This window comes from Rhinoderma darwinii, chromosome 3 (genome assembly GCF_050947455.1).
Source record: "Rhinoderma darwinii isolate aRhiDar2 chromosome 3, aRhiDar2.hap1, whole genome shotgun sequence".
Taxonomy (NCBI): Eukaryota; Metazoa; Chordata; class Amphibia; order Anura; family Rhinodermatidae; genus Rhinoderma; species Rhinoderma darwinii.
In genome coordinates, this window is record NC_134689.1 from 189,072,334 (window position 1) to 189,144,422 (window position 72,089).

The 72,089-nt window shown below is 41.7% G+C and overlaps 2 protein-coding genes across 2 annotated transcripts; one reads left to right on the forward strand and one right to left on the reverse strand.

Annotated features, from left to right (window-relative positions):
• Positions 1-10,448: 10,448 nt before the first annotated feature.
• WASL (WASP like actin nucleation promoting factor) lies at positions 10,449-51,233 on the reverse strand. Its single transcript, XM_075857171.1, has 11 exons — positions 50,900-51,233; positions 32,658-32,792; positions 28,751-28,837; positions 28,315-28,411; positions 26,091-26,114; positions 24,990-25,155; positions 23,985-24,027; positions 22,567-22,720; positions 16,429-16,964; positions 16,232-16,334; positions 10,449-12,008 (listed from the first exon to the last, which is right to left on the reverse strand). Exons 1-11 carry the CDS (start codon positions 51,005-51,007, stop codon positions 11,947-11,949), a joined length of 1,515 nt encoding a protein of 504 aa, XP_075713286.1. The 5' UTR covers positions 51,008-51,233; the 3' UTR covers positions 10,449-11,946.
• A 12,076-nt stretch (positions 51,234-63,309) lies between these two features.
• Positions 63,310-69,544, forward strand: HYAL4 (hyaluronidase 4). The gene is made up of 3 exons (XM_075859406.1): positions 63,310-64,265; positions 68,909-68,998; positions 69,113-69,544. The coding sequence occupies exons 1-3, from the start codon at positions 63,336-63,338 to the stop codon at positions 69,542-69,544; spliced, it is 1,452 nt and encodes a 483-aa protein (XP_075715521.1). The 5' UTR covers positions 63,310-63,335.
• Positions 69,545-72,089: the final 2,545 nt, after the last annotated feature.

Sequence of the window (72,089 nt, forward strand, 5' to 3'; positions counted from 1 at the left end):
AAACACGGACAGCACACAGATGAAAACACACCAATGTAGGAAATGCAGCGAGTTTCACACAATAGACACTCGCTGCATGAAAACTGACGCATGTCTGAATAGACAGATTGAAATGAATGGGTCCGTGTGCTGTGCGTTATTTCAACGCACAGCACACGGACAAGGAACACGCTCGTCCAAATGAGCTCTAAGGGTGCAACCAATGAATTCGCATTTTTTCCAATGATTTTTTTAAAATCAACACTGTAGGGGTATGTTCACACGACAGCGTCCGTAACGGCTGAAATTACGGGGATGTTTTCAGGAGGAAACATCCCCGTAATTTCAGCCGTAACGGCATGTGCAGGCGCTTGAACGCCGCGTCCATTACGGACGTAATTGGCGCTGCTTTTCATTGGAGTCAATGAATAACGGCTCCAATTACGCCCAAAGAAGTGACAGGTCACTTCTTTGACGCGGGCGTCTATTTACGCGCCGTCATTTGACAGCGGCGCGTAAATACACGCCTCGTGTGAACAGACAAACGTCAGCCCATTGCTTTCAATGGGCAGATGTTTGTCAACGCTATCGAGGCGCATTTTTCGGACGTAATTCGGGGCAAAAACGCCCGAATTACGTCCGTAATTAGTGCGTGTGAACATACCCTGACAGTTTGCAAAAAATTGCAACAATGCAAACATTGCCTTAGGACGCTTTCAGGAGGGCGTATTATGGAGACAACACCGTGGTCCAAGTGGTGCATCATAATACAGCCACAAAAAAGCTCCTGTATTACAGCTATCTGAAAGTGGTCCTAGCCCTTATGTAGATGGCAGTATTTTGCTTCCGTATTTCGAAGTTAAAATCAGGAGTGGGTCCATATCATGAAAGAGGAGCAAATCTTTCCTTTACAGATTTTATCTGTGTAGGTTTCAATCCTAGTTCGGGCTTTCAAATACTGCCTCAAAATTCGGACCTTAACCCCTTCAGGACTGAGCCTGTTTTGGCCTTCAGAACGAAGCCGATTTTTCAAATCTGACATGTGTCACTTTATGTGGTAATAACTCCGGAATGCTTTTACCTATCCAAGCGATTCTGAGAATGTTTTCTCGTGACATATTGTACTTTATGTTAGGGAAAAAATTTGTTCGATAAATTCAATATTTATTTGTAAAAAACACCAAGATTTAGAGAAAATTTGCAAAAATTTGCATTTTTCTAAATTTAAATGCATCTACTTGTAAAACAGATAGTAATACCACACAAAATACTTACTAGTTTATATTTCCTATATGTCTACTTTATGTTTTCATCGTTTTTTGAACATTCTTTTATTTTTCTAGGACGTTACAAGGCTTAGAACTTTAGTAGCAATTTCTCATATTTTCAAGAAAATTTCAAAAGCCTATTTTTTCAGGGACCAGTTCAGTTCTGAAGTGGCTTTGAGAGCCTTATATAATAGAAAGTCCCCATAAATCACATTTTGAAAATTGCACCCCTCAAAGTATTCAAAACAGCATTTAGAAAGTGTTTTAACCCTTTAGGCGTTTCACAGGAATTAAAGCAAAGTAGAGGTGAAATTTACAAATTTCATTTTTTTTTTCGAAAATTAATTTGTAATACATTTTTTCTGTACCACAGAAGCTTTTACCAGAGAAACGCAACTCAATATTTATTGCCCAGATTCTGCAGTTTTTAGAAATATCCCACATGTGGTCCTAGTGCGGTAATGGACTGAAACACAGGCCTCAGAAGCAAAGGAGCACCTAGTGGATTTTGGGGCCTCCTTTTTTTAGAATCTATTTTAGGTACCATGTCAGGTTTGAATAGGTCTTGTGGTACCAAAACAGTAAAGACCCCCAAAAAGTGACCCCATTTTGGAAACTATACCCCTCAAGGAATTTATCTATGGGTATAGTTAGCATTTTGAACCCAGTTTTTTTGCTAAATTTATTTGAATTAGTATGTTAAGATGAAAATCTACTTTTTTTGTGAAAAAACGTAAAAATTTTAAATATTTACAAGGAATAAAGTAGAAAAAACACTCCAACATATGTAAAGCAATTTCTTACGATTATAGCAATACCCCATATGTGGTAATAAACTGCTGTTTGGACCCACACCGGGGCTTAGAAGGGAAGGGGCACCATTTGGCTTTTGGAGCTCAAATTTAGCTGGAATAGTTTTTGGGTGTCATGTCGAATTTGCAAAGCCCCTGAGGTACTAAAACAATGGAAGCCTCTCAAAAGTAACCCCATTTGGGAAACTACACCACTTAAGGAATCTATCTAGGGGTATAGTGAGCATTTAGGCCCCATACGTCTTTTGCAGAATTTATTAGAATTAGGCCGTGAAAATTAATATCAACATTATTTCCACTAAAATGTTGAATTTTTTCAATTTCACAAAGGATAAAGGAGAAAATGCACCCCAACATTTGTAAAGCAATTTCTCCCGAGTACGGCAATATCCCACATGTGGTCATAAATGTTTTTTCAATAGAAAATAAATTAACCCTTTCCGGACTGATCCATGTTTTGCTTTTTCTTTTTTCCTCCCCGCTTTCCGAGAGCCACAACGTCTTTATTTTTCCGTCAATAGAGCGGTGTGGGGGCTTATTTTTTTGCGGGACGAGCTGTAATTTTTATTGGTACCAGTTTTTGGTACATAAGACTTTTTCAGCACTTTTTATAAAAATTTTTGGTAGAGCGAAGGTGACCAAAAAATTGCGATTTTCCCATTTAAAATTCTTTATTTTTCACGGCGTTCACCGTGCGAGTTCAATAATGGTATATTGTAATAGCTTGGACTTTTACGGACGCAGCAATACCAATTTTGTGTATTTTTTTACATTACTTTAGAGAAAAAATATGAAAAGGGTTTCTTTTTCTAATTTTTTCCACTAATAATAACTATTTACTTTTGTTTTTACATATTTTATTAGTCCCCCTAGGAGACTTGAACCAGCGATCGTTAGATCACTGGTAGAATACACTGCAATACTAATTTATTGCAGTTTATTGTGATTTTTACAGGCTCCTGTAACAGCGTGATCGCTGTTTCTGTCCGTTAGTCCCGGGTATCAGCTGTAATACACAGCTGACACCCGCAGCGTATGGCGCGGGCTCAGTGCGTGAGACACTCCATATATCACCCCCCACACCACGACATGCTATTAAGTCATGGTGCGCGAAGGGTTTAATTCGCAGCCGATGGTGGAAAGTGAAAATTACAATTTTCCACTGATGTGCCATTTTAGTGCACTATATGTTGTGCCCAGTTTGTGCCACAAATACCACAAATAAAATATTAACAGGGTTCTGCCGGGTATGGCGATGCCATATCGGTGGACATAAACGGCTGTTTGGGCAGACTGTAGGGCTCAGAAGGGAGGGACGCTATTTGGCTTTTGGAGCGCAGATTTTGCTTGGTAGAAGCTCTGGCGTTTTGCTGGTATTTCAGTTTATAATGTGGGGGCAAATGTAGGCTGGGCAGAGTATATCAGGGCATAATAAGAGGGTATAATAATGGGGTAAATAAATAATAATCCGCAGATATGTGGACAGTGTTGCACTTATATTATAAATGGCGCCCGATCTTATCCGCTTTTGGAACGCTCTGCACATTTTGCATCGCCATAATCTGGGAACCGGAACTTTTTTTATTTTTTCACCACCGGAGCTGTGTGAGGGCTTATTTGTTGCGGGACAATCTGTAATTTTCATTGGTACCATTTTGGGGTACATGCGATTTTGTTGATCACTTTTTATTCCATTTTTCGGCAAGCCAGGTGACCAAAAACCATCAATTCTGACAATGATTTTTATTTATTTTTTACAGCGTTCACCCTGGGCTATAAATGACCGTTCTATTTTATTCTGCGGGTCGGTACGATTACGTCAATACCATATGTATCTAGGTTTTTTTATGTTTTGTAGCGTTTGCGCAATAAAATAACTTATTTAGAAAATAATTTATTTTCTGTGTCACCATATTCTGAGAGCTGTAACTTTTTTATTTTTCAGTCAAAAAAGCTGTGTAAGGGCTTGTTTTTTGCGGGACCGGTTGTAGTTTGTATCGGTACAATTTTGGCATACATGCGACTTTTTGATCACTTTTTATTGTATATTTTGTGAGGGGTGGTGACCAAAAAAAAGTGATTCTCGATTTGTTTTTCATTTATTTTTTTTGCGGTGTTCACCGTGCGGGAAAAATAATATTATAGTTTTATAGTTGGGGTCGTTACGAACGCGGTGATACCAAATATGTGTACTTTTTTTTTACTATAATAAAAGACTTATTATAGGAAAAAAAGCAGTTCTTGTTTATGTCACTTATAACTTTTATTTTTACACTTTTTTTAAAACATTTTTATTCTTTTTTTTACTTTTTTCACTTGTCCCACTAGGGGACACTTAGACTTGCAGCTCTGATCGCTGCTGGAATACATTACACTACACACGTAGTGTAATGCATTCCAACTGTCATTGTGACGTGACAGTCACACTGACAGGAAGCCTACGACGACCACCCTCCGGGTGGTCCTCATAGGCTTCTGTACATGGCAACCCGGAAGCCATTGTCTGGCGTCCGGTTGCCATGGGTACGATCGCCAGCCCCCGTGATTTCACATGGGGGCTGCCGATCGGCGCTAAACACCTTAATTGTGGCGTTCAAATCGAACGCCGCAATTAAGGGGTTAACTGCCGAAATCAGCGGCGATAGGCTGCTGATCGGCAACGGGGAATGCAGGGCAGACGCCCTGCAGTTAACCGCCGCTGCGGTGGTTAACTCTCAAAGCACAGACGTAACTGCACGTCAAGGTGCGCAAACTTACTGCACACCTCGACGTACAGTTACGTCAAGGTGCGGGAAGGGGTTAAGGCTGAGTTCACACGACCTATTTTCAGACGTAAACGAGGCGTTTTATGCCTCGATTTACGTCTGAAAATACGGCTCCAATACGTCGGCAAACATCTGCCCATTCATTTGAATGGGTTTGCCGACGTAGTCATTTTACGCGTCGCTGTCAAAAGACGACGCGTAAAATTACTGCCTCGTCAAAGAAGTGCAGAACACTTCTTGGGACGTAATTTGAGCCGTTTTTCATTGAATTCAATGAAGAACAGCTCAAAATTACGTCCGTAAATGACGCCTCGCAAAACGCGAGTACCAGCAATTACTTGTGAAATGAAGGAGCTGTTTTCTCCTGAAAACAGCTCCGTAATTTCAGACGTAATGGTCGTTATCGTGTGCACATATCCTAATACTCCCGTCTGAAAGAGTCCTTAGACTAGGGCTAGACATAGATTTTTATTTTGTAGTGTGTGATAAATCGTTGTCCATAGGAATGCATTGAGTAGCTTGAAAATCTCTTCATAAATCGCTCCAGTCAAGAGATTTGCTAGCGATTTTTAATCTCTGCATGCTGGGACTTCAGAGCTACATTCATGTATTCCTATAAACCACAATCTATTGCTCACTACAAAATAAAGCCCCAGCCTTAGGCTGGATTCACACGAGCATGTTATGTCCGTAATGGACGGAACGTATTTCGGCCGCTAATCCCGGACCGAACGCACTGCAGGGAGCCGGGCTCGTAGCATCATAGTTATGTACGACGCTAGGAGTCCCTGCCTCTCCGTGGAACTCCTGTCCTGTACTGGAAACATGATTACAGTACGGGACAGTTGTCCTGCAGCGAGGCAGGGACTCCTAGCGTCGTACATAACTATGATGCTAGGAGCCCGGCTCCCTGCACTGTGTTCGGTCTGGGACTTGCGGCTGAAATACGTTCCGTCAATTACGGACGTAACATGGTCATGTGAACCCAGCCTTATAGAGGTGCTCACGCTTCTTGATGATTAACTGATCTTCTGTATAGGATTAATAACACTTAACTGCTAATTACTCTTCTTGATTGTGGATGGAGGAAGGGTGTACTTATTTTTCTTCACCTCAATGTTGGTTCACTTTTGGGAAAAAAACAACAACACTTTTTTTGTTTATAAAGCGAAGCCAACAAAATTATTGTTTAGGTTCTAATAAATAAAATAATTTCATTGGGAGGGTGTATGGTTCTTTCCATGACTGTATATGTCAAAATGATGTATGGCAAACAAACTTCATGGGAAAAAATTATTTTTTTTTATTTATCACATTTCTCTGCGTTTAAATTGGATCACATTTTTGCCTTTTAATAGTTATTTAACTTTATGGCAAAGGTTATCTACGCCATAGGCTCTGTTGACATAAGCAACACAGTTTCAATTTACAATGGAAACCACCAAGCAGTGCCGGATCTGTCATATAAGGATAACACTGTCACACAACGGCCCCCAGGAGCTGGTGTAGATTTCCACTATAATTTACAACAAAATTTCTGGCGTAAATCATAATAAAATTGTCGGGTCACTGTGGCCGTGCCCCCTTTCCACAGCTGGCGAGGCTCTCGCAATAAGGCCAAGTGCCACAATTTGTGACCGTTCACAACTTTTGGGCCCCTTTGCGATTCATGTATTCCCCCTTGTGTATTTCAATTACAATGGGTGGAGTCACTTTTATAGCCCATTTAGTCTAATCTCTTGGACTGAGGAATGCATGCCATGCTGTCATGTTCCTTTAAAAAACATAGGGGGGAGGCAATTTTGTGGGAAATGTTTTGTTTGGCTAGAGCAACCCCTATAATTTACCAATATAGGCATAATGTTTAGAAATTGGGGCATGCAGACGTAAAACTAATATCAGAAAATATAAGATCACAATTTCATCTGGTCTTGATTTTGTGCACTACAGATTTTACCTTTGAACAGAGTAGTCTTTTTTTCCATTCGTCTTAGTATTTGTGTGTGAACACTGCTGTACTTCGCTCACCAGACCCCAGGATCCACATGCTATTCAACCATCGCAGCTTTCTTTCCAGGTCTGTGACTCGTTGACTGTGATCCTTATACTTTACGTCATGAGGATATGGTGAAAATCAGACTTTACGATCTCAATTCTCACCCGTAACATGATGTCTAATGCCATTGCTCTCTTTTTTAAGCTGGATTCACACGACCATGTTACATGCGGCATGGACGGAACGTATTTCAGCCAGACGGCCCGGACCGAACACAGTGCAGGGAGCCGGGCTCCTAGCATCATAGTTATGTACGACGCTAGGAGCCCCTGCCTCGCTGCAGGACAACTGTCCCGTAATGTAATCATGTTTTCAGTACAGGACAGTAGTTCCACGGAGAGGCAGGGACTCCTAGCGTCGTACGTAACTATGATGCTAGGAGCCTGGCTCCCTGCAGTGTGTTCGGTCCGGGACTTCCGGCCGAAATACGTGCCGTCCATTACGGACGTAACATGCTCGTGTGAACCCAGCCTTACGCTTCTGAATAAAATCAGGTAAAATGTGGCCAGATCAATCGTATAGCAACAATCCAAGAACGTTCATCCTGTGTATTCTGCAGTTGTTGCGGAATCTTCTGTAGACTGTTTAGTTTCCTGTACATGATGTAAGACTGCTGCCAAGTCATATACCTCCCCTATTCTGAAACATGCACATGTAGAACTGGTATGTCATGCTCCCCTATGTCACGCCTGGCCTGAAGAAAGGGATTTCTACAATCAAATTGGGAGACAGCAGCTAAACTATGTTATTCTAAAAACCAAGTGAGAGGTGACATGAGGAAAAGTAGTAGGGCAGTGTCATAGTGTGGGATAGTAGTAGAAGAAACGGGTAGCACTCCTGGATCTGTGGCACCGTGCTATGGGGGTTGGGGATTCCCATAAGATAGTCACAAAATTTAACCCAGCAAAACGAGAGGATTATTTTTATGCAATTAATTTTTTATTTGTCATATTTTCATTAATACATATATGGTACATAGATAAATAGGCGACTAAAATCCGAGACGTTTCGGCCTATCCCAGGTCTTTGTCGCTGTGCACAAAGAAGAACAAGCTTGTATAAGGCGTCCAACAGACACTATATGGATCTCCACAAAGAGCGTCTGGCAGACGCCTTATACAAGCTCGTGCTTCCCTGTGCACAGCGACAAAGACCTGGGATAGGCCAAACCGTCTCAGATTTTAGTCGCCTATTATATATATTTTAATGAAAATACGACAAATAAAAAAATCATTGCATCAAAATAATTCTCTCTCGTGTGCTGGGTTACATTTTGTTACTATAGTGTGGGATAGGTTAGGGGGTGTGGGAATGAATTTGTCTGTAGGAACAGCAATATAATTAAGGATATTTACTTTTACACTTGGCGACTAAGGACTCATTATACATAAAATGGGGTGTCTACTTTGGACAATCCCGAGTTGTTTCAACGTCTTATTGTCAAGGGACCATTCTAAGTATTTCTTTGCTTGCACCCCCAGCATCAGCCATTTTCTATGGCAAGACCTGGCACCAAGCGTTCAATTTCCATACAGTGCCATCACAGGGGAAATTAAGCATTACACACTGCTTAAAATTAACAGGTTGTCTGTGTAATGCTGCTCTCCACTCTGGCCAAGAACTGATGCTGCTGAACGGGACCACATCTCTTAACTCAAAACTCCCTAATGTGGGAAAATCGGTTTTATAAACTCGACACTGCACACTTTAAAGCATATTATATTATATATTTTTTACATTATTTTAATACGGTCACATTTATGAAATGTAAACACTTTCAAACTTTATTATGATTAATTTTAAAGTTTTACTAATTACAAGCAAAGGAACAGGAGTTTACCACTCCCACTCTGAGCCATCACCCGTACCTTTAACCCAGAAGGATTTCCTTTCAATGGCTCTAAAAGGAAACCATTTATTTGTTTGTTTAATAAGCCTGACAAAGACCTAGGTTGAAACGCATAGCATTTCTTTTTACTAGTGTTTGTTATGTTTTAAAATTCATTTGGAATAAATAAGAAAAACGAAACCTACTCTCCATTATCGTAAATTGAGCACACATCACCAACAGGAGCGCCCGACATAGGAGCTTTTTTCCTTTCTTTACTCCATTTTACATTCATTGGACACTGGGAAGATCCCTATCTCCAGGGAACAGACACCCAGCCAGCAAACCACGGTGTACAGAGGTCCCCTGAGACCCGATATGCAAAAAAGTTGATTTGTGCCGACCACCCAGCACAATCCCATCAGGTGAGCATTCATGTTTTACCATTTTAACTACTCTTCCCCTGTTCAAACCGTTATCGCCCTAGGGGAGCACTGTATGTGTCTTATTTTTTGCTTTCACTAACACTTTGAAGCAGATAGTCTAAAGCAGGGATCCCAAACACACAGCCCCTGAGGGACACAGAGCCGCTAGTATAAGTCTTGCTCCGGGACTCTGTGGAATCCCCTGACATCACTGTCCATATATGGGAGGTGATGTCAGGGGCTTCCCCAGAGTCGGAGTCCCGGGCAGAGCACTAGTAGTGCTCTGCCTGGGACTCCGGCTCTGGGGTTGCCATTGACATCACTGCCCATGTATGGATAGTGATGTCAGGAGCAGCGCTGGAGTCCGAGGAAGAGCGCTTCGCCCGTGACTCCAGCTCTGTAGTTGCCCCTGAGATCTCTGTCCATATATGGACACTGATGTCAGTGGCTCCCCCAGAGTTCTGGAGCAGAGCCTATACTAGTGCTCTGGTACGCCGGCTCTGAGGTTGCCCCTGACACCACATTCCAGTCCAAAAGGATCCCCTGACGTCACAGCCTATGGACAGTGACATCAGGGGCTCCTCCAGCAGAGGAATCCCTTGCCAAAGCATTGGCAACGCTCTGGCTGGAGATTCCACTCCTAGAGGGAGGCACTGTGGCCCTTCAAAAAGGGGCTGCCTAATCTGGACATTCGTAGGTCTGCCAAATGCGGCCAACTGAGCCATTGGACTGCATTTAGCGACACTTAAACTGGATTGTTAAAATAAGCACGTGGAGAAAACTCGCACATTTCTGTTAAGTTTAAAACTAGCGCTATTATAGTAATGTAGTATTGTTATAGTAGTTCAAATAACTAAATTGATTAACAATAATTTTGTATTGCTTCAAATTTGAAAGTAATGTTGCCCGTCAACTTCACATTTTTTCCATACGTGGCCGAGTTTGAGACTCTTGGTCTAATGGAAACAGGTCCTGCTAACGGTTTGTTCTTTAAGAAACCAGAATCTACATGTGTGTATGATATTAACAAGTCTGAAGAACTGAAGAGGGAAATTACCACTACCTATTGCCTTAAGGCTTGTTCAGATGAGCATATCAGGATTGGATACCAGCAGTGGAATAAAATGGACGCTCATCCTAGATACCCCAGTGTGGCAGAACTTTTGCTGGATCCTTCTAGTAACCCTAGCCTTACATGGTATAGATGATGGTGAAATACAACTAATACAAGCATAACACATTCCATGTTGTCACATTTACACAGGATGAGAGCCCAGGATGAATAAACAGTTCTAATTATGCATAAAATACACTATAACGTTTACAGGATCACTTTAATTGCATGATTATTGATAGTCCAGAATATAAAATGAAACAGGACCAGCCTGTCACACGTAACCTTATATATTTGTTATTAACAGCCAGTAACATTTACAATGAAAACTAAACCAACGGGAACTATTTTATTGCGACTCCTCAGCTAGCACAGAATGGGAATCTAGTTCTCACCCCATGTACTAGCACCAGTATTTCCAATACATCAGATAGAGACTATCCTCTCATACGCGAAGGCATGTGAACAGAAGTAAATATCAGGTATGTATACAAAGAGTGTTCTTTATTTCTTATTAATGCCAACCTCTTTTCCCCAAAACTATACAATAGATAATAGATCATTGCAATAGGCAGATTCATAACATATTAGTGTTTATTTTACCATAGAGACCATTATTCATTTGCCATTAAGGATAGGTTTTCTGTATGATTGTGTTTTAGTGTTTGCTATTTGGTACACAGGAATGCAGCACAATAAACGGCACTGAATGTATTCTGGAGCTTCTGCAATGTGGCTTGTACGCATTCAGAAACGTAACCCTACAGTAGAGAAGCAAGCAGTTCTGTCGACATAGCCAAGAGTAAAAGTGCAAAACAGGCACCACTTCTGCTATGGTCCAATGTGTTTTCATGTGTAGTGTACAGGCTATAAATAAATCCTCAAAGTTAATGCAGTTGGGGCCTGTCGTGGCCGGAGGCCTCATGTAGCATTGCTATGTCAGTCAGGACTACTCCCCATACAAGTTAAAACATCACCAATTCTTAGTTGGTGTCATACTTTGTTTTGCAAGGTATTGGATATAAAACTGTTAAACAGTCAGTAAATATTGCTGTAAAATAGCAAATACTATTGCTTTACCTTTCTAAAATGGGTTATTAGAATTATTGGTAGCGCCTGCAATAATACAAACAGAATTCTGGAAGTCTCCAAAAAATAATAATAATTAGAACGTGCAAAAAAAAAAAAGAAAAAAAAAAAAAAAAACAGGAAATACATACATAACATTCAATATGACGGGCTTAATTAGCAAAGATCCGCATGACTTAAAAATGAACGTAGTGCTATACTAGATTCCAATAAGAAATTTAGATACAGAAAAATCAGGGTAAGAAAATAGTGTTTCTTTTTTTTCATTATAACAATTACATCAAAGGTTGTTCGGTCACTGACCCACTTAATCTTCCGTGGGGAGATCTGGTCACACGGATGTTATTTATTCACTGTTGTGATCGGTTATGTAATGTCAGTTTGCACACCGTTAGCATGAGGAAGATCCGTGTGTAGTGTGATGACAAACCTTTGCATTTCCAATGAGGTATTGCACAGATTAAAAAAGCAAAAAAGGCAACAAAAATATACAGCAGATTGGTAAACCATTTACATGATCATTTTACAGAAGTCAGACAGAAAGTAGTGTTTAGTATTCATTCACCTTAAAAAAAATATATATATTATATATATTTATATAACGTGGAGATCAATCATCCCATTCATCGTCATCCTCGAAGTCTTCATCATCATCCTCATCTTCATCAGTATCTAACAGGTAAAGAAAAACGATTACACATTATATATATCTAATACTATAAGGCCATGTTCACACACAGCGGATTTATTGCAATAAAGTACAGTAGAAAGCAAGTGAACAGAATTTTACAAAACCCAATTCACATGCAGCAGTAAAGATCAGCAGTTTTTACAGCATGCTGCTGACTTTCAAATCCATAGCATACCTTTTAGGTCGTGGATTTCTGCAACGCAATGGGTTACATTTTTGGCAAAGACTGCATGTACAACATTTAACATAGGGATTTCTGCTGTGAATTTGCACCAATATCGGAGGCCAAAGTTTCCTGCCATGTCTGAACATACATTTAGGCTAGCGGTGTCGTCTTGCCTGCATCGCAGGTAATAAGAGTCAATGTCGCCACTTTGTGACCCGGAAGTTGCCGCAACCACGACGCCAGCGTCGAAAGAAATCCATACCCGTTGCACTTCTTGTGACTGGTGTCACGGTCAGGGCAATTTGAAGGTCGAATTGAGTATTACCTGCAATGCAGGCAGAGCGACACAGCAATCTTTGGCTGCGCAACCGGTGTACCGGCCAAAGTCGCCGCGTAGCCCTAGCCGAAAATGCAACATTGCCTGTATTTTCAAAAACATGGTTAAGGTCATTCTCAACCATTAAATACATACTTCAGGTATTTGCCTTTCTTCTCAGATTAATGTCTTTGCAGTCTAGATGGTCCCAAACTAAGCGTTTGAAAACCTTCTCAGGATTTTCTCTCTGGTCCTCACAATACACTGACCCTTCCTGTTCTTTGAGCGGTTTTTGTTTTTTTGATGGTAGATTTTAGAGGCAGCCATCTTGGCTGAGCTGCTGTTAACAGCATTTAGATATATGCTTTACAACAGCCACATGGATCATAAGAACCTGTGAACAGGAGGGGACCCATTGTCTTTTATGGGACAGTGTTCTAGGCATGCTCTGCGACCTGTGCCGAGGTCATTGTGCAGGAAAGGATAGGAGGAGAGCTGCGTCCATCACCTATTGTCAATGGTGGATCTGCTGTTATCTATATACATTACATTCAGAAAGTCTCCAGACCCTTTCAATTTTTTTTCACATTTTGTAATGTCGAGGCCTTGTGCTAAAATAAAAAAAAATAAAGTTTTTCCCCATCATTCTGCACTCATTCTGTTTTCACTTTGTCATTATATTGTATGTTAGTAATGTTTGCTAATTTATTGAAAAGAAAAAACTAAAATATTGCATTGACATAAGAATTCTGACTTTGGCTGCGATAACAGCCTCCAGTCTTCTTGGGTATGATGCCACAAGGTTTTCACAGCTGGATTTGGGGATTTTCTGCGATTCTCTGCAGATCCTCTCAAGCTCTGTCAGGTTGGATGGGGACAGTAAGTGGCAACTATTTTCAGGTCTGTCCAGAAATGTTCAATTGGGTTCAAGTCAGGGCTCTGGCTGGACCACTCAAGGATATTCACAGAGTTGTCCCTAAGCCACTCCTGAGTTGTCTTGCTGTGTGCTTAGTGTGATTGTCATGTTGGAAGGTGAACCTTCAGCCCAGTCTGTACTTTGCACCAGAGTGCTCTGGAGCTCAGAGATATTCTTAATGAAAACCTGATCCATTCATCTTTCCCTCAACCCTGACCAGTCTCCCTTTCCCAGCCGCTGGAAAAACACCCCCACAACATGATGCTGCCACCACCATGCTTCACTGTAGGGATGGTATTGGGCAGGTCATGAGCAGTGTTTGGATTCCTCCAGATAGGACGATAAGAATTGAGGCCAAAAAGTTCAATCTTTGTATTAACAGCCCACAGAATCTTGTTTGTTTCTCACAGTGAGAATCCTTTAGGTGTTTTTTTGCAAACTCCAGACGAACTTTCGAGTGTCTTTTACAGAGGAGAGGCTTCTTTCTGGCCACTCCGCCATAAAGCCCATATTGAATTAGTGCTGCACTGGTGGTTGACCTTCTGGAAGTTTCTCCCATCTGAGCACAGGATCTTTGGAGTTCAGCCAGTTACCATTGGGTTCATGTCACCTCTCTTACCAAGGCCCTTCTCGCCTGATTAGTTTGGTAGGACAGCCAGCTCTAGGAAGAGTCCTGGTTCCAAAGTTCTTCTATTTAGGAATTATGGAGGCCACTATGCTCTTGGGAGCGGTCAGTGCAGCAGAAATGTTTTTGTACTCTTCTCCAGATCTGTGCCTCCATACAATCCTGTCTCTGCGCTCTACAGGCAGTTCTTTCCTTCTCATGGCTTGGTTTTTGCTCTGATATGCATTGTCAGCTGTGAGACCCTAGATAGACAGGGGTGTGTCTTTCTAAATCATATCCAATCAAAAGAATTTACCACCAGTAGGCTCCAATCAAGGTGTAGAAACATTTCAAAAATTATCTAGAGAAATGGGAGGCCCCCAAAGCTAAATTTCAAGTGTCATAGCAAAGGGTCTGAATATTTATGTCCATGCGAAATTGGAGTATAACTTTTAATAAATCTGCAAAAATTTCTAAAATTCTGTTTTCACTTTGTCGTTATGGGGTATTGGGTCCAGAATGATAGGGGAAAAATAAAAAAACATAATATTTTTTTTAATTTTTTTTAGGACAAGGCCTCAACATAACAAAATGTGAAAAAATAAAAGGGTCTGAAGACTTCCGAATGCACTGCATAGGTGATACCTTCCATTAGAATACAGCCTGTGATAATAAGATGACTGCTGAGAAGTGATCTCTACACAACAGGAAGTGTCAGTCTATTATGAATGGGTGATTATATATATATATATATAGTCTGTTGTGAGGCTCAGAGGCCAGACTGACTGATTTTTCTATTATAGTTAACGACATAGAAAAAAAACAACCCAAAAACGCTATAAATTCCTACAAAATATGTTTAACATAACTTAACGACAACCTATCACCTGCCAATACATGTGTAGCGGAGTGCAGCATGTAATAGGCAGGGCTTCACAAACAGTCTCACGTAAAATTATTTTTTTAACTTCCTCCGTTAGTGATGCCATTATATTTGGCGTCCGATACGTAAATAAGTCCCTGAACTGTCAATGGGGCATTTCTATCTACCCAAATAGCAAGGGGGCGATATACTCTTCACTCTGACACTGTCCAATCAGCTACGGACAGTGTCAGGACGGCTTGCGCTGTTCCCTCCCGTAAGAACACACAGACTGGTGGTTCTGCAGAGAGCGTGCGCGCATGCGTGAGGGTGCACGCTCTCTGCAGAACCACCACTCTGTGTTCTCGCAGGAGGGAAAACAGCGCAAGCCGGCCTGACACTGTCCGTAGCTGATTGGACAGTGTCAGAGCGAAGAGTATAACGCCCGCTTGCTATTTAGCTAGATAGAAATGCCCCATTGACAGTTCAGAGGCTAATTTACATATCGGGCGCCAAATATAACAGTACCGATATGTAAATAACGGAGGAAGTTAGAAAAATAATTTTACGTGAGACAGGGTTTGTGAAGCCCTGCCTATTACATGCTGCATATGTATGGGCAGATGAAAGGTTCTCTTTAAAGAGGCTCTGTCACCAGATTATAAGTGCCCTATCTCCTACATAATGTGATCGGCGCTATAATGTAGATAACAGCAGTGGTTTTTATTTTGAAAAACGATCATTTTTGAGCAAGTTATGAGCAATTTTAGATTTATGCTAATTAGCTTCTTAATGACCAACTGGGCGTGTTTTTACTTTTTACCAACTGGACGTTGTACAGAGGAGAGTATGAGGCTGACCAATCAGTGACCAATCAGCTTCATACACTTTTCATTGTCCAAGCCCAGCTTCTTTCACTGCACAATCACACTGTGCTGTGGATCATGCTGGGCTGGAACAATGAGAAGTGTATGACACTGATTGGTCAGCCTCATACTCTCCTCTGTACAACGTCCAGTTGGTAAAAAGTAAAAACACACCCAGTTGGTCATTAAGAAGCTAATTAGCATAAATCTAAAATTGCTCATAACTTGCTCAAAAATGATCGTTTTTCAAAATAAAAACCACTGCTGTTATCTACATTACAGCACCAATCACATTATGTAGGAGATAGGGCACTTATAATGTGGTGACAGAGCCTCTTTAAATAGCACATTTACCGATGACACATCAAATTTAACAGATTAAAAAAAAGTTTGTTTTTTTAACTTAAAATATAAAAGTAATACATAAAAAAAAAAGAAAAGAAAAGATATACTGTAGACATTTGCATTCCATACCTGAGGAATGAATGGCTTTACTCCTTTTCTGCATTACTTCCATCAGTGCTCCTACTATACCAGGAGCAGCAGTAGGTACAACAGCATCTGCCTCATCTGCCACCTGGTAAATAATAATGTGTACAAAACCATAAGAGGGAGACGACAACGTGAAGGGTAAAATAGGGAGGGAGTTAAGATTTGTGATTTTTACTCACAGTTTTTAACTGTATTCCCTGTCGTATTTGGTCTAGCAGAGCATCACGTCCAGAGGAAGATACTGGTCGATTTTCCTTACTGTCTACTTTCTTGAGCTGAGCTCCTCCTTTAATCTGCTCAAGAAGTGCTGATTTGTTACCAACGGGAGGTGCAATTTGATGATCATTGTCTGCTGCTGACCCAGGTAAAGGTGGTGGACCAGGTGGAGGTGGCGGACCTGGTGGTGGTGGGGGAGGAGGTGGGGCAGGTGCTCCATGTCCTTGCAATGGAGGAGGTGGAGGGGGAGGTGGACTTGAAGGTGCAGATGAAGAATGACCTGGAGGTGGTGGAGGATGCATTCGATTGGGTGGAGGTGGCGGCGGTCCTGAGGACCCAGGTCTGAAAGGTGGAGGTGGTGGTGGTGCAGCCATAGGAGCTCTGGAAGGAGGTGGAGGGGGTTTTGCAATTCCACCTCTTGCTGGTGGAGGAGGGGGTAGACCTGAGCTGTGAGAAGGAGGAAGTGGAGGGCCACCTCTTGAAGGTGGTGGCGGTGGCGCTATAAAATAGAAGGCATTATTAGTCAAAGTATAGCAATATCAGCACATGCCAATACATTCAAATAACGTCAAATTCACCTTTTAAAGTGGCATGCACGTAACATTTTTTCAATAAAGCAAACGGTATAATATTAAACCGTGTAGATAACATATGTAGCTAAGGGATGAAACATATATAGCCAATCTTTAAAGTGTTAAATTGGGATCAATACGGCAAACAGGATTTGTAGGGAAAACATAAAACCACACTTTACACCCCATGCGTATCAAATGTAATATTTTGCAACCTGCCATACATACCACTCCAACGTGGAGGACCTACAGGAATAAATGAAGCAGACCTTTAAAATGGGTTTCTATTCTAGAAATATTAACATGGAAAAAACCCATGCATGCAGGTTGGGGCAGGTGTTCTGCCAATGATGACGGAATTGTAAGGGCATATTTACTAATGATCTAATAGTTAGAAACTTGGTGCATTTTCAGACGGCTTGGCTAAATTTACGCTGTATGACTGTGGTGCAAGCTGCATGATAAATACGGTGCATTTTAAGATACTGCTGTCTAACTTTCAACCACCTTGGAATTGGTTTAGTTTGCGACAAATATTTGCATCAGAAAAGGTTTTAAAAATGGGCAAAATGTGTAGCAAATTAAAACAAGGCAAAATTATGCCCATGTTCTACATATACAGCTACCGTGCCGAGCATGGCGCAAAACCCAGTTCTTACTGGCGCACACAAATAAGCACGAGACAGAACTGAAGCGCATCAAGCAGTACAAATCTTACTCGTGGTGTTACAAAATGCTGGGAGCTGATGTTTTGCAGATAGGACCAATTATCGATATATACACTTATCCTCTTTTGCAACCACTCCTGGCTTTGGCTTAAAAACAAAAAACAACATACTAATGGATATACCATACATATCTGATAGACTGAGGTCCCACCTCGACCCCGTCCCGCATGGTGAGCCAGCCTCTGCAATTCAGGCAGGGAATCAGTGAAGAGTAGGCCAGGAATTACGGAAACAGCCAAGCGTGCTGTGCTATGCTGTTTCCGTAACACCCATAAAAGCTCGTTGTGCTCCACTATTTCAGTAACTCCCAGTCAATTCTTTTAGAGGTACAGAAACAGCGTAGCACAGTTACCTCGACTGTTTCGGTAATTCCCAGAAAACCTCTCCACCAAATCTTCACCTTGATGCGGGGGCCGCCTCAACAGGTGGGACAGGTTAAGAGACCACCATTCGGGAGATAGAGGAGACCTGCATCTATGAGACATTTATGGCATATCCTGTGGACATGCCATAAATGTCTAGGATGGGAAAACTCTGTTGAGCTCCGTCCCATCCATTCATACCAGAAGCTACAATGCTGTGCCAGATCGATTGTAGAATAGATCTTGACGCTGATGGACCCCATAAAACAGGTTGAAGGACATATTTTTCCATTGGCACAAAGCAATCACTTTGTTAACAAGTGTGATCAGTACTGTCACCTATTAACCGATTCCCGACCACCGACAGTAAATTCACGTCGACGCTTGCTGAGCTCTGTGCAGCGTCGACTAATTCACGGTAAGCGTTAACAAATCGATCGGGTGTCTCAGAGTGGTGCTGACAACCGGATCACGCTGTTGTTAATACCAGCCACTGGTCCCGGAGACATGATCAGGACCCGATTGGTTCAGGTCCCGATCACATGACATTGTAGGGAAAGTTTGTTGTAGCAAATAAAAGGATGTTCAAAAAAAATTATGCAAACAAAGTAGACATATGGGACATGTTAACTAGTAACTATTTTGTGTGGTAATACAATCTGTTTTACAAGCAGATACATTTACATAACCAATTTTTTTGACTAACATAAAGTCCAATATGTCACGAGAAAACAATCTCATAAATCGCTTGGAAAGGTAAAAGCATCCCGAAATTTTTACCACATAAAAGGAACACGTCAGATTTTAAAAATAGTCTGTGTCCACAAGGCCTAAAACAGGCTGTGTCCTGATGGGGTTAACACGGGTATCTGGAAAATTACCAGTAGGGAGTCTTGCCCTGACATCTAGTGGCCAATATGAAAACTGCTATTTCAAAGCTCAATTTTACAAACATGAGAAGATATAAAAACAAAAAAACTAAAGACTCTAAGGCTCTGTTCACATCACATTTTGGCTTTATGTTTATAGTGTACTTTGGGAAATATCTAGCTGTACATGATAAAAGGTGTCTATAGGGCTTCATTGTCAGACGGAGGCCAAGAGTGTACTTTTGGCCTCTGTCTGGCCAGAATACATAGTCATACCACAAGAAAGAAGGTATAAAATAGCAGAATAGACTATGCTATGCCGTCCCGCAAAGTCCAGTAAAATAAAGTACACGTTAAATGTATAACTTTTTTTTGAACATGGTAGCCTATGGGTGACAAACCACTGCATGGCATCCATCACAGGCATTAGTTAAACGGATAAGTCATGAGCTTTTCAATAGTTTTTCATGATGTATGCATTACACGGATGTCAGTCAATAGGTGACAAATGCATTAAATGGAAACCTAACCGTGGCATCTCATGACCCTTTTCATGTTGTATTCGTTACGAATACTATTATAGCCTATGGATGACAAATACCACTGTAAGGCATCCGTCACATCCTAGGTTTAACGTTTACGTCAGGAGATTCTCAACGTATACCTCAAAACGTAGACAAAAAATGTGATGTGGATATAGCCTAAAACACAACCAAAAGAACACAGCCTAATGTTCAGTGTATGAAGTAGAAGCTCAGACTTTAGGGACTGCTGTATGAAAACAAAACTGTATGAGTAGCAGCATTCTTTCACCTTTTAAACCTTTTACCTAAGTTGATCAATTCAGATTTGATCAGCATTAGATAAGCGATCAGAGCTGACTGACTGATTTGGCTTACAGTGAGGATATGCAGCTTCTATGTAACGTGCATACATAGAGGCTGCATCTCTAAAACCAAGCAGCATCTTTAATAATACATTAGAAATATGTTTAATATGCCAAAATACATACATTAAAAAAAATAATGACAGGGCAGAACGCCTCATAGGACGGTATGCAGCGATATCCTGTCACATAAGGTTATGCTCACCTATAAGTGTTGTATAGAAGACACAACAAATTGTAGCGCTTGTGTTATAAATAGATGGTGAAGCCATCACAAGATTGTCGCTTGACCTCAAGCAATCATTACAGATCGGTGCAATTATATTTGAGGCCGGATATGTAAATAACCCCCTGAACGGTCAATGGGGCGTATCTATCTAACTAAATGGCAAGGGGGCGTGAGGTCTTCACTCCGACACTGTCCAATCAGTTTCCACCTGTGAGAACACACAGGCTGGTGGTTCTGCAGAGAGCGCTCTCTCAGTCTGTGCGTGTTCTTGCAGGAGGGAACACATCGCAAGCCGCCCTTAAACTGTCCGTAGCGGAGACATCACGCCCACTTGCCATTTAGTTAGATAGAAACACCCCATTGACATTTCAGGGGCTTATTTACATATCAGGCGCCAAATATAACGGCACCAAATTTTAAATAAAGGAGGAAGTTAGAAAAATGATTTCAAGTGAGACCGTTTGTGAAGCCTTTCCTATAACATGCTGCACATGTATGGGGAGGTGAAAGGTTCTCTTTAAGTGACTCCAGTTCTAGTTCACATTCAGCTGGTTGCGCCTCTCAGATTCTTTGCTTAGGGCCTGTTCACATCTGCGTCAGGGTTCCGCCAAACCTTTACGTCGGAGGAACCCATCAACGGAAAGGCAAACGGAAACCATAGCTTCCGCTTGCATTACCATTAATTTCAACGATAATGCTTCCATTCCAAATGGTCCCCTTTTTTCTCCGTTTTGTAGGGTTGCCCTTTTTTTGGCAGAAACAATTCTGCAGTCGACAGATTCACTCTTGCCCTCACAGGACCCGGTCTTTAATTCCACCAGCATGGTGTGGTAATCACATCTTTTCCTATCTTGCACCACGGTCTTTATTTATTTTCATGGTCTTTGCATTCTATATTTGACATTGCATTTTCAGTCATTCAAATGCCGAGTTTTCCCGATGTCCTTTCTTTTAAGTGACATTTCCCCTGTTTCAATTCGGATAGGGCAATAGTGGGGGTCCCTTTGGTATTTATTAAGGCCAGGGACATGTGCTCTCTTTTCTTTGTTTTTGGAGTTTTTTTCCGTTTTGAGTATATTGTAATAAAGTAACTTAAAGGCAGAGTTCATGCAGGACGGATATGCTGCGTAAAAGCACGCAGCATATCAATCCTGTGCGAAAAACCGCACCAAACTGTGGTGCAGTATTTCGCCCAGAATGTCCGCTGTGGAAAACTGCAGCACTTAGCCGGCCTCCTGTGATTGGGTGTAGTTGTCACATGGAATGAAACGTCATGCCAGGAGGCCATGCTGGAGGAAGGAACACAGACTTCTGGGTAAGTATCCGGCTTTTTATTTGCCTAGATGCGTTTTTTTGCAGCGTGATCGATGCAAACCTCCTGCAAAAAACGCAACTGCTATTTGTTGCGGGTTTTACCTACCCATTGAATTCAGTGAGGAAAACCCGTAAGAAATAAGCAGCGTTCACGCAAATACAATTGACATGCTGTCGAACAAATTTCCGCACCACAGGTCAATTTGAGAATTTTTTTCCGCTCAGTATTTACGCATAGTGTGGTTGAGATTTGTTCAATCTCATCCACTTTGCTGCTACTGTATTCTGCTGCGTTATTTCCGTCCGCAATTCTGCACAGAGAAAAAAATGCAGCAATTCCACAACGTGTGGACAAGCCCATATTGTTTTGGACGCGCGACTAGTAGCATTTGTCTTTCCTCTTCTTTTTGACAAACCCCCAGATTTATAAAACTGCACCCCTCAAAGAATTAAAAATAGCATTTTGGAAGTTTATTAAACTTTTAGGCGTTTCACAGGAATTAAACAAAAGTGAAGGTGAAAATGTCACTTATTTTTTGCAGATCAATTTTTTTTTTTTTTTTTGTGACACAGAAGGTGTTAACATGGAAACGCAACTCAATGTTTATTCCACAGTTTTTAGAAATATCCTTTAGGTTGCTCAAGTGTGCTACTTGACTGAAACACAGGCCTCAGAAATTAATCAGAACCTGATATATTTTGGGGCATACTATTTATTAGGATGTTTCCCATGCAGCATTATAGGATTGCAGAGGTCTTGAGGTGCTAATACATAACACCCCCCAAAAGACCCCATTTTAAAAACGACACCACTCAAGGAATTCCTCTAGGGGTGTGTTTGACCGGACAGGTGTGTCATAGAATTTATTAGAATTGGGCCGATAAAATAAAAATTTCCCCAACTATTTCATTTCCACTAGGAATAAAGGAGAAAAGGCTCCCCAACATTTGTAAAGCAATTTTCCTGGAATAGTTTGTAGACGCCATGTAGCATTTGCAAAGCCACTGATGTACCAAAACAGTAAAACTAGTGTGAGTCTGAAATAGGAAAACACAGATTGTGTACCACATTGGGGACACGGTAAATAGGTATCAAATAATCCATCAGATAATCAGAGGATTAATACTAGATCGAGCTCACCTTGCCTGCGAAACTCATTTTTTACAGCTTCAACGCCTCCGGTTTTTTCAATGAAGTCATAAATGACCTTTGATGTTTCCTTATCTTTAAGCTGAGCTTCAGAGATACCGCACAAGTCAAACAACTTTTTCAGTTCTGGGTCCAAATTATTCACCTAAATGACAAAAATAATAATAATACAATGTTACGGGTGACAAATCCCATACACGTCTATATGAGAAAAAGGATTTGCAGTTTTGTTACTCTTGGCATTCATATAGTAGTATCCTATAGCGTATAGGCACATTTATTTATGGTGTCCTTTAGACTAGTGAATCTGTGACTCACGCAAACAATTCCACTCATCTCTGCTTGTATCCAGTATCAGAAAGGAGTAATATTACATAATAGATTTGATGCAGAGAAGTATTCAGCATGTTCTAGGGTCAACGATGTGTGTTATACATTGGAGCCAAATACGGGATTTAGACATTAGCAGGTGCAACCACCTCACTAAACACTCGGGGTGTCTGCACATGGACAGTTCGTCACATTTTATGTTCGTTTTTTTGCACCGTTTCAAATGCTTTTTCTAAGATTAAAAGGGGTTGTCCATGACCGGACAACTGAACACCTACCCACCGTATAGGTCATCAGTATAAATCGGTGCGGGTCCGACACCCGGACCCCGCATCGATGAGCTGCTCCGGCTGCCTTTGGGCGCCAGAGGTTTTGAACAGTATGCAGTAGTTGGAACCGTAAGCAGATCACTCCGACCACTGCATAGCGGCCGTTCTACAGTACTGCAGCTCTGCTATTTACTTGAATAGGAGCAGAGCTGCAGTACTGAAGCTCGGCTGCTATTCCGTGACCGGAGCCAACTGATTCCAACTCCTGCATACTGTTCAAAACATCCGCCACCTGGAGGCAGCCGATCAGTGTGGGGTGCGGGTGCCGGACCTGCACCGATTATATACCAATGACTTATCCAGTGGATAGGTCATCAGTTGTCTGGTCGTGGACAAACACTTAAACAGAAAAATTGGTATTTCTGCCATTTTCACAAAAATCTCAACAAAAACGCATGAAAAGCGCATCACAACTGCAAAGAATACCTGCACATGTGACTACAGCATAATAGTCTGCATTTATTATTCATCAGTGGGATCATTGGCTGCAATTACAAAAGTTTATAGACATGAAAGTGGCACTATGGGCATACTAGTGACATGACTCATGTAATAAGGTTTAACAGTAGATGAAACAAGAACAGCTGAACGTTTCACGACTTGTGACAATGAGCCATAACTGGTAAGAGGTGACGAATGAGAAAACCAAGCGTCATGATTTTATTATTAGCTCCTAGACACAGTTGATATATTCAGTACTACCTACATTTTCTCAACAGCGCTTCACATTTCAGTCTACCACATACTTACATCAAAGCCAGTGTTTGGATCCCATCCCACATGTCCAATGTGTCTAAACAAGACAAATCAAGGTTACATACAGCAACTTCATGACAAGAATGGAATTTGTGCTGTTATCTACATTGAATATTTGCCAAATATAAACTGCTGTGCAAAACCATCAAGTCTACCCAATACAACTGGAGTGTGCTGGAAACAAAGTAGCTGCACACCAGACGTGTTCAATGGATTGCTTACTGGAAAATCTGCTGCTTTTATAAACAATAGTGATGTCCGACCTAAAGGTTCCCCATCAAACAGGCAACTCTCAATGACTATGGACTGATATCTGAACCAAGTTCCATGGTACAACGTAACCACATGGTGTGGTAATAGTGCAACATAGAGCCGCATCCATATCACACTGCGGCAAACCGCAGCTATTATTTTTACCATGTTTTTTTAGGTTAAAGAACAAAAGAGACTGTCTATTAGTGATCACTCACTGCATAGCTTGTAAGTGACCCTAGGGATGTAATGCATTAACTCTTCTTCAGGCTTCCCCTTATTAATGAGAGAAGATACGTGCAGTGTCACATTTAGGGGGGGGGGGGGGGGGGTTTCCACTAAAGGAATGAAGACAAGCAGTTGCACATCTAATCACATCAGAGACTATTCAGGCCATTTGTAAGCCATCTCAGAGGCACCCGGATCGCAGATATTTTTGGTCTTTTCAGTTATGGTGATTTGGTGACAAAATGTTGGCATGGGTATCAGTGGCATGAATGCACCCTACACATCTTGAGCTTTTATTTTTAGGATGTGCGTGCTTAAAGCTTTGCTTAGGTCGGACAAGATATATTACACAAATAAGAATTTTATTTGACAGGCATCGAATCATTGGAAGGCCTCCATTCAAAGTATATAAGTTATGAGAAGGTAAAAGCAACCTACGACTATCTGATATACCAGGACAATTCGCAATAAAACGTTGATAATCGGTAAATTCTTCATTATAGCTGCATATTTACGTACTGAAAGTTACTAGGGGTCCCAATGTCTGCCTTGGTGAGTTTTTTCTTCTTGTTTTTTCCTTTTTTCTTATCTTTGTTATAAGGAATGTTATTCACTTGAGTATTGTATCTCGGGGTGGAAATTTCGGGATGCATGATGTCAACTGTCGCCATGGGAGGACTTGGCCCTGGAAAAAGGACAGTATTATACAAGAAACTGTAAAATTTAGAGATAATCTTATCTCCTTCCACATAAAACGGTTGTTGGTGTAAATCACCAAAACGGAGGGCACAAAGTAAAGAGAAATCGAGAACGTGAAGTGCAGTTCAACATTAGAATACAATATTACTTTAATCTCATGTAAACTAACTCCATGAACAGAAATCTTCACTGAAAGATGTAACACACTATGGGATTAGCACACATACAACAAATCATACAAAAAAGACGCACTGCGGTAGGATAAAAACTGTCCTTGAATCTACACATATCAGCCCTAATAACACAATATCTCCGGCTTGATGGTAAAAGTTCAAACAGTCTGTGCGATGGGTGCGACTGGTCCTTCAAAATAATGTTTGCCATACCTAAAAAAATAACACCACCAATTCTGGAACGGGCGGCTTTAGATACTCTACATAACAGTGTTCCTTCACGGTCACCATACCAATGTATCAGTTATTCCGTAGGTTAAAACACTCTGCGCAACTTGAACACTAAAACCAATCCTCTGCTGGGCGTACTAAACTAGAGCATATATTGTAACAGACAAGCTCAGACCATGAGAAATAGTGATACCTAAGAGCTTAAATTCCTTGGCCAAGTCGCCCGATTTTAACCCACGGTAATCTCGGAATGTTCCGGTTTCTTTTTGCATTCATACAAATAACAGTTGCACTTTGAACACCACTAAATCTAAGGAATTTCTGCAGACGGCACAGTAATTCTGCCCGGCACAGACGGACAAATAATTTTACAATGATGAAGGTGAAGTGCTTGTGCCTCAGTCATGAAATGTAAGCACATTGGACTATGCTTGGTCTCAAGCATGGCCAAACAGGTCAGTGGAGTAATACTGTCTGTTAGGGGTACAAAAAGGGAAGAAAGACTTTCCCAGCTTACCATTTGGAAGGTCTCGCTTCTTATCTGGAAGAGAAACAAAGCCAATGTAAAAAATCTATAGGAATTAGTAAATGTTATACAAGAAAGGTCTCATACATAGAGAAGAATAGTGCTCAGACTGAAACAGAACCGCAAACTAATACAGTGGAGAATAGAACAGGAGTCATATAGCTGAACTATGATAAGAAAACAAGCTAATTCTAAATCATGCTGCTCTGGTTCACGTTCCATGTCAGTGCAATGGGCGGATGAAGTCCAAAGAACACGTCTCCACCAACAAAGTGCCCCATATAGTAAACTGCAATAATGGTTTTAGCAGATGCCTAAATCCATAGTTGGCCCACAAAAATATCATTTAAGCGTATGCATGTAATCCAGAAAAGGAGCTAAACTGCTGTGTTCGGACGCAGGCAACTGTAAATACCCCATTGTTAACACCCGTGCTGCATTTCAAGGCCCCCTGGCCCTCCTGTGTAAACAGTGGACAGCTTCCAAGATGGCTTCGGTCAAGTGATTTACCCAGGTGACCGACTCCCAGCTCTTCTGCGTTTGCGCTCAACAATGGCTAAACGCATTTAGCACACGAGCAGATACAGGCAGCATAATCTCCTGTGTTTCTGCGTGTGCTGAACACGTTTAGCCATAGTTCAGCACATGTGTAGAAGAGCAAACAACGGGAGAGGTGGTCATGTGGGTAAATCACAACCACTGCCATCTGGAGAGCTATGGATGGGCTCACTGGCAACGTCCCCAGTTTACACAGCTGATTCAGGGGAGCCGGGGGCCTTGAAATGCAGCACAGGGTAAGCAATGGGATATTTACAGGTGCCTGCAGCAGAACACAGCAGTTAAGGGCGTTTTTGAAATTTGACTAAAAAGTGGTCATCCCCTTTAAGTCCTTAACGCAGAATATATCCGTCCTCTGCAGCTGCTAGTTCGCGCAGGACGGCGGATATATCCGTCCTGTGATGGTGCGGCTACTGCCACTGTACCCACGCGATCAGCGGCTGGAGCACGGCTGTTATACACAGCCTGGCTCCTGCTGCAACTGCCGGAATCGAAGTGCGCTCCGATTCCGGCAGTTTAACCCATTAAATGCCGCTGTCAATAGTGACAGCGGCATCTAATGTGTTTGACAGAGGGAGGGAGCTCCCTCTGTCACCCCATCAGCGCCCCCGCAAAGAAATCGCGGGTCGCCGTCGGGATTCCATGGCAGCCGGGGGACTAACAAAGACCCCCAGGTCTGCCTTCAGCAAATGCCTGTTAGGCGATGCCGGAGTCATGACCTAATAGGTTGCCTGTCCGTTTTACACTGACCGACAATAATGGTTTGGTATACGAAGTATACCAAAGCATTATATATGCGATCAACAGATCTCATAGTGAAGTCCCCTGGTGGGACTAAAAAAAAAAATGTCAGTTAAATAAAGTTTGTGGAAAAGAAAGAAAAAAAAAAAGACAGTCAAAAAGTGGTTTTATTTAGTAAAAGCGTCAAAACAAATAACACATACACATATATGGTATCCCCACGATCGTAACAACTTGACCAATAAAATGAACTCATTAATTAAACCGCCAGATGAACAGCGTCCAAAAAAAAACGGAACAAACAACGGCAAAATTCTCTTTTCTCCAATTCCCCCCATAAAAAAAATAAAATAAAAGTTAATCTATAAGTCCTATGTACCCCAAAATAGTACTAATGAAAACTACACCTTGGCCCGCAAAAATCAAGCCCACATACGGCCACATCGACGGAAAAATAAAAAAAATTACTGCTTTTGGAATGCAGCGATGCAAAAACAAGTAATTTTTTTCTAAAAGGCTTTTTATTGTGCAAACGTAGGAAAAACATATAAAACCTTTACATATTTGGTATCCCCGTAATCGTGCCGATCCATAGAATAAAGTTAACATGTTATTTACGCTGCATAGTAAACGGCGTAAATTTATAACGTGAAAATTAATGCTGGAATAGCTGCTTATTTTCAATTCTCTCCTAAAATAAAGTTAATCAATATGTTATAAGCATCTAAAAATGGTACAATTACAAAATACAACTCGTCCCGCAAAAAACAAGCCCTTATACGGCTATGTCGACGGAATAAAAAAAAAGTTACGACTCTTGGAATGCGACCATGAGAAAACAAAAAATAATCCTTGGTCATGAACGTGCAAAATGGCCCGGTCATTAAGGGGTTAGTATTAATGATATTAATCTTACCAGGTTTTTTAGGCCTTCTAGCCAGCAATTCAGCTACCGCTTTTCGGAATCTTTTTGCTTCTTCTTCACTTGCAAAATTTAGGCCAATTTGACATGTCTGTAGCACATAAATAAAAACAATAATAATTCCTGTATTCAATATATACACACACTAAAATATATATATATATATATATATATATATATATATATACACACACACACACACACATACACACACACACACTTCTCAATGGGACTTTTCTCTGGTCTTGCCCGTTGCAGTGTGGTGACGGGAAAACTTCAGTACACTTTTCCTGCATGACCTAGAGCATGTTTGTGCGCAGTGCCATACAGTTATTTGTAATGCTTCTGCCAGTGATCCCACCATAGTATGAATAATAAAGTTGTTTTATATCAATTACACTACATATGTACACAATGTATTAATACTTACATCACCAGCAAATGTATGAAAATATGATCTCGGGCTATTGTATACAAAGTTATAATATAGTTCCTGTTCATAGAGTTGCCGACCATCCTGAGGGGCAAAAAAATAATATATATGCAAATCAAAGTAGAAAATGTCTATATAGTCTACACAACTAAAATAATCCATTTATACAATAGAAAAATATATTTTTTCAAGCGAGACCCCAGTAATTTATTAAAAAGGGAAAAAAAGAAAAAAAGGGACTGGATTGGAAAAAATATACTAGTTATTAATGGAACACTCACATTAGGTCACAGCTAACAGTGGGGTACCACAGGGGCCAGTATTGGGCCCTCTACTTTTTAAATGTTTATTAAAGGGGTTCTCTTACAAAGACAACCCCTTTAATGACCTTGTAGTGGATTAACAGAAGCTATAATGTTATTTGCACATATAAAAAGTAACCAACATAGGAGGATAGTATTACGGAGGGATTTGGGGAAGTTGTAGGCTTGGGTAGAGAAATGGCAAATTACATTGAACGTGGATAAATGTAACGTTATCCACTTGGGCAGAGAAAACAAATCTTATAATTATGTATTAAAAATAGTAAAATTGCTACTAAAAGAAAATTGGATATTGGTGGACAGTAAACTTAACTTCCGTAACCAGCGCCAGGCAGCTGCTGCCACGGCAAAAAATAAATCATGGAATACATCAAAAGGAGGCACATGCATGACAAGAAGACCACACATGAAATATTGTGCACAATATTGGCCAATTTAAAAAAAACAAAACAAAAACATTGCTGCACTGGAGCGGGTGCAGAGGAGAGAAACAATAGTAATTAAGGGAACGGGTGGATTGCAGCACCAAGAAAGATCAAACTTGGGGCTATTGGGGAAAAAAATGGCTTAGGAATGATCTAATCACTATATACACATATTTCAATGGACAGCATAGAGAGCTGTCTTAGGACAAGGGGGCATCCATTACATCTAAATAAAAAAAAAAGTTTCTCCATCATCAGACGGGTTTCTTTAATGTAAGAGCAGTGAGAAACTTTATGTCATAGTATGTTGTGATGGTTAATTTGTTATTTTTGTCAGGGGTGCTATCCGTTTTTAACTGATAGCACCCTAAGGCCTCATGCACACTTCAGTTTTTTTCCTTCAGGGTGCTATCCGTTTTTGTACCTGATAGCACCCTGAACCCATTCATGTCAATGGGGCCATGCACACCTCAGTTTTTTTGTCGGTCCGTTGCTCCTTTCCGATTCAAAGTAGAGCATGTCCTACTTTGGTCCGGGATTCCGTGACCGTGAGGCACATGCAAATGGGGCCGTCAAAAAAACTGTGTGACGGAGCCGTTGCCTAGCAACCGCCGGGGGGGAAGAAAAACATTAGAAAAATATTACACTAATCGGCAGCCACTTGTCTCCATCAATAACTGATAGAGAAAAGAGGCTGCTGATTAAAAATAAAATAAAAAGCATTTCATACGTACCCGGTCGTTGTCTTGGTGACGAGTCACTCTTCTTCCTCCAGTCCGACCTTCTTTTGTGACGCGGCAGCCTGTGATTGGCTGCAGAGGCCGCGGCAGCCTGTGACTGGCTGCAGAGGCCGCGGCAGCCTGTGACTCGCTGCAGCGGCGACATGGATTGAACGTCGTCACTGGAGGCCGGACAGGAGGAATGTAAGTATGAACTTATTTTTTTTTATTACATTAAAATTGTATTTTCCGCGCGCCGAGCATGTACTGTCCAGGGTGCTGAAAGAGTTACCGCCGATCAGTGCAGCCCATTAACTCTTTCAGCACTCTTGACAGTACCATGCTCGGCGCACGGAAACACGGAGTGCAGACGGAAACCACACGGCCGCTAAAACGGGTTCACGGACCCGTCAAAAGCGGCCGTGAAAACGGTGACGTAAATGTGCACGAGGCCTTACGAATTCATTTCAATGGGGCCATGCAAACTTCCGTTGTTTCAACGAAACCGTGCGGCCGTTCCGTCAAAGATAGGGCAGGTCCTACTCCTGCCTGTTTTTGACGGAAAAGTCTCGGCCTTTGAATTGATTTGGTCCGTGAAACAACGGACTGCACATGGAAGCCATTCGTGTGCGGTCCGTGGTTCACAGAACCATCATTAGCGGCCGTTCAACGGCAGACGGAAGTGTGCATGTGGCCTTAACAGTTCAAGGAGGGTCTGGATGACTCTCTTTAAAAATATATAATATCACAAGTTATGGGTACTAGATTTCTGGAGATTGCTCATTCATCCAGGAATCTATTCGGATTGCCAAATCTGGAGACAGGAAGAAAGTTTCCCACCCAATATGAGGAAATTGGCAATGGCCTCATAGGGGCTTTTTTTTGCCTTCCTACGGATGAACAGTGTTACTATATACACAATAGGGATGTCACGATACCAGAATTTGGACTTCGATACCGATACTTCATTTAGTATTGCGATTTCGATACTTTTGCCAACAGTAATAAAAAAAAAATTCTTCCATTTTCTGATGTGAGGCGCGATGTGATGAATTTTGAACGCTCCTCACATTAATAGTAATTAATCCCATCATGTTTCTCAGTCATAATGGGTTAATGTGCGAGGTACATGATGGGGTTAATTACTATTAATGTGCGGCACATGGAGGTTAAATTCATCGCACCTCGTGCCCCACATTAATAAGTGATAGAAAGCAGTGTTCATTTCATTTTTTTACAAAGCACACCTCATAAATGATGCAAAAAAATTGTTGTGCGCGCCATTACTGAATGTGTGAATATTTTATGTATTGAGACTTATTTTAATGTTTATTGTAAAAAAGGTGAATGTTTATTTTTTTTTTAATTTTAACAATACTTTGTTTTTACTTTATTTTTAAACTTTAATGTACTGACATATATCAGATATATCCCAGTAGATTAACCTGTGGACAGATAGCACACAGGCAGTTGTTAGGACATACTTGGGTATGTCCTAACAACATGAAATATGGTCAGACAGCCCTGGGGTCCGTCAATAGACCCTGGGCTGTATGCCCATATATGGTATGGCCCTCGATCGCGTCACAGGAATTCCCTGTGACGCGATCCAGGGGCATCCCCCCTGCTCATTTTCTCCTGAATGCTGCTGTCAGCTGTGATCGCAGCATTCAGGGGAATAACGGCGGAGATGAGAGGTTTCTCTGATCTCCGCCGTTATAGAGCGGGACTGTGTAATACAGTCATTGCCCTGCTCCTGACAGGAAGTGCGCACGCGGTAGGCATGAGGTGGTGCGACCGGCGCTGCACTAATGAGCGGCAGTTCAGGCACTGAGGACAGAACATGGGGGTGTTTTGTAGAGCGCCCGCCATGTTCTGTCTTCAGTGTCGCTGCTCATTAGTGCAGCGCCGGCCGCATCGCATCATCCTGACCCCGCGCACATGTCATGACTCAGGAGCGGGGCTGTGGCTGAATTACACAGCCGCAGCCGCGCTCCCATACATTCATGTGTTACTATACTGAGCTGTGCGGCTGCGCAGCTCAGTATCGAAATACAGGAAATAGCGGTATCGAACCGTTTAGGGATGCAGAGTATCGAAACAGTATCGAAGTTTCGATGCACCGTGCATCCCTAATACACAATATTAAAGGCCCCAAAAATTCCTGTAGTAATTTTAAGTTAGGTCCCCTACACATCACGTTTATTGCACTAGGCCGGGAAAAGCTGCCGACATGTTAAACATAGGGAATGAACGTGGTGAGAACGGGGCCTTATACACTTGTAACATATCTATGTTGCTCTACTACCAAAGCTGCCTGCATGAATATGCCTATATATCCAAACTCCATTTACTTGTCCCAAACAGGAGCGTCTTCAGCTCGGTTACTTGAGGCTTATTTATTAAAATGAATGCTAGACATGCAAACGTGCCTTACCTTTATATCATAAACTCTAATGAAATAGGATCTTTGTGGATTGTCCTTCACTATGCACACTACTCCACAGCATTTTTTTACCCACATGGAATTACGGTCTGAGGCATATAGTTGAACAACAGCTGAATTAATAGTCTGTGGAGGTGGGAAAAGAAAAACATCTCTCAATAAAAGTTAAAAAAAAAATTTTTGCATTTTATTTATATTTACCAGCATACAGACTCCAAAGTTTTCAAATAAGTTCATATTTAAAAATCACATAAAAAGGAAGTAAGGGAAATATGGGAGTATTCAGATTCGCCAAGTGGAGGAAATACCTAAAAACCGTGGAACATGTTCACATTTTATAAAGTGTTTAATATGTAACCAACAGAAAGTAGAGGACTCCATAAATGCACATTTAAAAGACTAGCACTTTTGCTAGCTTGACCCAAATCTTTATTCTAAAGGCTACTGTGCCAAAGTCAGCTAAGAGTAAATAACATAAAAGTGTACTACATGTAATTATTAACCACAGTTTACATAAAAAAAACACTAAAACAAACAAAGTGTACAAAAAAAAATTCCAGCAATTCCTCCGTAGGCCCCACGCACACGAACGTGTTTTTGCGGCCGCAATTCACCCGCAAATCTGCAGGTGAATTGTGGACCCATTAATTTCTATGGGCCGACGCACATGACCGTGTTTTCCACGGTCCATGCATTGGCTGGAAACCTGGACCGCAAAAAGATAGGACAAGTCGTTATACGGTCCGGGCTCGTTGAAATCAATGTGTGCACGGTCCGTGATTTGTGGGCAGCCCGTGGATGACACTCCGCGGCCGTCCGTGCCGCAATCATGGGCTACGGTCGTGTGCATGAGACCTGATGCCGTTTTCACACAGTTTTTTTTGCAGGCAGAAAAGTTAAAATAAATGTAAAAAAAAAAAATCCACCTCAGAATTCCTTTAGGAACTTTGAGGGAGATTTTGACTGCCTGCGCTTTTTTGCCAAGGTTTTCACAGCGTGTTTTGAAGCTAATGCAAGGACCGCGGGCAAAAAACGCAGTGAAAAACGCTTAGAAACTAGCTTCAGGGATTTTTTCTGCCTCCCATTGATGTCAACGGGAGGTCAGAGATGGAACCGCGGCAACAAAGGACATGCCGGTTTTCTTTTCCCGCGAGCGGCTAAAAGCCATTCGGGAAAAAAACAAAAAAAAAAACGCCTCTGCCTCCCATTGAAATCAATAGGGGACAATTCTGGACGTTTTTTGGTGCCGATTCCGATGCGGTCTCCTCGTCAAATCAGTGCCAAAAACCTCTGAACAGGGCGTTAATCTCTTGCTTTCCTTTGCTATTATTATGTATTATACTGCAATTCATACAGAGAAATATATAAAGAATTCTTGTATGTGTCCCAGGACATGAGCCACCCCCTCCCTCCCTCCCTCCTTATTATGTGTCTGACTGGAAGACAACTGGCTGCAGCATGAGCCTTTTCCCTCTACCTTGTCTGTATTAGGACACAAATATTGTTAAGATCCTCAGCCATTCCCCAGCAGATAATCAAGGCTCAGCAGGAAATTATCCTGTGTTCACTGAAGGATTTTTACAAGATGGTTTGTTTCGGGAACAAGCAGGAGAATACTGCAGACTGACAAACACCAGAGGCGGATTTATCTCCTATTTACTTTTAGCATTTATTTATAGGTTTTGTGCTCCTTTAACATTAGACAACACAATCCAGAGAAAGATTATGAACTACAAACCCCATCGTATAGTCAATTTTAATTTATGGGGCAAGTCACTAAACTGGATGATGGTTGGTAGAGCATTACTCTCTATTCTGGCACGATCAGCATGTAATCCAAGGAGTCTCTGGTTTTGTAAAACTTTTGACAGGTCACACATGTCAAAAGCTTTCATCAGTTGTCTTTGAGCCAAGACCCCCAGAGTGACTGCTAGAACAAAATCCAAGTTCAATACTCCTTCAGCTTTTAGCTTGCACAACTCCAACATTCAAAAAGGTTTTCAGAGATTCTGATGCATTTTAGAAAACCCCTTAAAGGGGTTGTGCCACAATGGACATTTAATCATGTATCCACAGGATAGGTGATAAATGTCTAGTCGCTGGGGGACACACTGCTGGGAACCCCAGCAACCACTAGAATGGGGGTCCCGATCCCCCCACTGCACAGCTGCAGTGAAGAGGAGTTTAAATGGAGCGGTGGTCACACATGTACACTGCCACTTCACTCAATATCTATGGGGCTGATGGAAACTGCCAAGGAGGAACGGAGGCTCAGCGTCCATGAGTGCGGTCATTTAGCTGAAAACAGGAAATTAGAAGAATATAGTAAGGGTCACAGTGGGTAAAATGGCTAGTCACTGGTTAAAAGGTAAAACTAGAGGTTAGTCAAAATTTATAGCTTGTCCAAAAGAGATTTAAAAGGGAATGCATCATCAGAAAATGACATACTGAAATAGATATTTTTTCTTTTATAAACTTTTTCTTGGTAAGTTAGATATACCGTATTTTGTTCTTTAAAAAAATAAAAGCAATCTAAATAATAGTTGAAATAATATTGCACTAATAATATATGTCAAAGAGACATATAAAAAGTTTGGATCTGTGGGTCCGGGTGCGGAGAAATCCACCGTTGCTGAAATGAAGGTGCAGAAACGCTCAGCTGTGCGCGATCCACTTTCGGCTGTGTTTATCAGCCTGAAGACGACTATGACTATCTAATGTAAGCCATCGTCATCCTGACTATGAGCGCTGATCACAGCGGAGCGTTTCTGCACCTTCATTTCAACAACGCTGGGGGTCTCAGCACCCGGACACGCACCGATCAAAACTTTTGATATGTCTCAGACATTAAAAGTTTGACGAAAATGCATTTCCTATTTAAACATTTATCTATATGTATAATCCTAGTTTTTTTAATATTTATGTTTTATGATCCATAAGCCTTTTATTTTATTTATTTTTAAATGGCCTCCTATACCCCTGATTTTTGAGACTATAATTTAGAGTTTCTATACTGGCTTGTAAAGTCATCCATTTTCAGCTTGATGGATATACCCATTACCCGTTATCCAGCTTCGCACTAAAATTCAGACTAAACTCCAGTTTAGATTGATAACAATAAACCCGCTACTATTGGCTTATCCAAAACCTGAAACTCAACTTACCCTTTTCAACTCCTTATTGCCGATTCTGCTACTCTGGCTGTCCAAGGACACAAGTACAACTTATTAGGTGTATGCGTAATCGAGAAGTTCATTCAACCCATTAATAGAACATACAAAATGTCAAAAGACTATTCTGTCCCCGATTACAAAATCATATACTTCTAATTTATGCAACCTAGATTATTATTTACAAAGATATGGTAATACCGTCAGCTACCCGACCACGGAGTTGGGACATGACAGTAGCGTCTGTGGTTGCTGTGTAACCACATACTCCGGGTGCATGCAGTTCTTCTAGATGGCACCTGTGATGGCTTCGCAATGGAACTAACCAGATTCACCACGACCAGATTCTTTTTGCAGACACATTTTAGTTTAAGATGCCATCGATTTATATGGTGTATATGCTAAAACTAACGATAAACTGTATAAACACAATGTATATTTCGAGTGTGCTGTACCATTTGTAACTCTGCCTTCTTACCTATCGGACACCAAATTATTCAACTGTCAGTCCTATATAATCTAAAGGGGTTGTATCCCCAAAACACGTTATTTAGGATGTTTAACATTAAAAAACTACCTTATTACATGGTAGCACCAACGCATGTACACTGCTCCAGCACCCCAGATCTGAGAAGTCCTTGGTGGTGATATACCACTGGCACCTTATCATACATTTGCTGCAAAAAAGTTGAGCACCTTCCTACTTCCTCACTACTGTAATAGATTTGTCATACAGTGTTACCCTATGAGGTGCTCTGCTCTTTTCTTCAACTAGAATTTATTTTTTTCTTATATGTGACTATACAGATATTTAAAAAAATAAATAATACTAATAATCTTGAAATATTCCAGCTTTCACACTGGTCACTAAATAGCCTGATTTTTTCCTGTTCTCTGCAGCTTACTTGTGGGCTATTCCCAACTAAAGCATTTGTGAAATATCCACAGGATATGCCATAAATGTCTAATAGATGCGGGTCAAAGTTCTGGAACCCGCACTTATCTCTAGAAGGGAAGGGGGGGGGGGGGTCATCTGACCCACCATCCCGACTGGTGAGGAGGCCGCCAAAGGAGAGGTGGCCTGCTTGATTGTTTCCATAACTCCAATAGGATTGAATGGAGAGCCCCACTCATGTGAATGGAGCGGTTACTACCTCTTCATTCACTCTAGTCTTGATGCCTGGATCACCAGGCTTGACAGGAGTTGGAAGACCACCATTCTGGAGATATGTGCGGATTCCCATGACAATTTCAGTTGGGAAATCCCCATGTAATGACTGCTATAGATCTAAATAAGGTAGGATAGCAAAACTATGCACACAGTGAAGGCTCTGTATGCTACTTCCTGGTCTCTGGGGGGGGGGGGGAGGAGAAGGGGGCCTCCCCCAGGGCAAGCTTCCTTTAATAATTTATCAAATTTCTCTATCAATTCACCCTTATTCATTGCAGCTGCCATAAAGCGCACACACCCTGCTACAATGTGTATATAGACAGTGCACGTCTATACAGACAATACAAGAAGGAAGGGTTTGTCTCCAATGTGACCGACCTGCGGGAATTTTGTTATAATTAAAAAAAAAAAAAAAATATATATATATATATATATATATATATATATATATATATATATATAGATTTCTCTTGGTTAGAGGGTAGCTAAACGTTTGACAAAACTTCTGACATGTCAGAAGTTTGGATTGGTGGGGTCCGAGCACGGAGACCCCCACCAATCCCTAGAACTAAGCAGCTGAAGTGTCGTGTGAGTGCTCAGCCGCTTCGTGTGTGTTCGGCTATTTCCAGAAATAAATGTATCGTGTACGGACTCAATACAAAGTATATGCGCCCGTACTCCGATACATCGGCTTTCCGGAAAAAGCCGAACAGACACGAAGCAGCTGAGCGCTCACACGACACTTCAGCTGCTTCGTTCTAGCGATTGGTGGGGGGGGGGGCTTAGTGCTCGGACCCCCACCAATCCAAACTTCTGACATGTCACTATGACATCTCAGAAGTTTGTCGAACGTTTAGCTACACTTTAAATCTAAAGCTGATATACATGAGACAAGTGACTGCCAACATGCTTGTAACTGTATGCCTAGAATGGCCAGACACATTTGATAAAAGTTGACTGATCATTTAATGTTTAGGGGGGCGGGAGGGTTACCGATTCTCCCCCGATGGCAAACGTTGAGAGAAAGAAAGAGATAATGTATTGCCCTCTCCCTATCGAGTACGCATGTACGCTTGGCCGAGCATGCCTGTGTATGTGGTGCTTGGGAGGAATAGATGAGTCAACAGCTAAGGTGTATTGTATGGCCACCTTTAGTTTTTCAGAGATAAGGAGTTAAAAAGGCAACAGCACAGGAAAGCGGCAAAAGCGTAGGAAGCCTTTACATACTCTACAAGTTCTTCCCACTTCCACAACTGCATTACACAAAACCCACAGTGAACATACCAAGCCGCCTGTTTTGATAAATGTAGAAGGATGCTTCAAATAAACAGTTCATTCTTTATACCCTTTACAATGTCCACACCAGCGCATTGCAAGCAAATGCCGAAAGGAAAGTTCAGAACAATTCCAGCAAGGGCAAAAAATAAATCTTCAACAACAAAGGGTCAATTATAGTGGTAGACTGCTCTGTAATCCTGACCCTATTTACAGCAACCATCACTGTACGGACAGGGGGCTTATGTGGTAGAATATCTATTCCCCCATATATCAAACCACAGCGTGCTGGTTGCACACCTGCTGCAAAATTAAGGCTAGGGCTTTGTGCCATTGCCTACCAGTGGCAGTGAAGTTTACAAAATGACAGCAAACTCAACCTCAGTTTTTCCCTATGGAAGAATGTCCAAAAAAAAACCCCCAAAAAAAACACCACTTTGTGGCCAGCGTTAAGTTTGCCCGGGAAACTATTTAGCACAAATATACAACGCTATGATTGGAGGAAAAACTTTACTGCCCACCAACACTAAAACCTCATCCCAGCTATGAAGAATGGTGGAGGGAGCATCATGGTTTGGGGCTGCTTTGTTGCTTCAGGGCCTGGACACCTTGTGATCAATGAGGGAACAATGAATTCAAAGATGTATCAAGACATTTTACAGGAGAATGTAAGGGCAGCAGTCCAAGACCTCAAGCTGAAGAGACGTTGTGTGATGCAACAAGACAATGACCCAAAGCACAAAAGTAAATCAACTAATGATTCTTGAAATAGAAGATTTGTGTTTTGGAATGGCCAAGACAGAGTCCTGACCTTAACCCTATGGAGATGCAGTGGTGTGACCAGAAGAGGCTGTACACACAAGGTATACCAGAAATATTGATGAACTGAAGCACATCAGCCGGGAGGAATGGCCCAAAATTCCTCCTCAACATTGTGCCAATCTTATCTGCAGCTACAGGAAACATTTGGTGGAGGGGATTGCTGCTTATTAAATTTAAGGGTTCACATACTTTTTCACCCTGCACTGTGGATGTTTACCCAACTTGCTCAATAAGACATGTAAAGTACAATTATGTGTGTTTTGTTAGTTTAGTTGGATTGTGTTGGTCTATAATTGTGACTACATTTTATTACTAATCAATGCAGAAATCCAGGTAAGGGCCTGTTCACATCTGCATGGTCGGCTCCATTAGGGGCCTCAGTCACAAATTCCTTAAAAAATACCAGTAGTAATAGCGCAGCATGCTGCGCTATAGTTTCCGGTAAGCCGACAGACACCCACCGACGGAACCCATTGAAGTCAATGGGTTCCGTTGGGCGTCGGTTGTCTCCATTGTTTAACGGATCCGGCGCTACCGCTATTCCCTTGTTCTGCACCTCTGACGGAGCAGAACAAAGGAATAACCCAACGCAGATGTGAACACGGCCTTATTCACTTTTTGTTGCAATTGTACAGACCGGGACAATAAAAAAAAAAAAAAAAAGGACAGCCTAAAGCAGACAAGCACTGCAACTATAGTGTCTAAAGTACGTAAAGTTTGTACTATCAATTATATTGTAGTCAAGAAATATTTAATTGAACCATCAGTACGAATCCTCTAAACTCTGACTGCAAGTGAAATTGGTGTAAAAGGCCCAAATCACACTACAAATGATACAAGAGGCAGATATGTTATGGCAGGGCTTACAGGGATTTTCCAACAAATACCATTTATCACCTGTGGATAGGAGATCAATTGTATTGGTAAAAAAATTACTTAAAATTATAGTTTAATTAAAAACATAATAGATAACAGATAAAATGAAAAAGGTGAACCACGTCTTTACAGCAATTCCCTAATATTGTCTGTATTTACCAAGAGTGACAAACCTTGTTCACACGGTGCAGATTTTCCATGTATTTTTTAAGTCAAAACCAGGAACATTTAACATAAATCAAACAAATTCCGTTGCATTTCCCATTGGAATCAATTGGAGATTTAAAAAAATAAAATAAAACAACCCGCGTCAAGTACACATAAGAAGCGCTGTTTTTGACGTGGATTTTCAGCCTACAAATTACCCCGTCTTAACATAAGCTAAGGCAGTATTCTCACTTGTGGCTCTCCAGCTGGTGCAAAACTATAACTCCATAGGCAATCAAGGTATGCTGAGAGTTGTAGTCTTGCAACAGTTGGAGAATCAGTTTGGGGAACACTCCCGTACGGCATGCTTTAGGCAGGTTTTTTGAACACTTACTTTGGCGCGTAGAACACACTTTAAAAAAAACCCACGTATGAACGGGCCTAACTGAGTTCTGAGCGGTTACTATTTGTAATGTCACGTGTGTATTAAGAGGCTTGACCATACCTACGATTTTAAAAGAAAGAGTCGCTGAGCAGGAATAGGGCTAGAGAGGGGTTGTTTGCATGCAGATAATCTTTCTGCTAGGTCAGTAAATCTGGTTGTGCGTTCTGTGTCTGAACTCGAAATGCTGCAAAGGCATCCAAATTCCAATCTCCTCTCCCTAAGGAAGAAAAAGACCAATATTTCCTGTTGCAAATGCGGACTAGCAAGTACATTCCTCCTGACTTGACTGAAGCGATCAGTATTGTTACACCAGAACGCCCCGTATACACGTTCAGCATCGGAGGAGGATTTTGGCACGTTGAAATCCTCGTCAAATCTGCTAACATTCTGCATCCAATACATGTAAATGGGGTTTTTGTAACCCCGTTCCCATGCAGCAGAAAAAACATCCGCAGATTTTTATCTGCGATGTGGAATAGAAAAAACAAAAAAACCATCAGTGAGAATAAGTAGAACGTAGTGAGAATCACCCATGGACTATGAAAAGCTCATGATGTATGATTAACGGATGCCATTATAGCCTGTTAAGTATCAGTCACAGCTTCAGTTTGACGTATACGTCGAGAGCTTTTAACAGAGTATACGTTAAACCGAGACAAAAACGCGATGTGAACACGGCCTAAGTCATTGCACATGCACATTGCAGCGGTGCCAAGTCCGTGCATGGTTTCCCCCCTTCCTGAAGTCCTGATTTTGCAGTGGATTTCACACTTTGCATGAGGGCTTATTCAGACGAACGTATAATACGTCCGTGCAACGCGCGTGATTTGCACGGACCTATGTTAGTCAATGGGGCCGTGCAGACAGTGCGTGATTTTCACGCAGTGGGTGTCCGCTGCGTAAAACTCACGACATGTCCTATATATTTGTGTGTTGTTCGCACATCACGCACCCATTCAAGTCAATGGGTGCGTGAAAATCATGCGCAGCACGCGGAAGCACTTCCGTGGGACGCGCGTGATTCGCGCAACTGCAGTAAAAAGTATGAATGAAAACAGAAAAGCACCACCTGCTTTTCTGCTTACAAACATACAAACAGTGTCATAATGATGGCATCATACGCTGCTGACACGCGGAGCAGTTATGTACCTTTTGCGCGCGCAAAACGCCACGTTTTTTTCAGCGCACAAAACACACACAATCAGGTCTAAGAATGAGTAAAATCTGCGGTAAAACTGGAACAAATCCATGGCCGACTAAAGCATGTGGCAGATTTTAAAATCCATATTTCACATCAATTGTACCCCCCTCCCACAAACGGACATACCATTATGATCTAAATGCGTATTTATTACCGCAATAGGGCATATGGCATGTCTGGAAGATGGCGACGGCCCAGGAGTTGTGCCCGTCCCTTCTGCAGCTGGTAACTTAATAGTTTGCTTGTTAATATTAGGCTGTGTTCACATCACCGTCTGTGTTCCGCTTCCGTTTCTCTCAACATTTAACTCAATGGTGATGGAAACCTAGCTAATGGTTTCCGTCTGTCACCGTTGTGACAGGGTTCCGTCGCTTTGACGGAATCAATAGCGCAGTCGACACTGGAACCCTATAACAACGGTGACAGAGGGAAACCATTAGCTAGGTTTCCGTCATCATTGATATCAATGGTGAGGGAAACGGAAACTTAGGTGTCCGCTTGCCTTTCCGTTGAGGGGTTAACCTGACGGGAACCTCCGACGGAACCCCTCAACAACAGGGGCAACTGTGATGTGAACAGGCCCTTATATGGACAGGCAACTATGCCATACAAAACGGTTTATATGGTACCACCAATATCATAACGACCCATAGAAAAAAAGATAATAAATGGTCAACCCAATAGAGAAAAAACAAGCCCTCATACGTGGTCTGCCACGACATAGCCGAGTTGCTGTGGATTCCCAAACGCTTCCACTTCGCAATAATACCACAGTTGATCGTAATATATCTAGGAGGGAAGAAATTTCACAAACTGACTTGGTGCAATGGTGGCATCCTATTACAGGACCACGCTGGAATTCAGTGATCTCTCTAGAACGACCCATTCTATCACAAATGTCTGTAAAGGCGACTGCATGGCTAGTGCTGGATTTTATACACCGGTGGCAATGGGACTGAACGACACACCTGAATTCAATGATTAACCCCTTCCCCCTGCTTGCATTCTGGGCCCTAATGACTAAGCAATTTTTATAGTTTTTCCATCATCACATTCGAAGAGATATAACTTTTTTATTTTCACGTCGACATAGCTGTATAAGGTCTTGTTTTTTGCGGGACAAGTATTTTTTAATAGCACCATTTTGGGGTACATATTTAATAATTAACTTTTATAAACTTTTTTTTGGGTGAGGGGGGGGGGGGGGGGGAATAGAAAAAAAACCTGAAATATCGCCACTCTTTATTGCGTCCTAAATCTACGTCATTTACCGTGTGGTATAAATAACACAACAACTATAGATTTTGTATGTTTTACTACTTTTACACAGTAAAAACTATTTTTTTTCAAAATTATTTGTTTTTGTGTCTCCATATTGAAGAGCCATAACTTTTTTATTTTTTCGCCGATGCAGTTGTATGAGGGCTTTTTTTTTGCGGGAAGACTTGTAGTTTTTATTGGTACCATTTTTAAGTAGATGCGACTTTTTGATCACTGTTTATCAAACTTTTTTTAAAGGGAATGTGTCGCTAGAAAAACATTTTTATTTTTTTTTCAGGAAATAAATTAGATTCTAATTTATAATATTTCCCAGTGCTGGTCACTAGATGGAGCAGTTCCCAAAATTGCAGCATTGCATGTGGTAAAGCAACCACATTGCTTTATGCTGCAAAATTGGGTAAAAATCCCTCGCTCTTGTGAGCTCACAGAAACCCCCCCTCCTTTATCCTGGCTAGTGCCAGGAGAAAGGAGGGGATTGAACGGTCAAACCTGCTACACTGTGTGTCGCCATTTTTTTGAGCTAACATACAGTAGTAAACACACAGTAAAACACATACATACACAGACCTAACTTACCTGCTCCTGCCTCCGCCGCTCCCTCCGGTCCGTCCGCTCCAAGTGCACAAGTCCGGAAGCCGCGACCGGAAGTAGTAATCTTACTGTCCGGCCGCGACTTCCGGTACACAAGAAAATGGCTCCGGACGTCGCACAGTTCTATTTGGACTGTGTGGGAGCAGCGCATGTGCCGTTCCCACACAGACGGCGTACAGCATAGTGGCTGGAACGGGCCCCGTTCTCATTCACTATGGGACTGTATGTGCCGTATTCCATGTCTGTATGTGTCGTTAATCGACACATACAGAGATGGAAAAAAAATGTCAGCCCCCATGGACAAGAAAAAGTGAAAAAATAAAAAAAAAGTAAAACACAAATAAATAAATTTTTTTTTAATAAAACACTAAAAGCAAATTGGTCTAAAAAAAAATTTTTTTCGTGACACTGGTCCTTTAAGTCGGGATTCACACAAAACAGCACTTTTTCCATCGTTTTTTATAGCGTTCACCGTGCGGGTTAAATAATGTAATAGCTTTATAGTCGGGGTCGTTACGGACGCGGTGATACCAAATATGTGTAACTGTTTTACTTTATTTTGGGTTTTTTTAATAGTAAAGCAGTTTGTAAGGGGAAAAAGTGGGTTTTAATTTTTTTCCTATTTTTTTTATTAACTTAATTAAACTTTTTTTTTTTTTTTTACCAGTCCTACTAGGGGACTTTCATATGCGATCATCCGATCGCTTTTAGAATACACTGCAATACTTTTGTATTGCAGTGTATTACTCCCTGTCCGTTTAAAACAGACAGGCATCTGCTAGGTCATGCCTCTGGCATGACCTAGCAAGCATTCACTACAGGCAGACCTGGGGGCCTTTATTAGGCCCCCGGAGACACAGACACTTGGCGATCTTATCGCCGGGTGTCAGTGGGATGAGAGGGAGCTCCTTCCCGCTCTCCAAAACCACTCATATGCGGCGCACACTATTGAGCGCCGCATCCGAGGTGTTAAGCGGGTGAGATCGATACTTATATCGATCTCACCCGTTCGAGCAGGGATGCCCCCAGCCCTCAGCTACCTCTGGTAGCTGAGAGCAGGGACATTTAACGGCTCCCTGCTCTGTTTATTTATTCTGATGCAGCGCCGTGAAAAGGCTTATTCATCGGAATAAAGCCCATTAGTGGCCGCCGGGAAAAGGCTTATCGGCGGTCATTAAGGGATTAAGAGGTGTGTCCCAATACTTTTGTCCATATAGTGTATATCGGTAAAGTGTGGAAATAGTGTAACATTATACTCATTACAATTTGATGGCATTAGATATTAGACTGATCACAGCAGGAGGAAGAATACTGCAGAAAACTAGGGTAGTTAACTCATTTGAGTCACATTTTGGTATGTGGCCAATCTGGTTTCTATCCGGTAGTATGAACAAGTCTTTCAGCATAACCTATGTTAAATATGTAAAAAATACATGTTGCTCTCCACATAGTAAAGGGGACTATGCTGGAAGGAGAACACTAAAGTTTTAATAGCAAGATTTTGACATTAGAATATACTGGTGATTGGAGATATATATATATTATATATATATATATATATATATATATATATATCCAATGTATACTTGTCCGGTGGTTGCCAAAAGATCTCTTCTGGCATCTATCTTGTCTATTGACAATCTATTAACGTAGTGTGAACACAGCCTTAAAGGGGTTTTTCTATCTCATGAAGTGGAGGTATAGGATATGCGAACATTTCTGATCAGTGGGGGTCAAACTACCAGAACCCCACCCACCCAGAGAGTGAAAGGGTCAGTCCCTGAGAAGTTTTCCTGGAACAGTGGTGCTTCCGGCCACCAGCTGTGCAGGGAACTTGCAGAAGCATTACCATTGAAATCAATAGCCGTTTTTTTCCATTACACCCCACAAATAGATTTTTTTCCGTTTTCCAGTATGTTATGGGGTACAATAAATAGAGCCATTAAAAACTACAACTCTATTGCCGAAAAAAAAACCAAGCATTAATACAGCTAGGTCGACGGAAAAATATAAAAGTTATGGCTCTTGGAATAAGACTATGAAAAATCAAAAAGGAAAAAACCCAAAATGGTCTGTCTCCAAGGGGTTAAAAGCACAATGGTCTCATGACAGTGGAACTGTAAAGGTGCCCACAATACCTGGCATGATCTAGAGTCCAGGGGGCTGTGCACTGAAAGCTGCTGTCTCTTTAAGGGTATGTGCACACACACTAATTACGTCCGTAATTTACGGACGTATTTCGGCCGCATGTACCGGACCGAACATAGTGCAGGGAGCCGGGCTCCTAGCATCATAGTTATATACGATGCTAGGAGTCCCTGCCTCTCTGCAGGACAACTGTCCCGTACTGTCATCATGTTTTCAGTACGGGACAGTAGTTCCACGGAGAGGCAGGGGCTCCTAGCATCGTACATAAGTATGATGCTAGGAGCCCGGCTCCCTGCACTGTGTTCGGTCCGGTACTTGCGGCCGAAATACGTCCGTCAATTACGGACGTAATTAGTGTGTGTGCACATACCCTTATATTCAATAAAATTTATATATGTTTCTCTAAAACGACAATGTGTTAATTGACCCTACAGTTTATAGTCATTCCGATTGCAAGCCAGACATTCTCCCGAAATACGTCCGTCAATTCCGGACGTAATTAGTGTGTGTGCACATACCCTAATGGTTCTATCCTCTCAGCATCACTAAGACCAGGTTCACATTTGGTCATATAGTGGACAGTATATGCCTGGAAAAAGAAATAAATATCCAGACATATGCTGTACAGTACCCATAGGCTTCTAACCTTTTGGCATACATTCTGCAGGTTATCATCTGAATATTTAGCTCCTGTTCAGAGAGTTTTTTGGCGCTGATTTTGACGCAGAAACCGCATCAGAATCAGCGGCAAAAAACGTCCGAAACCGCCCATTGATATCAATGGGAGGCGGAGGCATTTTTTTTCCTGCTCGTGGTTTTAGCTGCTGGCAGGAAAAAAAAAAAAAGCGACATGCCCTTTCTTCCTGCGGTTCCATCTCTGACCTCTTATTGAAATCAATAGGAGGCAGAGAACGTTTTCGCTGCGTTTTTTGCCCACAGTGCTCAATGGCGGCGGCCAAAAAACGCAGCACGAAAGTGCAGGCTGGTCAAAATCTGCCTGTAAAATACTCCGTGTGAACAGGGTCTTACAGTACTGTAAAGCATAGCCTACTTTGTTCTTCAGAACACCACAAATAGATGTTTACAGAAAAGTTGTTTTGTGGGGGTTTTTCTTAAAATAATGGAAGACAAACACGACTGTATAGGCCTGAAGTTGTATGTATTTGTAGAAATCAGTTTTAAAAAACAAAACTACAAGCATATAACAATTCCTTGGCCAAACGCAGCATGAACTGAGCTTTTAGCTATGAACACACCACATTTGTGGTGGACATTATCCATATACACCAGGAATGCTCCTTGTGTATATATCAAACATATCCACAACCTACAATGGTCTCAATGTATATCAAGAGAGCGGTTTTTGGGCTTTTAGACACACTTTTCAGGGGATTAAAAAAAAAAAATACCACATTCTAAACTCTTTTTACAATGGGAGTTTATGAGCGATGTATGCAGGTGTAACCAAGACTATTGTACATGTTGGAAGACTTTTCCCAGCGTACACACCGAGCATACACAATGAGCATGGTGTCAACAGATCTATCAACTCAATACGCTCAATAACTGATCTCCTGTAAGGAATCGATCACAGCTGCGTCGGAGGCTCCTTTAGGGGCCTCCGTCGCATATCCGGCAGGGTTTATTGCAGACAATAGCGCAGCATGCTGTGCTGGTGTGTCTGGTAAAACCATGGACACCCCCGACGGAAACTATTAAAGTCAGGCCTCATTTACACGAGCGTGATATACGTGCGTGCGACGCGCGTGATTTTCATGCGTGTCGTACGCACCTATATTAGTCTATGGGGGCATGCAGACAGTCCGTGAGTTTTGCGCAGCGTGAGTCCGCTGAAAAAAACTCACGACATGTCCTATCTTTGTGCGCTGTTCGCGCATCAAGCACCCATTGAAGTCAATGGGTGCGTGAAAATCACGCATGCCACATGGAAGCACTTCCGTGCGAAAAGCGTGATTCGCGCAACAGCTGTCAAAATGATGAATATTACAAACATCCAAACGGAGTGTCAATGATGGCGGCTGCGAGAAAATCTCGCAGCCGCGCATCATACACTGATGACACACGGAGCTGTAAAGTGCCTTTTGCGCACGAAAAACACCAGATTTTTTGCATGCGCAAAACGCACACGCTCGTGTAAATAAGGCCTCAATGCGTTCCATCAGCAGTATCCGTTGTGTAATGGAACCGTTGCCTCCGTTACTCCCTTGTTCTGCTCCTCTGACAGAGCAGAACGTCACAACGCATGTGTGAACCAAGCCTTAGCCAAAATGGCACAAAAAACAAAACAAGAATACACCGGACTCATAGGTTATTATTCCGGAGTATTTATGCAGAGATCTCTCTCCCCCCCCCCCCCCAAACCCTCTCGGCAGTGATTGACAGCTGGGTGCTGTGTATCTGTATACACATCCACTAGAAGATGTAGAACATGCACACGTTAACCATTTGTTGTCTTTTTCTCCAATGCTAAGAAATATATAAAAGTATGAATATTATTAGATTGAATGTTAAGATCCAGTGTAATGTTTCAGCCCACGGTTCTAACTAGTCATGTAGTTTAGGATTCACGTCCTTCAGCGGGAAAAAGTCCTTTCTATCCATCTTCCTTTACTGGTCTTCTATAAGACAGATGACAAGATGCTGAGAGAACACGGAAACATTGATGTGGAATCTTTCCCAGCAGGTAGCAGACCAGAGTCCATTGTGATTGCACAGTAAGAAAAATCAGCGTGTGTGAGAGTGAGTGAGTGAGAGTGTGTGAGTGAGTGTGTGAGTGAGTGAGAGTGTGTGTGTGTGTGAGTGAGTGTGAGTGAGTGAGTGAGAGTGTGTGAGTGAGTGAGTGAGAGTGTGTGAGTGAGTGAGAGTGTGTGAGTGAGAGTGTGTGAGTGAGTGAGAGTGTGTGAGTGAGTGAGAGTGTGTGAGTGAGTGAGAGTGTGTGAGTGAGTGAGAGTGTGTGAGTGAGCGTGTGAGCGGTGCCTTAGGGCCTGATTCAGACAAACGTGTCCATTTTTCTCATTATTTCTTTAGCAACAGGTCCGTAAAAACACAGCACACAGATGTCTTCAGTGTTTTTCACAGACCCACTTCAATGGGTGACGGGGTCCGCAAAAATGGACATGCAGTGAGTTTCACGCAACGGACAAACGCTGTGTGAAAAATCACGGATGTGTGAATAGCCCCATTGAATTGCGTGGGTCTGTGCGCTGTCAGTTAATTCAACGGACAGCACGCGGACGTAGTTTACGTTAGTCTCAACAAGGCATGTGAGTGTATTGCAGCATTTACTGTACAGCCACTGAAAGTCTATCGAATAGCATCGCCTGTTAACATCAGATATTGGGACTACAACTAAACTTTCTTAGCATATTTTCATTTGCAAATTTCTCATTAGCATTTTCCACATGTTGTATTTTCCGTGTGTACGTGGAGTACCTGCAGAGCAAGCTGGAGAGGACAGCAGTGTCCCCAATGAGTTACCACAACAATCTGCAGCTGCCACCTTTCTATTAGGTAGAGTTGTTTATTGAATGCAGCTCCGGAGAGAAGACATTGTACTGCTGTCCAGCCATGATCACTCTATACTTATCAGATGTGCCATGTCCAGGAGAGAAGTCTATCAAATTCTCACCCACATATCTAGGGGTGTTCAGATCATTTCAGCTCATGCTTCATTTTTCCCCTCATTTTAAATCACGTGGAAATCAATGTAGAAAACATGTAAAATGTCCATGTAGAATTTTTGCTTGCAGCACTACGGTGCACTGGCCTTGAACGTGGGTACCGTATTCTATTTATTACTCCTGTCTATACTACAAAACCAAACAAATAACTTCTTCTAAATACTTGTGTTCTAGAGAAGTCTGATCAGAAATACAGTGGGGCAGATTTATCAATGTATTCATGCCAGAAACTGGCATACATATGTGAACCAATAGGGCGTTCAGGCCAAACTTCTCTCCCTGTGATTCCTTTATCAAGTTTTGCCACTTTCTGGAAGTTTTTGCCCACTACCAGGAACATACTGTGTATATCTGGCATCATCACATGGCAACACTAGAGTTTCTGTTGTCTGGTTAGGATTTAGTCATTTAGGAAATCCTCTTCATTATATTCCCTATAATCATCTCATTGGAAGCCATTACATAACTGGTATCAGTGATTCACAGCAACATCTCAAGGGTCACACACACTTCTTCTACCCATCCCTGGAGCCCGGCAGCTCACACTACCTCACCCGAGATTTCAGGTTTAGCAAAGAACAGGGACATAAGATGAGCAATAATCTATTGACAGCAGCAGCTGTGCGGTCACTGTCAGCAGAACACAGAGGTCCTTCACAGCACCTGTATTGTGTGACTGGCAGGACACATGGCATTGTCACTGCTGCTTTCTCTTCTGTCCATTGACACAACACAGGTGCTGTAAACAGCAGCGGGAGAAAAGTAGTGGGAGTTTGATTTCCCCGCTGCTCTCCACATAGGCCAAAATTACTCAAAAGGAATCAGTGAATAAATGTGCTCCTAACGCCCCAGTATAATACAGGTGCGCCAAAGGAAGAGCTCCCCTAGCAGGAAAACAACGTCTCTCCATACTGATAACACTCCCTGTCACAGAGCTACCTGCTCCACATAGACAGGAGGAGATTCTCACTCCTGGAGAGCAGGGGACTTCTCCTAAGAAGCTTTCTATCTCCAGGTATCCAATTGTGGCAGAGAGTAACTTATACAACAAGAGACCCTGCGAGGACACAATCTATGTCTGCCCCTGGGGGGGGGGGTAAAACCTTGCTTTGCATTTATTATCATACACCTTTTGCCATGTATGGGCCAGTCTTATTACAAATCTACAACCCCCCTCCCCCATTACATAATAAAGGCACATATGTAGAACATATAGGAGGAGGGGACATAGGTGCAGGTAGACTATCCTGACATGGGGCAGCTGTCAGAAAGTAAACGTCACACTCCCCCACGTAATGCCTGCTGACTGATAGTACATAGGATTATATGCACTGGAGTTACACATTGCCACTAGACCCCTCACCCAATAGAGTGGCATTACCGGGACCAGGCCCGCTGCACTCACCACACACTTCTTGCCCAGGTAGCTGTACAGAGTGTCATTCTCCTGCGCAGTGAGCAGGATGGAGCCGCAGTTGGTGACCCGCTTGCTCTGCCTGTTGTTGTTACTCATGTCTGCGTGTCAGTGGCCTCCCTGCGGATGGCAGCTTTACCCGTGGTCTAATTGTGAATCAGGGCCGCTCCATGTCCCGGGCGCCTGTCGTCGTGTTGTGGGAGGATCCGCTGCTACCGCTTCCTCCCTAGCTATCTGAACAGGCCGGCGCTGAGGCTGTAGTGGGCAAGGCTTGGCGTGCGTGCTCGCTCCCGACAGCAGTGGACGCGTGTACACGTAAAGTGCAGCGGCGTGGATGGTGTGTGCGCGCGGCCACATAAACCAAACATAGCACGGTGCACTACTGCCTTCTGCGGTAATGGATATGGAGGCATGTACATGTACTGTATTCAGCTGCTGGGAGCCTACGTCACGAAAACGCAAAGCTGTATTCCACTGAGTACTTTTTACCTACTGAAGCTTCCGTAGTCACCTGATTTTGGCACTTATAAACTAATGTTAAATTAGTCGACACGTCAGGGTCTGTTAACAGTTCACAGACCCAATGATAGATTGTTTTTCCACGGGATAATTTGATACTTGTTTATTCTATGCAACTCCTTATATTAGGAGCAACAACAATCTGAGGCCAGGATCACACACATAGTTTTGATGCAGTTTTTGGATACATTTTTTACTTTTTTTTTTTTTTAGCCAAACAGGAGTGGACTCAAAAGAAAGTGATGCTTTAGTCTTTTCTTTATGCCTTTCCTTCTTTTTGGACCAACTTCTGGCTTTGGTTAAAAAAAGCGGGGCTGAAAACTGCACCAAAAACTGCTATCTGATCACAACGTGCGATAAATGTGATGTGGATCTTTGCTAGGGCCACAAAGCATGCTACATTTTTCATTGATGGAACAAAACTACAAATTTTTGCCACACAAGCAACAGAGTTTTTTTTTTACGATCATCACTAAGCACTAGCCGCTCAAGCACAATTCAGATTCATGATCAACCAAATTGACGCTTTAGCTTGCCGCTTTTACCAGTCTTCAAGCCAAATTCTGTTCCCTAGCTACAGACACTTCACCATTTCACAAATCTCAATCTAATTCCCCCTTGAATTACCGCAACAAACACTGACCCACACCGTACCCCCTCCAAAGCAACCCACAACAGAACGGGCTACCATCTACTACCTGCGCAAATCCCCCATATACAGCTTACTCAACTGTCAGTTTTTTATGGCCATTTTGCATTTTTCATTTGTCAGGGTTTTTTTTTTTGCTCCAACACCCTGAAAACATCACAGTGCTCACGAAGATAGTGTCGAAATGCACCTGTAGATAGTGCCACAGTGCCAATGTAGATAGTGCCGCAATGCCCCTGTAGATAGTGCCCACATACATAGTGCCAGTGCCCACATAGTGCCACTGCTCCAAGTCGATAGTGCTACAGTGCCCACATAGTGCCACAGTGCCCACATATAAAGTGTCAGTGCCCACATAGTGCCACAATGCCTATGTGAATAGTGCCACACAAAGTGCCCATGTAGAAAGCGCCAGTGTCCCCTCTAGCTAGTGACTATATTGTACCACAGTGCTCATGTAGGTAGCGCCACACCCCCTTGAAGATAGTGTCACACACTCCCGTAGATAGCGTCACCCACCCCCCTGTAGATAGCGCCACACACATCCCACCCTGTAGATAAAGCTACACCCCCCCCTGTAGATGGTGCCATTGGGGCTTCTTCTAGAAGCGGAATCCCCAGCCAGAGCCCACAATCCGGCTGGGGATTCCGCAGCTGGAGCAGCCCCTGACGTCACTGTTCATATATGGACAGTGGAGTTAGGGGCTCCCCCTAGGAGTGCAATCCCTGGCCAAAGCGTTGACAATAAAGCTACCCCCCCCCCCCCTCTGTAGATGGTGCCATTGGGGCTTCCTCTAGAAGCGGAATCCCCAGCCAGAGCCGACAATCCGGCTGGTGATTCCGCAGCTGGAGGAGCCCCTGACGTCACTGTTCATATATGGACAGTGGCGTTAGGGGCTCCCCCTAGGAGTGCAATCCCTGGCCAAAGCGTTGACAATAAAGCTACCCCCCCCCCCCTGTAGTTGGTGCCATTGGGGCATCCTCTAGAAGCGGAATCCCCAGCCAGAGCCGACAATCCGGCTGGGGATTCCGCAGCTGGAGGAGCCACTGACGTCACTGTTCATATATGGATCGTGATGCCAGGGGCTCCTCTGGGAGCAGAATCCCTGGCCAGAGCATAGGCAATCCTCTGGCCGGAGATTCCCGCATCTCAAAGTTCCTAACGTCACTGTCCATATATGGACAGTGACGTCAACAGCTTTTTCCATGACGAGTGCCCAGCCAGAGAGCTTGCGATTCTCTGGCCAGGGACTCCATAGTTAAAAGCCCTGACATCACTGTCCATTTATGGATAGTGATGTCAAGGCTTCCCCAGGCACAGCGCTTAAAGTAGCGCTGTGACGGGGAAGTCGTCTTGTGAGGGCCCAGATCAGTTTTTAATGGCCGTCACAAGGATAGATTCCTGAAAAATGGCAGTTAAACACTGATCCATTGAGTTCTATGGGGGCCATCGGGCAGTGAAAATGGCCAAAAATAGGACATGTCCTATTTTTTGATGGCCAGTATTCACAATACAGCAATAGAACTATATAGTTCTAAAAAACGGGCTTTAAAAAACGTCTGTCACACGGCCATATTTCCCTGTCGTGTTAATGTAACCTTGGGGTGCAGTGTTTTAAAAATAAAGTACAACTAAAATCAAATCGGTGCCGTCTTGAAAACTTTCCAGTTCTATCACTGTGTGCTGTTCCTTTCTTCCTATGTCAGTCGGTTTTAATCATGACTTATTCTTCCTCTTTATGATGGGTCCTGGAATTAGTTACTATAATTGTGTCAGAGTCAAAGATGGTTAATAAAAATGCAGAGTTCCTGGTTTCCAAGCCTCTCAATGGCTTTTCCTCTTTGGTTCACATTTAAAGAAGCACTCCACTTTATTTTTTTATTTCCTCAGTTTTCAAATCTGAAATGTGTCACTTTATTTTATAGTAACTTTGGAATGCTTTTACCTATCCAAGCGATTCTGAGATTGTTTTCTCTTGACACATTGGACTTTTATGTCTAAAGTAAAATTTGGTCGATAAGGTTAAGCATTTATTTGTGGAAAAACCCCCAAATTTTGGGAAAATTAGCAAAAATTAAATTTTTTCAAAATTGAAATGTAGCTGCTTGTAAGGCATATAGTAATACCACCCAAAATAGTTTCTTATTAACATTTCCCATATGTCTACTTTATGTTGGTATTGTTTTTTGAACATCCTTTTATTTTTATAGGACACAACAAGGCTTATAAGTTTAGCAGAAATGTCTCACATTTTCAAGAAAATTTCAAAAGCCTATTTTTTTTATAGGGACCAGTTCAGATCTGAAGTGGCTTTGAGGGCCTATATATTATAAACCCCCATAAATCACTCCATTTTAAAAACTGCACCTCTCAGAGTATTTAAAACAGCATTTAGAATGTTTCTTAACCCTCTTGGCATTTCACAGGAATTAAAGCAAAGTGTAGGTGAAATTGACAAACTTAAATTTTTTTGCAGAACTTCCATTTAATCCATTTTTTTTTCTATAACACAGAAGGTTTTACCAGAGAAACACAAATCAATATTTATTGCCCAGATTCTGCAGTTTATAGAAATATCCCATATGTGGTCATAAACTGCTGTTTGGGCACACGGCAGGGCTCGGAAGGAGAAGGTGCGCCATTTGGTTTTTGGAGCACAGATTTTGCTGGATTGGTTTCTTGGCACCATGTTGTTTTTGCAAAGCCCCTAAGGTACCAGTACAGTGGAATTTCCCCAAAACGGACTCCTTTTGGGAAGCTACACCCCTTGAGGAATTCATCTAGGGATGTAGTGAGCATTTTGACCCCACGTTTCATGGATTTTATTTAATTGGGCAGTGCAAATAAGATGTAGCTTTAGCTCAAAAGTTTTCATTTTCTTAACAAATAAAAGGAGAAAAAGAACATCAACATTTGAGAAGCAATTTCTCCCGAGTACGGCTGTACCCCATATGGGGTCATAAACTTCTGTTTGGACACATGGCAGGGCTCAGAAGGGAAGGAGCGCCATTTGGCTTTTGGAGTGCAGATTTTCCAGGATTTATTCCCGGGCACCATGTTGCATTTGCAAAGCCCCCGTGGGACCTAAACAGTGGAAACCCCCCAGAAGTTACCTTATTTTGGAAATTACACCCCTCAACGTATTCACCTAGGTGTGTAGTGAGCATGTTAACCCTGCAGGTGTTTTCCAGATATTAGTGTGCACTCGATGTTGCAGAGTGAAAATGGCAATTTTTCCATGGATATGCCATTTCAGTGTCCAATATGTGTTGCCCAGCATGTGCCACCATAACAAGACAGTTCTCTAATTATTATGCAGTGTTTCCCGGTTTTATAAACACCCTACATGTGGCCCTAATCTTTTGCCTGGTCATTCAACAGGGCTCAGGAATGAAAGAGTACCATGCGAAATTGAGGCCTAATTTGGTTATTTAGAAAGTATTGGTTCACAATTGCAGAGGCTCTGATGCGAAATAATAAAAGAAACCACTGAGAAGTGACCCCATTTTGTAAACTTCTGTGGACCCTAGGGAGTCAGTGTGTCTATGATAAAACAGTTCTTCCTGACTGCTAGAAATCTTTTGCATATGTTGGAATGTTTTTGGACATCTTTTTTTTCTGTGTTTCTTGTCATCATTAGTTGTATTACTATTCATATAACTCTAACATATTCTACATATTATCTTACAATAGTTTTAAGGCCATTTACATGTCACAATTTTTATTAACTACTTAGCAACTACTTCTGAGCATTAGATGCATGTTAAGATCATTAAATTTATCATGTACGAGGACCAATTGCAAATGCGAATTTAATCGTACTAGTAAGGCTCTGTTCACATCTGCGCTGGGGTCCCGTTCTGACGTTCCGTCAGAGGTTTCCGTCAGGTCGGGACCCTGAGCAGACACAAATTGACACCGACGGAAACCAGAGGTTTCCGTTTCCATCACCATTGATTGCCGATGACTGTGGTTTCCATTTGTCTCTTTTGTGCACCGGATCCGTAGTTTTGCCGGAATCAATAGCGTAGTCGACTAATTGGAGGACAACCACTGGGCAATATTGTTACAATTGCTCAGATGCATTCAAACTAGAACGATAACTGTTGCATGTAAACAAGACCTTTAGGGCTCATTCAGATGAGCGTGTTCTTCGTCCGTGTGCTCTCCCTTGAAATAACCAACAGCACACGGACCCATTTATTTCAATGGGGCTATTCAGACATGCGTGAGTTTTCATGCAGCGAGTGTCCGTTGCGTGAGACTCACTGCATATCCTATATTGCTGCGTTTTTGCGCACCTAATCGCCCATTGAAGTCTATGGGCGCGTGAAAAACACGGATAGCACACGAACGACATCCATGTGCTGTCCGTGTTTCATGCTTGCATGGACGTGAAAAAAAGATGCCATACGCAAAGCACACTGATGCCATATGCAACGCACATCGATGGCACACGGATATCAAATGCATGAAATACGCTTCGTTTTTTGCGCACGCAAATCGGACACGCTCCTGTCATTGTAGCCTTAGTTTTGAGAATAGGTTGGGTCACTTGATACATTATCATATGTTCTACTATCAAAGACCAAAGTCCAGTTCCAACAAAGGAAGTGTGGTAAAGCACTCAAGGATGCCTTGAAACCTGATCTTGAAACATAGTTTTTTTTTCCAGTTGGATTTCATTAAATAAACACACCCTTTATGACAGAAAGAGGCAGACCACACGACCAGTGTTACTACAGAGGGGACAATCTCTGGCAACTTCTCCATCACTGACAAGGAAGGTAAGTTCTCTGCACGTTCCTCTATTTATAAAAGTTAATAACATAAAATAGAATCCTACAGATTCTGAGATACACAACATGTAATATACAGGAACACACAATGAAGCCATAAACAGTATTCTTGTATGTATAGTATAATGCATATCTAAATGGAACATTTCAATAAACTCTATACTTATTTTTATTCTTACCGAATCAGCAAAATTGTTTCCATAATTATTTTCATATATTTTGTACCAAAATTTGTATCTATTATTTATTAATATCATTTACGTATTAAATGTCATGATAAGGAGGTTTGTAAATACATACAAGGTTAACATTTATTATTAAATATATATATATTTTGTTTTTTGTTTTCTTGTTGGTGTTTTTCTTTTGTAAATGTTTTGTGTGTGGATCCCGGTCTCTCTTTTATGTACAATGACTAATTAATTCAGTATGGCATTAGCCAGAGGGTCATATAATACTTTGGAATTTGTGTTACCCCCCTGTATATGTTTACTGCCATATGTTGAGCAATCGTATTAGGCAATGTTCTGTTTTTCCTGTTAAATAGCATGTATACATTGAGGCACAATTGAATCCAGATTGAGGCCCTCCTATAGACATATACTGTATATGCAGTACATATTATTTAGGTCACAAAACATACATGCTGTGCCTGTGAATTTTCCTGTAACTCACTCACTTGGCATATATTTGTTCAGACTTAGTCATTATTGACATTAGAGTTACTAAAGTAGGAAGATGGAATTCTAACAATCCTAGATTGCTTGGTTTAACATTATAATATGTTATGCAATAATGTGTAAAATGTAAGGGTTGTATTACTTGGGCCGATAAGGGCCGTGAAAACGAGCGCCGATCAACGAGACAGCTCTTTGATTGGCGCTGGTTTTGCTCCTTTTAAACGGAGCAATGATTGGTTATGTATAAGGACGAGCGCTCGATACTCCGATCGTTCATCCCCATACATTATTATCATGTCGGCTGTCAACAACGAAGATTTTTTAATTCTGCATAAAAGACCAAATCAGCCGATGAATGAGCGTTTGCATTCTTATGAACGCTCGTTTGCCCGATCAGTGGCTTGTGTAATAGGGCCTTAAGACTGTGGAATGGCTCAAGTGTGTCTGAACCATGCTAAAAAATAAATCTGTCACCAGAAATATATTTTTCAATTAGGATATCAGTTAGATGCCCTAATTAAAGTTAGTTAGTGCTGAATTCACAATGAAGGGACTGGCACCATTTGGTATGTGAAGCTCTCCATACACATTAGATTAGAATTTTTCCGATCGGCTGGTGGTCTATTGTATATGGGCCCAGTCCAAAAGTCCCCCATATCGGACATTTCAGATTTCAACATACTCGATCCTTTGTTCTCCTGAGAGATAAGCTGCAGCCCATTGAAATAAATACAGAGAGTTGACAAAACTTTTCATGCATGCTTTTTGTTATTTTTTTGGTGAGATGGGGGTTGGTCTCAGGCCGTTCGATTGGTTGGCCAACAGCTATTTAATGTGTGTGGTTTGTTTTAAAAAGCCCCTCCCTGACAGCTCATTGAGAGGATCAAGTGAATGAAGGATATCACATGACAAGCTCCATGTCACCTTTCATGTACACAATTTGTGGGGCTGATCCCTACACACCGATAAAATACAGCACTTAAAGAGGCTCTGTCACCAGATTTTGCAGCCCCTATCTGCTATTGCAGCAGATAGGCGCTGCAATGTAGATTACAGTAACGTTTTTATTTTTAAAAAACGAGCATTTTTGGCCAAGTTATTACCATTTTTGTAGTTATGCAAATGAGGCTTGCAAAAGTCCAAGTGGGTGTGTTTAAAAGTAAAAGTCCAAGTGGGCGTGTATTAGGTGCGTACATCGGGGCGTTTTTAATACTTTTACTAGCTGGGCGTTCTGATGAGAAGTATCATCCACTTCTCTTCAGAACGCCCAGCTTCTGGCAGTGCAGACACAGCCGTGTTCTCGAGACATCGGCACCAGAGGCTTCAGTTGATTCTGCAGCAGCATCGGCGTTAGCAGGTAAGTCGATGTAGCTACTTACCTGCAAACGCTGATGCTGCTGCAGAATCAACTGTAGCCTCTGGTGCCGATGTCCTCGCTCGTCTGACACGATGCAGGACCTGTGAGTGACGACACAGCGTGATCTCTCGAGAACACGGCTGTGTCTGCACTGCCAGAAGCTGGGCGTTCTGAAGAGAAGTAGTGAGGATTTATTCCAATTGATCTTGAGTCCTGAGTATCTGCCAAAGTTGTCCAATGTGTTAATAACCACCGGCAATTCCACGGAGGGCCTGACCATATATACCAGAATCATATTACTAAATTTAGCATAGATATCTAATGGTAGGCTATCCAAGCCACGGGCCTTACCACACAAAAGTTTGCTTAAAACAATATGCAGTTCTACCATGGAAACTGGGACTTCTAAAGAGTCTCTCTGAGAGGGGGTTTATCTTAGTACACACAAACCCATCAAGAAGGATTCCAAATCCTTCAAGGGATATGAAGATTTAAAGGCATATAGAGCAGAATAAAAATACTTCCTCATCAATTTCGGAGATATCATTGACAATAGTAATTCTACTTCACACTAGCTTATATGTTAAACATCCTTGATTTTAAAATGAATGATGAAAAAAAAATCTTGTTCTGTTTCTTAAGGTATATAATGATCTGTTCACATTGCTTTTGGTTTATAGTGTCTTGACTCTACATTTAGACTTCACAAAACATATTTCCCTTGTGACTTTTATAGGTCAAGTTGGCCTCTCTCTCTCTAAGAAACAGTCTCCAGAACGTCTAAAATTTGAAACAGCAGTTGACAAAACATGAAAATGAAAATCACTTAGTCCCCATGCACACGACCGTATTTTTGTCCACCCGTAAATACGGGTCCTTGGTCACACGTATTCGACCCGTATTGCACCAGTATTTACGGACCCGTTTTTGGCTGCAAAATTGCACTGCACTAATCGGCAGCCATTCTCTCTACAGTGCAGGATAGAGAGAAGGGACAGCCCTTTCCGTAATAAAAGTAAGAAATTCATACTTACCCGGCCGTTGTCTTGGTGACGCGTCCCTCTCTTGACATCCAGTCCGACCTCCCTGGATGACGCGGCAGTCCATTTGACCGCTGCAGCCAGTTATTGGCCTGTGATTGGCTGCAGCGGTCACATAGGCTGTAACGTCATCCCAGGAGGCCGGACTGGAGGAAGAAGCAGGGAGTTCTGGGTAAGTATGAACGTCTTTTTATTTTTTTTACAGCTTTTTTTATATTGTGATCAGTAGCCACTGTCCAGGGTGCTGAAACAGTTACTGACGATCGTTTAACTCTTTCAGCACCCTGGACAGTGACTATTTACTGACATCGCCTAGCAACACTCCCGTAATTACGGGTGCGCACAAGTAGTCACCCGTAATTACGGGAGCCCCATAGACTTCTATGGGCTGCCCGTGCCGTAATTACGGCCTGAAATAGGACATGTTCTATCTTTTTCAACGGCACGGGCACCTTCCCGTAAGCATACGGGGAGGTACCCGTGGCCAATAGAAGTCTATGGGTCCGTAATTACGGGCTGTAATTACGGGAGTTTTTACGGTCGTGTGCATGGGGCCTTAAAGGGGATTATAAACCGACATGATATGCCATAAATGTCCTACCTCTGGGACCTGCATCTATCACTAGAACCGAGCCCCTAAACCCCATCCTACCTTCTGCTGGTGTCACTGGGCTCCAGGCACTGACTTACGCGGTGGCTGGGTATTCCGGAAACAGCCGAATGTGCTACATTGTTTCCATAACTCCCATGGAAGTGAATAGAAGTTACGGAAACAGCATAGCACAGCGAGCTACCCTGTTTTCGGAACTCAGGAGCTATGGAAACAATGTCGTTTGCTGAACTATGCTATTTCCATAACTCCGACATGTCAGCACTGGAGAGACCAAGGTAAGCGATGCCATGGGAGCGCCAGAGGAGGTGAGTATAGTGGGTTTTTATTTTAAAATTAATTTAAACTTATTTGACACTGTCTGGACTTATGGATTTTGCTGCAGATCCAAAGGTAATTTGCTGCAAAATTCGCAACAATTGCGATTTGTTACAGATTGTGACATCACTATTAAACTTAATGGGGAAAATCTGCAACTCATCTGCATCAGAAATTGACGTGCTGTGGATCTAAAAATTTGCACCACATGTCCATTCCCATACAAACATTTTCTGCAGCGTTTTGATGTTTTTGTAGAAATCCAGTTTGCTGCTTATAGACACCTAAATACACATGTATAATCACACATAGACACCTACATACACATGTATAAACACACATAGACACCTAAATACACATTAATATACACACATACATATAAACATACATACAAACACATACACAGACACCTAAATACACATGTATGAACACACATAGACACCTAAATACACATGTTCAAACTCACATAGACACCTAAATACACATGCATACATACAAACAAACAAACAAACAAACAAACACATAGACACCTAAATACACATACATACATACATACAAACAAACAAACAAACAAACAACTAAATACACATGTAAACACACACACATACATACATACAAACAAACAAACAAACAAACAAACAAACAAACACATAGACACCTAAATACACATGTATATACACACATAGACACCTAAGTACACATGTATAAACACACATAGACACCAAAATACACGTGTATATACAAACACATACACACCTAAATATACATGTATAAACACACAGACACCTAAATACACATGTATAAACACTCATACATACAAACAAACACATACTCATATACACCTAAATACACATGTATAAACACACATATACACCTAAATACACATGTATAAACACACATAGACAGCGAAATACATATGTATAAACACACATAGACAACTTGGCGTGTTTTTACTTTTTTACCAACGGGCGTTGTAAAGAGAAGTGTATGACGCTGACAAATCAGCGTCATATACTTCCCTCCATTAATTTTTAGCAGTACTCGCAACACAGCGTGATCTCGCGAGATCACGCTGTGCTGTCACATACTCCCACATTAACTTTACCGAAGTGTCTTGAGAGTGAATAGACATCGGTTTCAGCCAGAATGCGATGTCTATTCACACTCCCGACACTTCGGTAAAGTTTATTTGGGGACTTACTCACACAGCATGGCGTGATCTCGAGAGATCATGCTGTGCTGTCATTCACAGAAACTTTACCGAAGTGTCGGGAGTGTGAATAGACATCGCATCCTGGCTGAAAGTGATGTCTATTCACTCTCAAGACACTGTGGTAAAGTTAATGTGGGAGTATGTGACTGCACAGCGAGATCACGCTGTGTTGCGAGTATTGCTAAAAATGGAGGGAAGTGTATGACGCTGATTGGTCAGCGTCATACACGTCTCTTTACAACGCCCAGTTGGTAAAAAAGTAAAAGCACGCCCAGATGTCTATTAAGAAACTAATTAGCATAAATCTAAAATTGTGAATAACTTGCTCAAAATTTATCGTTTTTCAAAATAAAAAACACTGTTCTGATCTACGTTTCAGCGCCGATCACATGATGTAGGAGATAGAGCACTTATAATCTGGTGACAGATCCTCTTTAACTGTTAGCCATAATCTTCAACATTAAAAGAAACAAATGCTGGAAATATATCAATCTGTGTGTAATGAATATATATATAATATATTAGTTTCACTTTTTGAATTGAATTACTGAAATAAATTAACTTTTTGATTATATTCTAATTCATTGAGAAGGACCTGTATTCATCAAAATTATCTATAAGCATCAGAGTACTCCTAGGACAAAAAATAGAAGTATGAGTATATTGTCCCAAAGGACATAACAAAATTGAAGGCATCACATCCAGGAAGAGTATATAGAATTCATGGTCCATAGACTAAGGACACACGAGCCTCCCAACACAATACTGCATTGTATATTGTAGAACTAACAATACGTTTAAATATGCACTATAAAGAAACGGTTTATATATGTTCCAATATTAAAAATCAATCAGGTTATGCTGCACTAGAATGGTACGTTGCCCAAAATGTGGTGAAAGTCCCTCCCACTAACTGAAAGTTGTCTATTGTTGGGGCCCTAATGGGCAGGACCTCTTGGAAAGCGTGCACCAGGATCTGGAGTGCTGTTCTATCTTTTATGCTTGCTTGCTGCCACCCCTTGGACCCTTGGCGAATAAATATTAAGGTACAGGTACCATGGGTTGAGAACCGTTGATCTGAATAAAAACTATATTCGACTTTAGTATTGTATAAATATTACATATTAAAAATAAATTTTGAAAAAAGGTCATAATCGTTCACTGTCTTTATGTCTCTAAAAATAATTTGTGTTTCCTTCTCTTTTAGGGCAATATTATACATAACATCCAAGAGTGGGAAAATGATGAAGTCAGGCAGCTACCTGTGCTTACTATGGTTTTCTGCAGCAATCCTTATTAGCATCAATGGCCAGAGATATAAACAAGCAAAATCTCCTATTTTGAAGAACAGGCCTTTTATTGCAATTTGGAATGCGCCCACACAGCAATGTAAAGCACGATATAAAATTGACTTAGATCTCAGTGTCTTTGATATAGTTGCAAACCCCAATGAAACCTTGAGTGGTCAAAACGTAACAATATTTTATCACACTCACCTGGGCTATTACCCCTATGTTACTGATGATAAGCAGTCTGTATATGGTGGTGTGCCACAAAATGGAAGTTTTGAGAAACACTTTAGTAAGGCAACACAAGATATTATTAACCGTATACCAGATAAAGATTTCCAAGGGCTAGGAGTTATTGACTGGGAAAACTGGAGGCCGCAGTGGGATAGAAACTGGGGAAGTAAAGACGTCTACAGAAATAAATCGATGATGTTGGTAAAGGGTCGCCATCCAGACTGGCCCATAGACTTGATTAGAAAACAGGCCAAGGAAGAATTTGACTCTGCTGCAAGGAGTTTTATGACGGGTTCGGTTCTTCTAGCTCGGGAGATTAGACCACAAGGCTTTTGGGGCTACTACCTGTTTCCTGATTGCTACAATTATGACTATAAGCTGAATCCTGATTCATATACAGGCCACTGTCCAACTGTCGAATCAAAGCGCAATGACTACCTGCAGTGGATGTGGGAATATAGCAGTGCTCTTTTCCCATCCATTTATTTAGACTATGTTCTTCAGTCAAGCCCAAATGCTAAAAAATTTGTCCATCATCGTCTTAAAGAAGCAACACGAGTTGCCTCCATGTCAAAAAGATCATATGAACTTCCAGTATTTGCATATGCTAGGCCTTTTTACTCACTAACGCTTTACACTTTATCTCAGGTAAGTAGTTTGGTTGAGGTTCATTTGAATAAATTGAGAGGTGGGTTTTTGTATCTTATGCAAAGATCTCTGATTGTATGTGTGTGCTTGAGGCAGTAGCTGTACGTTGCGTACTTGTTAATATGTCCTTGCAATGTTTTCTTACAGGTCAGAGGCGTAGCTAGCAGGCGGGCAGAGGCCCCGGGCTCACTGAGATGGTGGGGCCCTGGGCCGGTCCCCCAGCGGTGACATGTCCCGGTTTCAACTATATCTGCATCCTCAGGACGCAGATACAGTTGAATCCAATGCTCGAGCAAGGAGCTGATGCCTCCTTGCTCCAGCATTCACTATGTAAGCTGGCTCGACACAGTGATGTCATTGCACCTGTCTGCGCCGAGCCACACACTCCTCAGAGCAAAGGAGCAGAGGGATCTCCTACACTGTTTGTGGGAACGGGGCTAGGTGAGTATTTATTTTATAAATTTTTTATTAGGCACTATGGAGTTATTATACTGGGTATGGAGGGTCGCAATTGGGAAATATATTGTATTGGGGAAGCTTTGGGGACAATATACTGTGTAGGGGCAGCTATGGGGCATTATACTGTATGATGGCAGCTATGGGGGGGGGTAATACACTGTATGTTGGCAGCTATGGGGCGTTATACTGTATAGAGCAGCTATGGGGATGATACTGTGTGGGGGCAGCTATGGGGTATGATACTAGGTGGAGGCAGCTATGGGGCATTTTAATGTGTGGGGTAGCTATGGGGGCATTATACTGTGTAGGAGGCACTATGGGGGCATTATGCTGTGTGGGGACAGCTATAGGGGAATATACTGTGGGGGGCAGCTATGGGGTATTATACAGTGTGGGGGCACTAATGGGTCATTATACTGTGTTGGAAGCTATGGGGTCATTATTCTGTGTGTGCGGGCAGCTTTAGGGGTATTATACTGTGTGCGGAAGCTATAAGGGTATTATACTGTGTAAGGACCAATAAGGGCTCATTATACTGTTTGGGGGCACTAGGGGGTCATTATACTATGTGGGGGGCACTAAGGAGCTATTATGCTGTGTAGGGGCAGTTATGGGAGCATTATCCTGTGTGGATGCATCTATAAAGGCATTATACTATGTGGGGGCCACTAAGGGGTCATTATACTGTATGTGGGGGGGGCCCAAATAGATGTGTCCCCCCCCCATGTGCTAAACCCTTAGTTACGCCTCTGTATAGGTATGTGTCATAAAGTGATTGGATTTCAGAAATAAATTTACTCGATTCACTTTTTTAGCGTTATTATAATTATTATACAAAGAAAAACTAGTATTAAACCTTCCTTCCCACAAAGATTTTTTTAATACACTCAATCTAGAAATAAGTGATAAATAGATAAACTTGCCAAAACTGTTTGTAAGGCCAGGATCACATACGCAGTTGTGTATCCAAAAGGTAGGAAAGGTATAAAGAAAAGACTAATGTATTTAATTTATTTTGTGCCAACTCCTATGTTTGGCTTAAAAAACAGAGCCAAAAACTACATTAACCCCTTGACGCACTCTAACGTGCCGGTGCGTCATGGTGCAGAAGGGGAAGTATGGAGCAGGCTCACGCACTGAGCCCGCTCCCTACGCTGCGGGTGTCAGCTGTGTATTGCAGATGACACCCTGCACTAACGGCCACTTAACTGCTGCGATCAATCGTGATGGCGGCATCTAAGCCATTGGAAAGAGGGGGCAGCCCCCTCCGACGATCGCTGGTTAAAGTCTTCTGGGGGGAAAAAAAAAGTTAAATAAAGTTTTCCATAGTGAAAAAAAAACCGCTTTCACTTTTTTCCTCTAAACTAATGTAAATAATAAAAGAAATAAACAAAATTGGTATCGCCGCATCTATAAAATTCTGAACTTTTACAATATAACATTATTTAACTTGCATGGTGAACACCATAAAAAAAGAAATGTAGACGCTAGAATCACAGGTTTTTTTTGTCAACTTAATGCTTAAAAAATGTAATGAAAAGTGATCAAAAAGTCATATGTACCAAAAAAAACTACAGCTCGTCCCGCAAAAAAATAAGCCCTGACACTGCTTAATCGACAGGAAAATAAAAAAGTTATGGCTTTCAGAATATGGCGATACACATTTTTTTTTTTAACAAATTCTTTTTTTTTGTGTAAAAGTAGTAAAACATTAAAAAAAAAGCGAAATAAATTTGGTATCGCCGTAATTGTATTGACCAGCAGTATAAATTTATTTTGTCGTTTTTACTGCACGGTGAAAGACATAAAAACAAAAAAATGGAGTAATAACAGTTTTTTCCTATTCCACCCCACATATAATTTTTTATCAGTTTCCCAGTAAATTATATAGTACTTTAAATAGTGCCAATAGAAACTACAACTCCTCCCGCAAAAAAAACAAGCCTTCACACCACTTCATTGACGGAAAAATAAAAGGCGGGGAGTGAAAAACGAAAACGAAAAAATGTCTGTGACTGCAAGGTGTTAAAACTGCATGTCTGATCCTGGCCTAACGGTGCTTTTACACAGCTGGATTTCGTGACCAATAACGAGCGCCGACTGCAATGGTCAGAATTTATGGGGATAAACAATCGTAATAACGATCCCATACATCGTCCCCATACATTTGCATCTTGTCGGCAGCACGTCTCTCTGTTTACACAAGGAGATGTGCTGCCGACGAGCAAACATTTTTCTGGCCGCATAAAAGATGCGATCAGCCCATGCTGGTTCATCGGCTGCGTATAACTGACCTATTTACACAGGGTGATGATCAGGAATAAGCGTTCGTATGAACCCTTGTTCGCCTCATCATTTGTCCATATAGAAGGTCTGCAAGATTTTCTAAATTTTTCTGATACTAACAGTCCTGTAGAAATCTTGCTGAGAATATCGGTGTTAATTTCCTACTGAACTATTTCAGTGGGGTTAGGACTTAAAGGGTTATTCCCACCTTAAACAATTATGGCATACACTCGGAATACTCCATAAATGTCTGATAGATGCAGGTTCTAGCTCAGGGACCAGCGCCTGTCTCCAGTACAGGGGCCTCTTGTCCCATCCATGCAGAGAATTGATGGTTCTCTCCATTGTCTCCTATGGGAATTATGGAAACAGCCGAGACCGCTTGCATGGCTGTTCCCGTAACTCCCGTCGGAATGAATAGGGAGAGTCATGCACATGCGCGGCCACCTCTCTATTCATTTTCCGCCTGGATGTGGCAGTCAGCAGCCATGCGAGATGTGTGTTGGGTGACCCCCGATCTGGAGATAGATGTGGTCAGAGAGCTGGGCTCTGCATCTATCAGACATTTATGGCATATCCCATGGATATGCCATAAGTGTTTAAGGTGGGAATACCTTTTTAACAAATATGGTAAGGCTACCTATTCTGATCTCCTATTGCAGACAAAGCAGTGGAGAAGGACTCCTGCTGCAGTCATGTAGCCAGTCAGGTCTGACTGAGGTGTTTGAGTAGAATGGGTGTGTGTGGGGGTGTGTGTGTGTGTGGGGAGGAGGGGGAGCTAATGACACATAAAGAATTCCATACATATTTCTCTCTGTTTGATTGCAATATGAGACAGAATGGGTCAAGGAAAGGAGGATATTAAGGGAGTTTTTTTTAAATTGTCTGTCCTACATTTAGGCCGGGTTCCCACGGGTCGGATGCGCTGGGTAAAAATCAAGCAACGTATCCGACCTGGAACCCGCAGCACATTTCGTCCGAAAAATCGCACATTGTGGTGCGGTTTTCAGGACAGAATTTCCGCTGCGTAAAAAAGCGCTCATACTTACCCCCTCTCTCGGTTGACGTCCGCTCCGGCCTCCTACGATGATATTGCAGGCCATGTGACGCTGCAGCCTTTGATTGGCTGCAGCGGTCATATTGGATGAAATGTCATCCCAGGAGACAGGACTGCAGGAAGAAAGAGGGTGTTCTGGGTAAGTATGATTTTTTTTTTTTGGAAGTTGTGACACTTGGCTTTCAGTTGCAGGTTTTTCATCCCCATTGAATTCAATGGGGAAAACCCGCAACAGAAAATCAACAGAAAGGCAGCATAAATTGACATGCTGCGGAATTAAATTCTCCACTGCAGGTCAATTTATTAAAGTTTACACTGCGGTTTTTTTTTCCGGCCTAAGTGTTCCATTTCCCTTGGTGACCATGGGCAACAATATTATAGAATTCCACACATCACCGTGCCAATTTATAAATAATAAATAATGCTCACAAAGAACCATATAGCCAAATAGTATTACGTTATCTCTGTAAGGCTGGACAAAAAAAATGAAATACGTATCAATCTTTCTTTTATACTTTTCCGTCTTTTGGTAACCACGCCTGGCTATGGCTTTAAAATCTGCAACAAAAAACCTAAATGTGTGATTCCAGCCTAATCTGACCAACTGAATATCAATAGCAAGTTCACAAAATACAAAAAGAAACAAGACGGCTTTCCAATAAAATTCTATGACCTCTGAAAGAAACAGCGTCCAAATAGTCAATGGTTGTGCAGATATATTGTTCTTCATTCAAATACAGTAACCGTCATATGGATTACATAGTACATACATTGAGACCTCTATAATTTAATAGAAACCTGAATTATTGTTTCACAGTTTGTCATATTTTTATTATTGTAGATTAACTTAGTGAATACAATTGGAGAAAGTGCAGCAATGGGTGCCGCAGGTGTTGTACTGTGGGGAGGCAGTGAATACTCCAGTACACCGGTAAGATCATTCATTATAAAAGAAATTGTAAAAGCTCAAAGAGATTTATTTTCATTCATTCATTCATTCATTCATTCATTCCTTTAATGTGTCCCATTGTATTTGCTTTTCCAGGACAACTGCAATTTAGTGAAGAAAGTTATTGATGGACAATTTGGACATTACATTGTTAATGTGACTAAAGCTGCTAAACTTTGTAGCAAGATCTTATGTAACAAAAATGGGAGATGTGTAAGGAAGAATCAGAACTCAGCAGCTTACTTGCACTTGAATCCCAAAAATTTTAAGATCAAGTCCCATTTGTCTGGAAAAGGGCATTATGTGAGTGGGTACCATGGGAAGGAAGATGTCCAATACATGAAGCAGAAGTTTGTGTGCCAGTGCTTTGAAGGTTGGACTGGAATGTTCTGTGAATTCCCACAACTTGAGGAGATACATTGGAAATCAGAAATCTCACATAATGGATCACACTTATCATTGCACTCGTTCAGATTTTTGTCCTATACTCTTTTCCAAATTATTATTTTATTCAAACTTTACAATTGATTTATTGAATACTCTAACATTCGAAAGTAAAAATATGACACTAAAATGCTATGGCCGAAATGTAATAAGACTGGCATTTTATGCGCCAATCTTAGTCTGAAGGCCACAGGAGAAAGGTGCAACTAATTTATTAAGAGGTGCAAGCCCCTTAATAAATAAGTTGCATCTTGGGCTGCCATAAATTTCTAATATATTTTTCGCCGCTTTCTATCATAAATAATAGTAAATTTGTCGGCCTGTGACTGACCAGCCCCTCTTGCTAGACCACGGCCACTTTTTTTTTTTTTTTTAAAGTATCTGGCATGGCATGAAACTTAAAAAAGCATGATTTTCTTATGGCGTAATACTGGCATACAGCCTTTAATAAATTCCCCCCAATGTTCTGAAAGTACCCGACAGGATGGTACTGAACATTTTGGATTTGGAAGCCAGGGCAAGTAAATGGTCCTTAAATAAGATCATCACGCAAAATGAAAAAAAAAAATAAAAAAAATTACCATATATTAGTAAATCAGAGATAAGAGTGATAGCCAAAGTTTGGTAACTATAGTATGTTTTACTTACTAAGATTCACTTGGAAGGTACTGTTTCTCCTTTGCGGAGATCCAGCTGGTAGGGAGACTTAAAGGCTATTTACACCTTTGAAAAAAAATTGTTTTTAATAAAACAAGTATATTAGTGTGTTTGGTGCAACTTTGTAATTACTTTTTATTAAAAATAATTTTACATTTTTTAGATACAGCTGCTTTGTATCCTGTATACAGAGCAGCTGTATCGTGCGCTGAAACCTTTATCCGTCAGGTCAGCGGGACTGACAAGTTCATAACTTAGATGTGATCGATAACAGGTGGGTCGTGCGTGTCAGAGACACGCAGGACCAGCTGTCACTAAACCCATCAGTCCTACTGACCTGACAGATTCAGGTTTCAGTGCAAGATACAGTTGCTCTGTATACAGGATACAAAGCAGCTGTATCTGAAAAAGAAAACATAATTTTTAATAAAAAGTAATTCCAAATTTGCACCAAACACACTGATACACAGTTATTTTTTGTAAATAATAGTTTTCAAAATGTGTACATAGCGTGCAATGCTCAGTGGGAAAGTATACAAAATAGCTCTCCTCCAGAAGGAAGAAAACTGTCTCACTAGTGCCACTTAAAGAGGCTCTGTCACCACATTATAAGTGCCCTGTCTCCTACATAAGGAGATGGGCGCTGTAATGTAGGTGACAGCAGTGATTTTTATTTAGAAAAACAATGTATTTTTACTACGTTATTAGCGATTTTAGCTTTATGCTAATGAATTTCTTAATGCCCAACTTGGCGTGTTTTTACTTTAGACCAAGTGGGTGTTGTACAGAGGAGTGTATGACGCTGACCAATCAGTGACCAATCAGTGTCATACACTTCTCTCCATTCATTTACACAGCGCATAGGGATCCTGCTAGATCACTATGTGCTGTCTTATACTGACACATTAATGTTACTGAAGTGTCTTGACAGTGAATAGACATTCCTTCCAGCCAGGACGGGATGTCTATTCACAATCCCGACACTTCGGTAACGTTTGTGTGGAACTTATAGTAGAGCAAGCATAATCTCACGAGATCACGCTGTAAATGACAGGTTACAGCGAGATTACGCTTGTTCTGCTGTAAGTCCCACACAAACGTTACCAAAGATTGTGAATAGACATCCCGTCCTGGCTGGAAGGAGTGTCTATTCACTGTCTAAACACTTCAGTAACGTAAATATGTCAGTATAAGACAGCACATAGTGAACAACGCAGTGTCACTATGTGCAGAGTAAATGAATGGAGAGAAGTGTATTATGCTGATTGGTCACTGATTGGTCAGCGTCATACACTCCTCTATACAACGCCCACTTGGTCTAAAGTAAAAACACGCCCAGTTGGGCATTAAGAAAGTCATTAGCATAAATCTAAAATCGCTAATAACGTTGTAAAAATAGATCGTTTTTCTAAATAAAAAAAAACTGTTGTCACCTACATTATAGCGCCGATCTCCTTATGTAGGAAATAGGGCACTTATAATGTGGTGACAGAGCCTCTTTAAATGTGACTACCCTGTAAGTCAATGTTCGATCCTATATAGAGCCTTGAAACGTGACTCATGTAGTAACCTATAGGTGGCACTAGAGAGCCAGATTTATTCTTTCTGCAGGAGAGCTATTTTGCTTACGAAGGGTTTGTTCACATCAGAGTTCGCTTCCGTTGATGGGTTCCATCAGCTTTCCAACGGAGGACCCCATCAACGAAAAGGCAAACCTAATGGTTCCGTTGTTAATGGTTTCCGTTTGTCTCCGTTCCATAAGCTTTCTGTTTTTTTTTACTTAATCAATAGTGCAGTCGACTGCACTGTTGATTCCGTAAAAAAAAACGGAACAGGAAACAAACGTAACAGAGACAAATGGAAACCATTAGCAACCGTAGCATTACCATGTACGTGACAGCCGCCAAGGGGAAGTATGGTGCGGGCTCATGGACAGAGCGCACTCCGTAATTAGCAGGTGTCAGCTGTATGT

Excerpts from the sequence above, each read along its gene's own strand:
- WASL (XM_075857171.1), bottom strand. The coding sequence starts at position 51,007 with ATGAGTAACAACAACAGGCAGAGCAAGCGGGTCACCAACTGCGGCTCC. Across the intron at positions 28,838-32,657 it reads TTAGAGTTTATGATATAAAG|GATGGTCGGCAACTCTATGA; the intron begins GTAAGGCACGTT and ends TTTGCCCCTCAG. Across the intron at positions 16,335-16,428 it reads AGGGAATACAGTTAAAAACT|GTGGCAGATGAGGCAGATGC; the intron begins GTGAGTAAAAAT and ends ATTATTTACCAG.
- HYAL4 (XM_075859406.1), top strand. The coding sequence starts at position 63,336 with ATGATGAAGTCAGGCAGCTACCTGTGCTTACTATGGTTTTCTGCAGCA. Across the intron at positions 64,266-68,908 it reads CGCTTTACACTTTATCTCAG|ATTAACTTAGTGAATACAAT; the intron begins GTAAGTAGTTTG and ends TTATTATTGTAG. Across the intron at positions 68,999-69,112 it reads GTGAATACTCCAGTACACCG|GACAACTGCAATTTAGTGAA; the intron begins GTAAGATCATTC and ends TTGCTTTTCCAG.